The sequence below is a fragment of the Gossypium arboreum genome, chromosome 6 (assembly GCF_025698485.1).
Source record: "Gossypium arboreum isolate Shixiya-1 chromosome 6, ASM2569848v2, whole genome shotgun sequence".
Lineage (NCBI taxonomy): Eukaryota > Viridiplantae > Streptophyta > Magnoliopsida > Malvales > Malvaceae > Gossypium > Gossypium arboreum.
Genome location: NC_069075.1, coordinates 125,739,829 through 125,811,917, shown reverse-complemented (window position 1 = coordinate 125,811,917; position 72,089 = coordinate 125,739,829). Strand labels below are relative to the sequence as shown.

At 32.5% G+C, this 72,089-nt stretch overlaps 5 protein-coding genes and 2 long non-coding RNA genes across 14 annotated transcripts; 2 read left to right on the top strand and 5 right to left on the bottom strand.

Annotated features, from left to right (window-relative positions):
• Positions 1-4,229: 4,229 nt before the first annotated feature.
• LOC108484264 (acid phosphatase 1) lies at positions 4,230-6,671 on the top strand. The gene is made up of 3 exons (XM_017787987.2): positions 4,230-4,735; positions 6,083-6,292; positions 6,424-6,671. The coding sequence occupies exons 1-3, from the start codon at positions 4,338-4,340 to the stop codon at positions 6,599-6,601; spliced, it is 786 nt and encodes a 261-aa protein (XP_017643476.1). The 5' UTR covers positions 4,230-4,337; the 3' UTR covers positions 6,602-6,671.
• On the bottom strand, positions 6,431-8,617 carry LOC108484263 (leucine-rich repeat extensin-like protein 4). The gene has a single exon (XM_017787986.2). It carries the CDS (start codon positions 8,191-8,193, stop codon positions 6,976-6,978), a length of 1,218 nt encoding a protein of 405 aa, XP_017643475.1. The 5' UTR covers positions 8,194-8,617; the 3' UTR covers positions 6,431-6,975.
• Positions 8,618-12,594: 3,977 nt separating this feature from the next.
• Positions 12,595-14,678, top strand: LOC108484459 (phosphatidylglycerophosphate phosphatase PTPMT2-like). Its single transcript, XM_017788251.2, has 6 exons — positions 12,595-12,995; positions 13,087-13,209; positions 13,356-13,449; positions 13,530-13,612; positions 13,717-13,806; positions 14,185-14,678. Exons 1-6 carry the CDS (start codon positions 12,795-12,797, stop codon positions 14,443-14,445), a joined length of 852 nt encoding a protein of 283 aa, XP_017643740.1. The 5' UTR covers positions 12,595-12,794; the 3' UTR covers positions 14,446-14,678.
• A 3,877-nt stretch (positions 14,679-18,555) lies between these two features.
• Positions 18,556-24,297, bottom strand: LOC108484497 (NAC domain-containing protein 75). Of its 5 annotated transcripts, none has more exons than XM_053030182.1 (7): positions 24,137-24,297; positions 22,763-23,002; positions 22,467-22,644; positions 21,749-22,323; positions 21,023-21,346; positions 20,334-20,465; positions 18,556-19,314 (listed from the first exon to the last, which is right to left on the bottom strand). In XM_053030182.1, exons 2-7 carry the CDS (start codon positions 22,883-22,885, stop codon positions 19,225-19,227), a joined length of 1,422 nt encoding a protein of 473 aa, XP_052886142.1. In that variant the 5' UTR covers positions 22,886-23,002; positions 24,137-24,297; the 3' UTR covers positions 18,556-19,224. The 5 variants fall into 5 exon arrangements, with proteins under 5 accessions (XP_052886142.1, XP_052886143.1, XP_052886141.1 ...); XM_053030183.1 differs by lacking the exon at positions 24,137-24,297 and adding an exon at positions 23,349-24,084; XM_053030181.1 differs by lacking the exon at positions 24,137-24,297 and adding an exon at positions 23,380-24,084 and having other exon boundaries at positions 22,763-23,052.
• A 12,459-nt stretch (positions 24,298-36,756) lies between these two features.
• On the bottom strand, positions 36,757-41,226 carry LOC108484422 (mitochondrial-processing peptidase subunit alpha-like). Of its 3 annotated transcripts, none has more exons than XM_053029472.1 (6): positions 38,935-41,226; positions 38,540-38,653; positions 37,700-37,772; positions 37,536-37,606; positions 37,386-37,435; positions 36,757-37,182 (listed from the first exon to the last, which is right to left on the bottom strand). In XM_053029472.1, exons 2-6 carry the CDS (start codon positions 38,552-38,554, stop codon positions 37,152-37,154), a joined length of 240 nt encoding a protein of 79 aa, XP_052885432.1. In that variant the 5' UTR covers positions 38,555-38,653; positions 38,935-41,226; the 3' UTR covers positions 36,757-37,151. The 3 variants fall into 3 exon arrangements, 2 of the variants coding, with proteins under 2 accessions (XP_052885432.1, XP_017643685.1); XM_017788196.2 differs by having other exon boundaries at positions 37,328-37,435; positions 38,935-40,203; XR_001871247.2 differs by lacking the exon at positions 38,540-38,653 and having other exon boundaries at positions 36,757-37,435; positions 40,820-41,226.
• A 2,880-nt stretch (positions 41,227-44,106) lies between these two features.
• Positions 44,107-45,282, bottom strand: LOC128294176 (uncharacterized). Of its 2 annotated transcripts, XR_008284454.1 has the most exons (3): positions 44,996-45,246; positions 44,808-44,883; positions 44,107-44,658 (listed from the first exon to the last, which is right to left on the bottom strand). It is a non-coding gene; the product is annotated as an uncharacterized LOC128294176 (long non-coding RNA). The 2 variants fall into 2 exon arrangements; XR_008284453.1 differs by lacking the exon at positions 44,808-44,883 and having other exon boundaries at positions 44,996-45,282.
• Positions 45,283-50,728: 5,446 nt separating this feature from the next.
• LOC108486022 (uncharacterized) lies at positions 50,729-51,406 on the bottom strand. The gene is made up of 2 exons (XR_001871402.2): positions 51,279-51,406; positions 50,729-51,006 (listed from the first exon to the last, which is right to left on the bottom strand). It is a non-coding gene; the product is annotated as an uncharacterized LOC108486022 (long non-coding RNA).
• Between the last annotated feature and the right edge of the window lie 20,683 nt (positions 51,407-72,089).

The window sequence follows — 72,089 nt, the reverse complement described above, 5'->3', positions numbered from 1 at the left end:
AATAATGACTGCAGCGATGTTTACATCACCCATGGCGGAGGTGTTTGAATCCTATAAGGTGATGGGGATTAGTAGAAAGAAGAGCTTCCCGATGGTGCCTCCTGCGATCCTTCATGCGACGGCGGCCTATAAATCGGCGGTTGACTCGAAGAAATCGAGAACGAAGATGGATCGGGCCATGGATTCCAACCTGCCATAGGACTAGGAAAAGGAAACATATAAGGGTTAGGATACATATAAGGGCTAGGATAAGCACCTAGCATAATCTGAAAAGGCTGTGATATGGGTGTCATCAGTTGAACTGTTGGGCCTAGTGATTGTGTGGGCACTATTGATAGGTCTGTGTCGTCATCCCTTCTTCTTGGATTTAAAGGGCCCTGTCGTTCTCTTTGGGCACGAATTTGTCATCGCCTCTCCTCTTCCGACAATAAATATGGCTTGCCATGGATCCTAAACATGGCATGTATTCCGGTACGTATGCTAACTCTGAAACGATGATCATTTCCCGAATAGGTATATAATCATACTGATTTCCCACATTTCGATATAATGTGACTAGAATCTTGGTCAATCCGTATGCAGTTGTTGTAAGTCGACTTTGTGCTCATCATCAAACACCTCGGGTGTCACGGGAATCTGTTTTCAGAATCTAAATTTCTGCAATACTCTATTTGACTGGTGCATCTCCCGGTAGCATAGTTCACCAATAGGACCTTCACATGCCAAACATTTGAATTTTGAAAGAATTCATCAGGAATTATTGCCCGAATTACCGGATCATCGTACGGTGTCTATTGAAACTATATGAACATGATAAAAATATTACTTATATACATAATACATAATACTAAATACTAAATACGAAACGACTATTTTATTATGTATATATATTTTATTTAATACTTACTTGTGCTTCCGATCGTTGGTCTAATAGAAGTCGTATATCTTCGAGAGAGGTAGGTATTCCGACATAACTCGTCGAATGGTTCCACCTAATTAAATAAATTTTTAGCATACAATTATATTCTAAATCTACGTAATAATTGTAAAATCTAATATAAAATTTACCTAGTTATGAGTGGAAATGTATATGGGTGGTCTACTCGAGGACGTAAAAATGGAAAGCGAAACCGTGCCCATGATTGCAGTAGTGATAGGCAACCTCCTATTTTGGTTTTGTTCGGTCGCATCGCCTCGCATATTTCCTTGTACAATGTTGCCAGCACAACAGACTAACTCAATTCGCCAGATGCTCTAAAATCTACGAGTTTCAGCAGCCATATCAGATGTACGAGGTTTCGTGACAAGTCCGGCATCAGATAACCTCCAATCATCTCAAGAATGTATTCCCGAGCATATCGTATTCTTTCGAGTTCAGTCGAATCATTATTTAGCTCTGGGAATGTGTCTCGTAACCAGCCTATCTCGATCCGACTTTCGTTAATATTATCCGGTATAACACCTAAAAGCTCGTAGCATACGACTCCCCAATCAGTAGATGATGCGGACTCGATGACTGCGTACCCGTCCACCAGCAATCCCAATTGCAAATCCACGTCTTCCACAGTGATAGTACACTCTCCGCATGGAAGATGAAAAGTGTGCATCTCGGGTCTCCACCTTTCTATCAACGTACTGATTAGTTTCGGGTCCAACTTGCATCCCCGGTCTATCGTGGCCACGTGCCAAAATCCTGCTTCCCGCAAGTAATTCTCGATCAACGGCAATGATGGACCAAACATATTACGGATGTAGCATTGCAACACCTAATCTACAAACTATTATAAAAATTTATAAAACAAAAATTAATTAAAATTGCATTAATTAATTAATGCAAACATCATAAATGAAAAACAAATCAAGCAAGATTGAAATTTTAATTATAATTGCATAAATGAATAAAATATCAAATAGTATTGCAAATTTAATTAAATTTACATAAATTAAAAAATATCGAATAGTATTGAAATTTTAAAATTATCACTTACCATTGTCATTTGATCAATGGAGATGTGCTTATTATCGAGATGGATTAATTCTCCGGCTATTGCTAACAAGATTGGATTTTTTTAACTTAAAAAAATTAAATTCAAAAAAAATTTAAACAAAGAATTTTGATAGAATTTTGAGAAAATTTCAATGAAATTTGATAGATTTTTGAAGGGAATATTGAAAGAATGTTGAGAATTATGAGAGAATTGTGTGAAAAATAAATGAAGGGAAAGAAATTTTGAGAGAATTATAGAAATTGTGAGAGATTTGTGTGAAAAAATGATTTGGGGGGCCTTTTTATATATATTTTTGGACCGTTGGAAGCCAACGGTTAAATTTTTGACCGTTACACTGGCAAAACGTTTCTCCGGGGGAGCGTTTTGCTGACGTAGACACTAAAGCGCGCTGACATCAAAGCGTTTTCAGGGAAAATAGCTTAATCTGGTAAATAACCTAATAAACGGCCTAGTTCTATTATTAATGTTTAAAAACAGGCTTTTTAGGTAAAATGACTGAAAATAAGCAAGAAAAAAATATTTATTATGTGAGCAATTGAGAAAGTAGAAATATATGGGAGATGTTTGGGTAAAAGCCAAGGTTGTGATTACCCAATCAATAATTCTTCCAACTCTTAAAATATTAAGTTAATTTAGATATTTAATTTGGTTATTATAATTTATGAAACGAATATTCATGTTTCTATTATTATATATTTGGAATTTTTAATTTATTTTTTATAATTAAATTCAGAACGACAAAATTGGTAAAAACCTTACAATAGCCGCACCCCTGCCTCTATTAATTGTACGGTTGATTTCCTTTCTAAATCGAGATTTTAATAGCGTTTCTCTTTTTAGACGCCCATCCATGAGGTCCTCAACAATATTTGTGTTAAACTAATGACCACCCACAACAATGCATTTTGTTATATTTGGATAAAATATTAATTTTATATTTCAAGTTCATATCATCCATGGATAAATTTAATATTAACATGACTGTTTGAATGATGTATTAATTAAAAAAAGCATTAAATTAATTGATTGTAAATTGAGACAAATCGATTGAATTTATATTTTTTAAATTTCTTATGAATTTTTACTAATTTATTTGATAGATGAACTGCAAACCTAACTCTGAAAAACTTTCAATATCAATCAATAGTGTCTAGGTTGCTTTTGCATTTACGGAAGCTATTGTTTCAATCTTAATAGCCTAGGATCGTTTCAAATTATTATTTGTTATGCTTCATATAGAAATCACGAAAGGGAAAGTTGGCCAATGATACCACTCGTCACACCACATCATAATTTATTAAACTCAGCACAAAATATGCCTAATTTGATCAATTTTAAATTTTAATCTTTATACTTAAAAAGTTGAAAATTAAATCTTTTTATCTTTTTCATTTTAAAATATCAACCCAATCACTAAAATAATAAGTATTTCAATCAAAATTTTGTCAACTTGAATTTTTTACTAAACTATAATTACATGACATAACATATGATTGATTGGAAAATAAACATGATAAATTGATAATTTTTGACAGAAACTATCAATGGCAATAATATTGAATTTTAACTTTTAAAGTATTGGGACTAAATTCTAAATTTTATACAAGTATAGGGACTAATAGCATATTTTAACCTTACCATAAATACAAATTCTAAACAATGATTGGACAATGAAGGGTTAATATGTAGTTTGCTCCCTAAACTTGTCCATAAGTACCTAGTTGATACTTGAACTTATATTTTATCACTCAAGTTGATACTTTCACATTAATACCATTAGTTTATACTGATGTGACACTAATGGTCAATCTAATAGTGACATATAATAATTTCTCAATACGTCATGTGACGAGTATCAATTAAAAATTTAAAATAGATTAATTAATAAAAAGAGTATAATTTTTTTGTCTAAGTTCATTCTTATTGTAAAAAATATTTTTATTAATTTATATATATTTTAAAGTTATTTTAAAATTTTAAATTTATTTATCACATGACATACTAGAAAATTATCACATGTCACTAACAAATTAATTATCAGTGTCATATGAGTATAAATTAACGGTAAATACAAACTTAGGTGATGGAAATACAAATTCAAAAAACAGTGAATTCTAAAAAAATTCAAATTACTAATTATGTAAATTTGGAGAAACTCATGTGGAAACTATTAACCCAAAAATGAATGGTTAAAATGTGAAGAGAACCAACAGTTTTCACAATAAATTATAGGAACTTTTTCTCACAATCAATGAGCCACTGCTTGGGAGAGGTAACGAAAAAGAAAAAAAAACACTCTCCCTCCTCAAATACTGAATTCAACTTCCAATGGCGTCTCAGCCCCTAACCTTCCTATTCTTACTCCTCGTCACCGCCTCCGTTCTCGAATCTTCGGCTTCTTTTGAACCCAATATCCGCCTCCCGACAACGGCAACGAGCGTTCCTCGATCCAACATTGACGACGACCTTTACTGTGCCAGCTGGCAGTTAGCCGTCGAGACCAATAACGCAGGAAGTTGGGCCGCAATCCCCTCCCGCTGCGTTCCTTTCGTCAGAGCTTATATGACCGGTCAACGCTACGCTTCCGACTGCGAGGTCGTCGCTAATTACTCCCTCGCTTACGCTTCCACCGTCCAGATCGCATCCGACGGTAAAGACGCCTGGGTCTTCGACGTCGACGAGACTTTGTTGACCAATTTACCCTACTATCGGGATCACGGGTTCGGGTATGTACGTCAACCCTGCCCTCTTTTTTTTTAACACCATGAATCGGATAAGATTCGAATGAATGCGCTTTCTTTGCTTTTGGTAGGATTAATGGTATAGAAATCACGGGTTCGGGTATGTACGTCAACCCTGTCCTCGTTTTTTTTGAACACCATGAATCGGATAAGATTTGAATGAATGCGCTTTCTTTGCTTTTGGTAGGATTAATGGTATAGAAATCACGGGTTCGGGTATGTACGTCAACCCTGTCCTCGTTTTTTTTTTTTTAACACCATGAATCGGATAAGATTCGAATGAATGCGTTTTCTTTGCTTTTGGTAGGATTTATGGTATAGAAAAAAAACACACGCCCAGATTTGTCTTGGCTTGGAAGGTTAGATGGCCTTTCTTGGTCAACCATAAATGAGGAAACCAGTCGCAAATTTTTAACATTAAATAATGCTAGAGTCCCTATCGGATGCATGATATGCTCTCTTCTTCTTGGCAAGATAACTTTTGATATGATTATGAATCAGGCGATCATTAAGTTATGATTATTAAGGTAACCTCAACCATTGTCCTATTAAAATTTGATATTTGAGTAAGGAAATTGAAAATTATTGTATACTCTATTCTTTTTTCTTGAATATAATGACTAAATTTAGAGGTTAAAAAAGTGATTTTGCTACTTAATATCCTTTGATATTATTTAAAATTAGTTAAGACTTTTTTTTTTTGAAAGAAAAATTAGTTAAGACTTAAAGATTATATAATATGTTATTTATACTTATGCATTTGTACTGAATACCCTTCTTGGCAATTTCGTTCTCTCATGATTTTCAATGCATTGGTTTGAAATAAGAACTTTATATGGGGTTTTACTTATGCTAGAATTTTCTTATTGTAACGTCAGTATTGTAAACTAAACAATTATTGATTTGTTCATGATAAAACAAAACAAAACAAAAACCTTGGTTTGAAAGATTTTGGGTAACATTTGCCGAAAATGAAAATTTGACATCTAAGTTAAGCTTTTTGCCTATTGGCAATTTGTCATGTTATAGATGATTAAACTGTGTTGGGTGCTTTTGAAAATGATTTCATCCGACTTGGTTGTGTTTTGGCATTGGAGAAAGAATCTGAATATACTATGATCCTAGTTACTAGTTTTGAATGTGCATATGGCTTGTGCAAAGTTCAGTGTAGGGAATCAAAGGATTCCCCTGAACATTTGACACTTCATTGTGCAAAAACACGAGCACGGTGAATCATGTTTAAAGAAATTGCTTAATCTGTTTACTTTGTCCTAAATTTTTATGCTTGTGTTCATTTGTTGAAGTTGCTTAGCTATCTTGTGATGAATGTAGATCAGAAATTTTTAACGAGAGCTGTTGGGATGAATGGGTGGCAGAAGCCAAGGCCCCAGCTATACCATCGAGTTTGAAATTGTATAATGGGTTGAAGCAGATGGGGTTCAAAATATTTGTGCTTACCGGCCGGAGTGAACATCAGAGGAATGACACCAGAAAAAATCTTGAGTTAGCTGGGTATACTGGCTGGGAAGGGCTTATCTTGAGGTCTGTCTAGTTTTCAAGCAAGCAGTTCCTATTTTGGTTCTTTTTCAATGGAAAACTACGTAGGACTAGTTTTTAATTAAACAAAATTACTTGGTAAGAAATGGGTGATGAAATTTTTGGTTATGGTACAGGGGAGCCTCAGATGGAGGGACGCCAGCGACCATATTCAAATCTGAGAGGAGATCAGTTCTGGTAAATGAAGGTTACAGGATTCATGGGAATTCTGGAGATCAATGGAGTGACTTGCTGGGTTTTGCAGTGGCTAAACGTTCCTTTAAGCTGCCAAATCCAATGTATTACATTGCCTAAACAAGCAATCCTTTTGTTGTAATTCTTCACTTCTAGCATGCAAATTTCATGACTAGTTTATCTTAAACAAGTGTTTTTTTTTTTTTTCTTTTATTTTCTGAGAATCTTGGATGGCTTACAAGTCTAAGCGGGCCTTGCAGATCTATGGATTTTGCCTGTCCTGAAAATCTTTTCAAATCATCTTTGTCAAAACAAGAAAAAGGAAAAAATTGGAAGCATGATGCCGCTACACCAGAAAATAATAATCTTAAACCAGAATAAACGTTGAATTGCTGAGTGAAAAATGGAATTAGTGTTTGAATGCGCGCAAAACATTGCTTTGGATTTATGGCCAACCTGTTATACTAAAAAACTAGTAACGTAAGGAGATGAGATCATGGAGATGTTGAGGTTACATTAACCTCCAAGTTCCCAAGCAATGCCCCACAAACCAGAGGCTGTGCAGAAGGAATTCTCAGACAACTCAACCCCCCACCAGGGATCACCAAGCACTCTGGTTGTGGTCTCTGCATGTCTCTCCCGGGTAAACAATTCAACGAGAAATCAAACCCTCCCTTCCTAAACGACAACTTTGAACATTCCTGGCTAAACCCAGAGAAGAAATTGTATGCTACATTCAAATTCACAAGGCTCCCTAAAGAACAAACCAAATCGGGGAGTACCCCGGATAGTTTATTGTGTGCCAAATTCAGAACCTCAATGTCACTCAGGCAAGATACCGTGTCTGGCAAATGACCCATCAGTGAGTTGTGGCTCACATCGAAAACTTGCATCTCTGAGAACAGTCCAATACCTTGTGGAATGCAGCCTGTTAACTGGTTGTTAAGCAGTAAAATCTCCTTCAACTTGGAACTGGCTATGCCAAAACTAGCTGGGATGTTCCCACTGAATCTGTTGTTAGCCAAGTTGATCACAGAAGCTGGGGAATTACCCAGATTTTGAGGAAGTTCACCTTCAAACTGGTTGTTGTTGAGGAAGATAGCATCAAGTCTTTTGTTGAATAGGTCTTCAGGGACTGGTCCTGAGAAGCTGTTGAACCTAAGGTCTAAGTAAACGAGATTGGGAATGTATAAAGTAACAGCAGGGAAAGGACCTGAGAAACGATTGTTACTAATGTCCAACTCTTGAAGTGACGAAAGGTCTTTGAAAGTATCGGGAACGGTGCCTGAGAACCTGTTGCTGTTAAGGTGGAGGATTGAAATATCAGTGAGGACTGAGAGTTCCTTAACCAGAGTGCCTTGCAGATTGGCATGGTTGAGATCTATGCCTGCAACAAATGGTCCAGGGCCTGCACAAAATACCCCTTTATAAGTACACACATCTGAGCCAACCCAAGTCTTCAAAATCCCCAATGGGTCATCTGTGATTGCAGATTTCCATGCTTGAAGAGCAGTGTAAGCAGTGGTGAGCTTTGACACTGAAGGGCTTGATGGAGTTGGGCCGTTGTTGATTCCTCCACCAATCCAAACACCTGCACCGCCACCACCAGCATTGCCGATATTAATGCCAACACCACCACCTCCCACAGTGATAGCTGCTTGTGTCGGAATTATCCGCCAAAGGATAAAAGCAAGGAGCCATAACATCCCCATTTTTTCCCCCTATGTTGAAGACAGTAAGATGCTTATTGTGATGGGGTTAGTTTGCTTGTAATGTCGTGCAAATGAGGCTGTGTTGCATTGAAGAGAGTACATGGTGGGGTTTATTTCTCTTGAATGCTTTCTTTATTTATTTTTATGTGTGGTTGGTTGGTTATAGGGTTGGACCTATTGTATTGTACGAGTAACTTTTTCCCTGTGCAGAAGTTGACTTGAGAGACTAATGTTGCAGAAAAGGGTGGCTGTTGCTGCGCTGAGCTCATGAATATGATGAGTTGCTTAGCCAACATCCATGGCCATGCCTATAGTGTAAGACAGGCCAGAGCGTTCTACAGGCTTAACGCCATCAATAAATTATGCAAAACAGATAGAACCAATTTTGGTCATCATTTTCAGGTTTGGGCTCAAACCAACCAGTAAACACGACCGGATTCATATGTAAAATAGTTCACATGTAATGGTCCCTTCCGTGTGTGATGACTGATGAGTGGGAGTGTGGTTCACAAACATTTATCCAAAGAAAGAAAAATGGAGAATTCCATGTCAATGTGAATGACTAAAGCAAAATGCATGCACCATTTGTTTCCATTTTGTATGGCTAGCTTACATTCAAATCTCAAATAACCAAAAAGGGAAAAACAAAACACTATTTATTGAAATATTGGTAATAACAACAGCGGCGTGGGTAAGTTAATTAGTAAATTTTTTTGTCGTCTAAATTAAAAATTACAAAATAATTGTTCAATTATTAGTATTATTTTGGGTCATCTAATTATTCAATTTTATTTTTTCTGATTATGAGCAAATTAATAGTAAAAATTTTTAAAATTGACATATAAAAACTTTAACTTTCGATATGTAAACATGAACAACTATTTTGTTACTATTGATAATTAGAAAAGAAATAAAAGGAGCGTAGCTTAGATTACCATCCAGTCCAGAATACCAATAAGGTGGCAGCAAATTGTTTGAAACACATTTACTCAAGTCGCCTGGATTTGAATAATGGAGATGGGTGATGGCTGCAGCTTTACATGCTTGTTGGTGGAAAGCGGTTAATTGGAGTTACGGCACATGGCTCAATAAGGTGGGTGCAAGAAGCATTTAGGTCATTGCAGAGGATTAATACATAGATATTACTAATCTAATCATTCACATTTAATGTTTCACACCAAATATTTCCATTTATTATTTGATATTACCATTTTTTTTTTTAAAGTTGAATGAAAGATTAAAATCCAGTGATATGAATTATTGTTTTAATGTCTTAATATAATTTTATTTTAAATGTTTTTAGGATTATTATTCATATTTCTAAAAATCTCGAAATGAAGAATAGAAAAGGTTCAGCTTGAATGTATTGTTGTTCGATGGCTGGCAGGTTTAATATTAAATGAATCTATTGCTTATGGATATAGTTAGTTTAATCATTAATAAAAGAAAAAGGCAGTTGGGTTTGGTAAAACAATGGGAATGGCTACTTTTAAAATTTTTTTTCCTGAAATAAAATATTTAGTAAAGTAGTCATTTTTTTTCCATATTTAGATAATAGGTGGATTTTAAAGATAGAAACAACAAAAACACTTCTTGTTAGAATAACATGACACATCAACTTTTTAGTTAGATGGTTGAATGTTTAATATTATTTTCAAAATTTTTAATTAATAAACTCTTTTGTTTATATAAATAAAATAATAAATATGTAATTATATATTTTTATATTTATAAATATATTTTATTTTTAATTAATATTTTTATATAATAAATATTTATTGGTGATTTTATTATTTGAAATATCATTATGTTATGGGTATGATAAATTCTAATATTATAAAATTAAAATTAATTTTATTATATATATAAATAAAGAAGTTATAAATTGAAAATATTATTAAAGAGTCTTAATAGGAAGGGAATTGCATGGACCAGTTAAGGAAAACAGCAGGGAATTACTGGAATGGGCCACTTACCTTCATTTGGGTTAGGCCATCTTAAATATTTGGGATGAAGAATTGCCCTTTTTGGCCACTAAATTTTGTTTATACAATGAATCATCGATTTTTAAATGATGGTATAGTAATAGAGTTGAGCAGTTGAGGCATGCATGCATGGTTAGACAGATGAGTTCAACTAAAATACCAAACCCAATGAATCTAATGTTCTATTCTTCTCCTACAAAACGTGCATCACCTACCATTATTACATGTCTACTTGTCTCCATTTCCATTCCTCTCTCTTCCCTCATTTTTGTTTTTTTTTTTTTGTTTATATGTATTTCTAACTTGATTTTAAATAATTTTTTAGACTAGAATTTTAAGATTAGAGAATAAATATTAAATTTATTATTATAAAACTACTAGTACAGATTAATTTAATGGATTTAATTGCTATCTTTTATTTCATAATTAAAATTAAAAATATAAGAATTAAAATACAAATATTAAATTCATAATTTACGATAATACCAAAATTAACTATTATAGTATTTGTGACACTAATTTAATTAAAAATAGGTTGTAAAAATAAAAATAAATTGTAGTAGTGGGTTTTGGTAATTAGCAGCATGAGTAGTAATTACATGAACATGAATGGGGTTGGTAGTTGAAGGCTTATGTTTGTCTCAAGTGGGTTGATGTTATCATTTTCATAACATAATTTGAAGGCATGTGGTTTTAATGAGAAATGAATTTCACTATACTAATATTTATTTCCCTTTTGAAAGGAAGCTGAAGCCTATCTATTCTTCAAGATTCATCAGTCAACCCCACCAATTGTATGACAATATATGTTCTACGTTTAGATTGGATTATATTTTCTTAAATTAATTATTGTATATTAAATTAAGAAATTAATTAATTTTGCTGTTACAAATTTTATTTATTTATATTATTAAAATTAATTAATATACATCGTAATTAGGCACACATAATATACCATGTATTATTGCATGTTTTTCTGTAAACTATATTAATTTTGAACGACACAAATAAATGAAATTTTAATAAAAATAATCGATTTACTTTTTAATTCAATGTACTTATTTTTATACAAAAAGCAACTTGTGGATTGGATTGAATTTTAAATTTAATATGAGTCGAATACGGAAGGATCTGAACTAAAACAACAAAATGAAGTGTATATTAAAGCAATTCAAAGGGCTTTTTATAATTCATTATAATTTATACATGTTATTTCTTTTCAAATTGGTTTTATTATTAAATTAGCCCCTAAACTATATCCAAATTCTCAAATTGGTCTTCACTTTTGTTTTTGGCCAGAAATGATCTTAAACTATCAAACGATATCACCTAATAAAAACATAATATGCGGTACATTTTTATCAAATTCCATATATTTATAGGTTTTTAAGAAACACTTCTTTAAGAAAAAAAAAATTAATGACCAATATGAACCGAAGGTTCAATTTACTATTAGAACTTTTTTAATTAGGGGTGAGCAAAACTCAATTCAATTTAAAAAATTAAAAAATTTTAAATTTTGAGTTAATCGAATCCATTTATTTGAGTTTTAAGTTTGAATTGAGTTGAATTTTATAATTCAAATAATTTGAATAATTTGAAAAATAAGTTGGTGTAAATACCCTTTTGGTCTCTATTAAGTTTGAAAATGAGTAAATTGGTCTTTTCTCACCAAAATTACTAAAAAATTCCAAATTATATTTTAAAAGTTTCAAAAGAATTCTAAAAATATATAAAGAAAGTTAAAAATTAAAATTTTTCTAGAATAGTAATTCGGAAACCTAAATAAGTTAATTAATGATTCAAGTTTACCTCTTTTTTTTCAAAATTATTTCCTCAAATTTGGTTAAAATTTGGTACTAGTCTTTATACTTTTGTGAAAGTTGTGGATTTTGTCATTGTACTTTAATTTGGTCATTTTAGTCCCTATACATTTTAAAATTAAAATTTCAATCCTAACCAAACAATAATTATTAAATTCATTAAGTTATATTCTTGTATTTCGAAAATCTAATGTAGTAAACATGTTATTAAATGTGTAATGCCATGTCAACTTGTTATTTTCACAAATTACTCACTAAAATTCAAATTAATGGATTAGCGAATGTCATTTGTGTCAATACTAAAATTTCAAAAATCGAAAAGCATAGGGACTTAGAATGATCCAATTGGAGAATATGAACTAAATCCATAATTGTTCACATATTATAGGACTAGTAATTGAATTTAAACAAATGGATTTAACAACTATTTTTTGAGACAAGACTAAAATTGACCAATTCGAAAAGTACAGAGATTAAAATTGATCAAACTAAGTACAGGGACTAAATTCACAAATTTGACAAAGCATAAGAATTAACAGCAGAATTTAACCAACAAATTTATAATAGTTTTTTCTATCGACTTTTTTAAAAATAAAAATAAAAATAAAAAAATTATTATTCGCATCAAAGTGAGATAGACGCTCTCTCGTATATTTCTCAAATTCCCAATAAATTGGGATGTTTGATTTCATGCTATTAGCTCTCAATACTTGCTAGTTATTTTTTATTTGTTCAAGTTTACCCAATTTCAGTTCTATCTAAAGAGCAGAAAAGAAAATTGGGTTGCCGTGAGATGAAGATCGAGGATTTGGATGACGTGGAGAATGAAGACGGCGATTACGGCGCGAAGCAGTTGCAGATAGTCAGAGTGGACGAAGCCAAACGACTCCTAGTCGGAGCCGGTGCTCGTATCCTCTTTTACCCCACCCTTTTGTATAATGTCTTCAGAAACAAAATCCAATCCGAATTCAGATGGTGGGACGAAGTTGACCAGGTTTCTCTTTTCATCTTATCCTTAAATTTTTCTACTTCTTTCATGATCTTTTAAAATTTCTTACTTTCTTTGCTTTTCCTCTTCTATTCAGTTTCTTTTGCTGGGGGCAGTTCCATTTCCCAAGGATGTTCGACGATTGAAGCAGTTGGGCGTTGGCGGGGTCATCACTCTCAATGAGCCCTTTGAAACTCTGGTTTCCACTTCCTTATATCATGTAACCTTTTCTTCTTTTGAAATGTTTAACTGAGGTTTTTTTAAATTCATCATAAATAGCTTGACTTCACTAAGCATGTAAATGGTTTCCAATTTTATTTATTGGGTATAGATGTTTACTTTTATTGCTCTATGGTTTATCGACAGGCTTATGGAATTGATCACCTTGTAATTCCAACAAGAGATTATTTGTTTGCTCCTTCAGTTTCAGATATTAGTAGAGCTGTGGACTTCATTCATAGTAAGAATATATTTCTTTCAACTACCTGTGTTAGTCGCTGTGGTCTAGTGGCCGTCTCACTCACCCAAATTTGGCTGCAGACAATGCATCTTGCGGTAGAACCACCTATGTACATTGTAAAGCTGGACGAGGAAGGAGTACCACCATTGTGCTTTGTTACTTAGTAAATGTCTATCTATTGGATACTGCTTGTTGGCACACTGTTGTCAATTAATCTTTTATTTGATTGTTATTTTAATGGTTGAATTTGTTTTAAAACTCTGACAGGTAGAGCATAAGCAGATGACACCTGCTGGTGCCCTCGAATATGTTCGGACTCGAAGACCTCGAGTTTTGCTTGCCCCCTCACAGTGGAAGGTAAGTTTTGTGGTGATATCATTTGCAGAGTGTGAAACCTTCTTAGAAATCATGTTTTCTGTATGTTTCTCGCCTGTATCCCTCCGCAAGACTTTTATTTATTTTCACTAGTGTCTCTGTTTCTGTTAGTCAGTTGTAGGTTATGCATGAATTGGCATCATTCTCTTGTTGCAAAAGATAAAACCTCATGTCTCCATTGCCATTTACTGTTTGCTCGGGAAAAGGAACAAGATTTTACCAGTATTATATATGAACTAAGAATAGATCTATATTTCCTAATAGAACTAATCACCAGATTTCTTCCAGTTACGGGCAACAATGAACTATGTCTGTCTATTCCCGCTTGTTAATTCCTTGCTTGTTAATGGTTATGAGCAGGCAGTTGTGGAGTACAGCATGCACCGACAACCGGCTACTATACACTCTCCTTCAGTAGATGCAGTTATGATTACAAAAGCCGATCTTGAAGGTTACCATAGCACATTTGATGATATTACTAGTAAGGAGCTTGTAATCGTACCGAGGATGGTGAGGGCCAGGCCAATTATAGCAAGATTGTCATGCCTTTTGGCATCATTCAAGGTCTCTGGTGTATATGGACATGTAAGTGGGAGGCTTCATGAAGCACGTGCTTGCTGACTGCTGCTACTTGAAAACATTTTGTTGTTGTTATTGCTTGTATAGAGAAAAGCAAATAAGCATAAGATTGTAGAGGTCTGCTAAATATGTATTTAAGTGTGTATGACAGAAATAGGAGGAAAACTATGAAACACAGAAACCTAGAAGACTTCTTCAATGGTGATTGATGTGTAGCATATGTTCAATCATACAATCAGCTTTACTATTTTATATAAAGTTTAAATTGTGCAAAAGTTTCCATTTGTGAAAAGGCATATGCTTTGCATGTTTTGTGGGAATGGACTAACAAAAGAGAGATTCTAGCAGTTTCAAGTGTCCTGATTAGCCTGGTAAGAAGTAGCATGATGCTTCCCTGTTTTTACGTGGTGCCTTTTTCTTTTGTCGTTTAGCTGAAACTGTTCAACGAAAGCAACTTTGCACTTAGGTCATTTGGATCCTTGCCTGTAGTTCCAGACAGGTCTCCAAGGGAGTGAGCAATGTTGCATTATACGGTACCCTGTAAGTTGCTAAAACCTTATCCTATTTTGATGTGACGCCTATGGTACCATGGTCTTGTCAAATAGCTTCTGAAGTTTCCAGGCTGAAGTGTTTGTGGACTTACTCCAAAAGCAAAGATTCTTTGCATGACCTAGTCCTACCAAAAAGGAGATTTAGCAACAAGATAGCTATATATGGAGCATTGTCATACATAAAACCAACTTGATGCAGACCATTAATTCAAGCATTAGACCTGAAAGATTGACCTTTGGTGCATCTATCTATTCCCTGTTTTATACGATCCTGAGCCTGTTCAAAGAGACTTTAACATTCATTGAACAAATTGATGAAAAAGAGAGGAACTAATTCGGGAAAGAAGGAAACTTCATCATGGTGAGATGGAAGTAGGATTATCCTCTGTTTGCCAGTTGTCTCATAACAAGTAGAAATGGCACCTGCTATACGGATAGAAAGGATCCAAACAAGTCTTTATTGAAGGAAGCTACTCGCAGGTATACTACAAGATTTGATCATTCTTTGTTGGCTACCATTCTAATACTACCATCTTCTTCCCCTATTCACTTTTGCTTACTATATTGATTGGTTTCCATAACTTATCTTACTGTTCCTTTTCCAAAAGGTGATTCATTTTGAAGGAAAAAAAATTGTCTGGTATTGTTTGTTTATATATGAGCTGACGCCTTTTTAAAGACTATTATTTGGTGCAACATCACATTAAAGAATTTACTCCCATAAAGTCATTTTGGTATTTGCATACATTTTCAAACATCTAGATGAAAGGAGCTGGATATAATTTTATACATTATTCTCTACCTTATCTTCATCCCACAATATTATACTTTAATTCAAAACTTTGTTTTGTGCATCGAAACAAGGTGTGAAATTCTAACAGTCCTTCCAAAACCCTCAAAGGAAAATGATATATTTATTATAATACTTTAAGAAAGAAAATGGTTGATGAGCATTTGCCATCCCAGTTGATCCTTTCAACTTTGCTGCTTCAATTACTTTTCTTTACATAAAGTCTGATTCTGTTAGGCTCTATAGCATCAGTTACTTGTTACATCATTGATTGTAGTACTATATGTATTTATATATATGTAATATTACTCTATGTTTTGAATTATTATTTTATTTGTTGTCTTCGATTAAACTATTCATATATGCATGAAACCCTCACCAAACTTTCCTAAGTAAAAACCAATTTATACAAGTGATTTGACAGGGAAGACTGTTACCTACCATACATCAGCAATTGAAGAAGTTTTGCCTACAGCCAAAAAGACCATGTCAAGAGTACAAATCAAACAAAAGGTACAAAACAGGATGATGACTTTAGTGAACTTAGCTCTCTTCAATAATACAGTACAATTCCCTTATATATATAAATATTCATGTACAAACAGAGAGATGGCCGGGATGACAGGACCTTAACCCTAATCATCTACGTGCCAATGAAGAGCTTTAACCACTTGCTTCAAAAAATAGCTCATCACGTAAAGTAGTGATATCTAATAGGTCTAAGTGAAAGCAAAAATGACTAAGTCTCTTTGAAGTACATAAATATTAATCTCGAAAAATAAACTTTTAAGCTGAGATGAGAATGGAGAAGGGTTGGATTTAGTATGTAAAAAGCATGGTTGGCCTCACCGGGCTGGAGCGGCCATCCATGGCGTTGGTGTTGGAGAATCCAAGAAAGGCAAGAAATGGCATGTTGTGATATTCCTTATTGCACTACACAAATTCTACCTGCAACTTCTTTATGGGACCAAATCTTTGCAAACTCAGAAACCCTAAACAGTACTGCTAATACTGATTTCTTTATTTGTCTTTTAAAAGCATCCGAAATCTTCAGCAAAAGCGAAAGAAATTGAATATCACCTTTATAGGTTGAACAAGACATGTCAATATTCTTTTTCTATTTTCCTTGCATGTGTAACAACACATTCTTTTATATTATATACTAACCTCAAGCATCTTTGCACCACAGTATTTGGATTCTCCCAACCCTCAAACCCCTTTTTTGCAAATATAATATAAATTTACTTACCAAATTATATATAGTTAAAATGGGGGGAATGTATGTCATTTTGGAATAGTATAATGAATTTTTGCATCCTTTTTTAGGTATATCAGGATATGCTTAGTGCACAAGTTGATATTTTATTGGCACTTATAAATGGGTATATATATAAAATGTACTAAGACATTCATGTTATGGGAATAATTATAATACCAAATGGATATAGATCATATAGTATAATAGTACAGTATATTTACATATATATAATATGACAAGAAAAAAGAATCTTTCCAATAAGATATGAAGGGTCCTTTCAAAGCTTAAAGGTTATTCTTGTCTCTCTGCTCATTCCCTTGTATTCCATGCTTTATTCCCCTCTGATCAGAAACTGCAACGAAGCTGCCTCACCTCTCCATCTTGCATTTCATGCACGTCCCTTGAAAGGCAAAGATAACATTTATGTACGTTACTCTCTCTACATATATGTGTATACAATAGTAGTATAATATACAAAACAAAGAAAAAAAAAAAAAGGAGCTCGAATCTCGGATAAGAGCAGTAAAGAAGTTTCCCAAGTAGCAAAAAGACAAAGAGAGAACGGTACTTTAAAATGTGATTTATGCTGCTGTACTATTGAAAGATTCGAAGATTCCAATAAGAGACTAAAGAAACCCAAAATTCTCTTCTCTCCTCCTTTTGATATTTGTAAAATCCACAGAACCAAACAAATTAACTCCTTTATTTGGAGGATGACAAGCACTTACGGAAAGAAAAAACCATGGATAAGAACACATGCAAGTAAAATTCATCGTGGCAATCACCCATTTGTCACCTCAAAATGATGTTAGTGAAGGCTACTTTTTAAAGGGTAATTGGAATTGTTAACAAGGGCAAATTTCCATTTAGGCAGTACTTTTTTTTTTTTTTTGACCTTTAAGAAACTGTTTGGAATGTCTTTTAGTGTGAGGACCCAACATTTAAACCCCAAAACCAGGTAAAGTACATTTACTTTTCATTAGGCTAACATCAATACCAATACAAGCGCCAAAGGAAAGGAGTTCTCATTTAAAGCTCCCCCCCAGAACATCTCCACCATTTGTCATGCTAAAGGCAGTCCAAAGCATAAAAAAAAAAAAAAAGAACACTTGACCTGATAAAAATCAATTGCACCAACTTTCTTCATGCATCATTAGCAATAGTAGTTTCTTTTTTTTTTCTTTTGACATTGATTTGGTTAGCATATATAATGGTAGCAGTAGCACTGCTGTCCCCATAGGTGCTTATATTGTAGGGAAAAAGCAATGGAAGGAGCTAATTTTACTTCAAATAAGGGATTTGACTATGGAAAAAATATTCAGATAATGAAAAGTTGTAATGATCATGGTCTACAATTTCTAATTATTGAAGGGCTAATTCTCTTCTTCTATAGGCTATTTGCATACATATGGCCTGCAGAGACAATTCATAATCCCTACCTACTTGATCTAATTATCTAAATCTCTCTTTAGAAGTTAGAACCATCTTTACAATTCTTATTCATTTCATAATATAACAACTGGAGAACAAAAAAAGAAAAAGTGGCACAGCAATGAAATAAACAATTCTGAAATCGATATTTTTCATTTCTCTATATATGTAAGGGAATCCATACATATATTTACTAGAAAAGCGACTAACAACACAACATAATCAACAAGTAATTGTTGCAATTTGCACAAACTCTTTGGTATTTTTGTTTGACAAAAAAAAAAAGATAGAAAAGAAATAATACAAGAGTCTTGAAATAATAAAATAATAAGAATAGAGCCAGATAAAGATGATATTGTCATCATAATGGTGGTGATTTTCATGCAGGAAGGATATTTGCTTTGGGTCTTTGCTTATATCCTTCTATTTGTCAGTATAGAGACCAGCCTTTTTTCTTGCTTTTTTTTCTTCTTTTCTTTTCTTTACTTTACTTTCTTCTTCTTCTTTTTTTTTTTTTTTCCCTTTTGTTCTTTCTCTCTTTCCAACATGGACTGTTTTACAGTTAGTTCATTTGAGACTTGAGAGCCTTTGAAAGTCATAAACCAGGTCCCTCTGGTCCTCCCCCATTAGAAGAAGAAAAAAGAGAAAGAATAAAAAAAAAAGGAGTAAACTATAGTAATAGATGGTTTTGTTGGCCTCTCTCCTTGAAAAGAACTTGACCAGAGCTAGGCTTCAAGTACTAATAATGATGTCCGTAAGGAATTTCCTTTGTTTGTCTTAAAATTTTGCTTCTACCCATGATGATCCTGGTTGTCAGGGTCAGGCCAGAATGAGGAGTACTTCAACCATTCAGCTTCTTGTGGGTTTGTAATGGATGATTCCTGCCCCAAAAAAAAAAAAAAACACCCATGTTTTAAAAAAAAATTAAAAACAACCACCGCCTAGACTTAGGGTTTTTTTTTTTTTAACCACAAAAATTTCACCTATTATATAAACACAACAAATGAAGAAGCTGCCTTTTCTTTGTCCTCTCTCTCCCACTCCACAATCAAATTGTTTGTTTGCTGTATCTATCATAGGCTACACATATGATAATAAGGATTTTCATGCATATGTTGCTATCATTCACTCTTACAAGTCTCCTTTCCTTTCCCATGAACCCAACCAAAAGAATGTTATCACTGACTACCTCTTTTCTTTGCTTTTTACACTTTTTTTCCATGCTGAGATGATTTCCAGGATTTACAGCTCTTCTCAAAAACATATATTCAAATTAGACATAACAAAGGAGGTGTAGGGAAAGTGGCGTAGGCTTTAGTTTTCCAACTACTTTTTCTTTTGTTTGTCCTAAAGAGAAATATAAAAGAAGATTCTATTTTGTTTTCAGGATTTAATTTAATTTGAAGGCTTCATGGTTTCACATTCTAATATATTTGATTTAATCTTTCTAATTGAATCTTATGACAATGATAAAGGAGAATTAAGGAATTATTGTTCATTTCAAGAGGCAGTTTTTGTTTTAATTAATTTTCCCATGAAGAAAAAGCTGTGCACTCTATTCAACAACACTTTATTGTAGTGTGATAGCTACGTGCATTTCTTTAGAGGATGCTGAATGCCATGCTAAACTCTCTGATCAAAACATGAAAAACAAAAAAGGAAAAAGAGATAAAGAGAAAAAGAAAAGAAACTATGGTCGTTTCTCTCTTTATTCATATATATATATATATATATTACTAAAGGATTTGGTATATATATTCTCTTCTTTTTATCCTTTTTTTTTTTAATAAAAACTATCCTTCCCACACTTTTTCTTTCTTTCTTCCTTTCTACCATTTGCTTAGTTGGTATTATGAAAAACAATGTTCATGGATTTCAGGGTCAAAAAGTTCATACTCACTTCTTTGATATCAGATGAAGTGCAACCCATTATTAGTTCCTCCAAACCTGATGCAGACCTTCCTCCCAGTTTATAATGTTGCTGCTGCTGTTGTTGTTGCTGCTGTTGTTGATGCAGCTGCTGCTGCTGCTGCTGCATTTTATACAATTCAACTATATATTATGAACAAAAAAGGATTTAAAAGTGAAAAAAGGCTGTCCATTGTTCCCAACTTAGCTGACACATGGCTAAAAAAGTAGCATGACTACATTGAGTCTGCCACTACCTACACCCCTCAAGAAACCAGTGAGTCAGTTTCATGGTCGAGTTGCTTCCATATATTCATTTATATTTAAGGTCTCATTTAATTAAAAAAACAATAAACGAAAGTTGGGGGAAAAAACCTTCAGCTTAATAAGTACCGTACTTAATATGTAAATGTGGCATGCATGTGTAAAACACTGTGTCATTTTGTTCCTGCTGAGTACATAGACATTATATCAGAAACTGGAATTTTTTTTAAAATAAAATAAAATACCACTTAAAATTGTGGTTTCTAGAGAAAGTTATTGATTACAATGAATTATGCATAAAATTTATTGTTCACACACAAAGTGAGCTTGTTTAAAATATTGATGGATTATTATATCGAGGGAGAATTTATGGAGTCTAATTTGAGTGACAAAGATATACACAGTTATATACATTACCTGGAAACTTTCATTTTGAAGCATTATTCTGGAGACATGAAAGGAGTCCTCGTCGAGAATGATAGAAGTGTGATGGAGGGGAGGTGGGGTTATAATGGTGGAGATGGGATGTGAAGGCCTGCTTATGTGGAAGGCCGTCGTAGCTATCTGATGATGTGCGTGATGCTGATGATGTTGCTGTTGCTGTTGTTGCTGCTGCTGGTGCTGCTGCTGTTGCTGATGATGATCATGTGCCATATGATGTGGCCGTGGATGCTCGGGTATCTCTTCGCAAGTACCTTGAACTGGAGCTTCCCTCGCTGCCGAAGCTTCTCCGACCCCCACCTGCAAAATACATCCCCCGGAACCATTTTCAAACACAACCATTTTCCATTGCTTTATTCAAGTTTTTCTATAGTTTTACTCTCGGTTTAAATATTGGTCCTATTGGTGGATTAACAAAGTTTTGTTTAGATAAAGAAGTGAGGTCCATATAGATATTTCATGTCGTATATCAAATTAATTTCCATTGTTTGTTTTTGACTTAGAACTTGTAAGTTGATAGATATTATACAACATTTTTGCATAAAATTACAAGGAATAAAGGTCGATGTCAGTTTATGCTTTTATTTCATGGTCGATGATGAATGTTAAAAGTAGTGGTCATATGAAAAGTTTTTGGAAGCTGTAGTGGGAAGAAAACACAATGCATAAATTGACATTATAATAATATGAACAAAATTGTACCTCATCGAAGTTTTTCCTGAATGGGGTGAAACTGAAATGATCAGATTTTAACTGTTGGATATCCATGGCACCGGCGGCATAACTCGATAAAGCAGCGGCAACCCCAGCTCCGGTAACTTCATCTCTGAGAGGGATTACTTCCTTTGAAGAACAACTCCCACTGCCACTGTCTCTTCGGCTATTAGGATCATTGGCATTGCTTACTTCAACCGCCGTTGCAGTTCGATCCGACCAGTTGCACTGCCTCGGTTGAGTCTGATAAAATATCTTCGACACCACAAGCTCCCCTTCTTTCTCTTCCTCGTGTTGACCCAGATGGTATTGGTGCATCACCCAATTGGTCTTTTCGGGTTTTCGGTTCTTGCCGAAATTGGTGTAAAGAACAAGGATTTTCTTGCACCCTTTTTGTTTACCATTCACCATCACCGGCCTTGTCTTGCCGGTTTTATGCCACCTGGTTTCTCCGCCTTGTAAGTCACATTCGGTTTGTATTTTCCTTCTTTTTCTTGTCCCGGTAGTGTAGGCCTTTGATGGTCTGTGGAAGAAATGCCTGCTCAACCCATCTGTGGTCACTCCTGCAAGTAATGTAATAAAAATCAAAGTTAGGTTCACTTAGGTGCAACAAACAATATGAAACAATGTATATATATTTATGCATGTATAGTTATAATATAATATATATATATATATATGTATGTATGTGTGTATAGTGAGCTACCTGGGAGTTTCTCAGGATGGGTATAACAAATCCCATCTTCACCTTCAATAGTAGGGATAAACTCATCAATCAAAGGGTGAGACTTCATGTCTTTGGCTTCAACTTTAGCTTCAAGGTGTTCTATCAGTTCTTGATCTGTGGGATCAAATTTCACTCCAGCTGGCAAACCTAACCAGTCCTGCAATTTTTCATACAAGTTTAAACTTATTTTTTCTTTAAAAAGGGAAAAAGAAGGCGGCTTTAATAAAAAAATCCTGGTGTTGAAGCAAAGAATATGTTAAAGAGTGATTGGGTACCGGCTTTCCTTCAAGCTTGTGACCGCAGCCAGGGCAGTGCTTGGATCCGCACAGCTGATGCTCTTCAAGCTTTGCATCGATGAGATCAGAGCTGCTGACAGAACCCAAATTACTCTTATTCATTGCTTCTTTAATTCTCCTTTGTTTTGTTGTGGCAGATGCTTCAAGCACTTAAAATCTTGTATCAGATCACCAACTTCATACACCAGCCAACTACTCATATCCCAGTTATAGCTTTCTCTATATAACAGAAACCATAAAAGCTGTTTTGAGATCTGATATTCCTTAAACTAGAGGGAAAAAAACACAGAAAAAGACAAATAATTAAACAGTGATGGGTCTGAATAAAAAAGTAGTTTGGTTTCCTAGTGAACAAAATGATTGAAGAAGAAGAAGAAGAAGACAGTGGGATTTTTATCATCAACCAAAGGTGGTATATAACCAAAAACAAGAAATTTGAGGAAAACCCAGATGAGAAGAATGGTTCAAAAGAAGATATTTTTCATGTACTGTGAAGGAAGAATAGAGGAAGAAAAGAGAGAGAGAAAACTGTGACACAGTGGGATAGAGAGGATTATAAAGAAACCTGCTTTAACCAAATGGAAAAAAACACACACCAGAATTCCCTCACATAGCCTTTACTTTAACTGAATCCCCCAAGTGAGCAAAAAGGAAAAGCAGCCTGCCCCTTCCTAATAACACCTACACACTCCACCTTTAACCCTTTGCTAATTTAAGTGAGCTCATGTAGCTAGGCGGTTTAAGAGAGAGAAACCAAGCCAAACAAATATAGAAAAAAAATAAAAGAATAAAATAAAAACACCACCCCCCAGTTGGCTGTTTTAATGCATATTTTTGGGTGCTTTTCTTTCTTCTCTAAAGCTTAAGGCCTCCCACACCTTTGTTTTTTATTTTTATTTTGAAGGTGTTGCTTGACTGCTAAAGCAAAATAAAGGAAGAAACGGTCTTCACAGCTGTTACTTAAGGCACACATCCAAAAGCATGGCAAACCCTATCTGTATCTCTATACTTAAAATATACATCATCTTTTTAACCCCTCCTACAATTAAATAAATTAATATTTTTATTCATATATGTATGTATAGGTATATATAAAAGTAAGCCATGATGTTAGACGTGGCACTGAAAAAACTTTGAGTAACGAAGACGATATACGGGAAAATTACAGTGTTTTCTTTCTTTCTTTTTTTTTTTTTGGTTTTTCATAATATTTGTGAGTACTTAATTAAGAGATTAGAGTGAGACCATATCATGAAAAAAAGGGGCAAAAAATCTTTATGTTTATAGAAGGCGAGATTGTGGAAAGATATATAGCGTTAGAAGAGAAGGGGGGGGGGGATAAAACGAACTCACATGGGTATAGAGATGGAGTTGTGATGATTATTCTTTTCGCCATTAGTGTTGCAGAGAGAGAAAGAAAGAAAGAAAGAGATGGAGAGAGAAAGAGGAGAATTACGGAGTTGCTTGATATACAAGGCAAATGAGCAGTGTGTACTCGATGGACCACCACCACCCCTCATTACTATATTTAAATCATATACTTTAATCTTATTCATATACATACAGATATATATATATATATATATATTAAATATATATATTGCTTGCAATTCATACATATATTTATATAAAAGAAGAAAAAGAAAAAAACGTGTAGGAAGTAAAAGATTCAAGTTTTAAAGGTAATGGATTTTTTTTAGTTTAAATTTCGTAGGAGAGAATATAATTAGAAAAAAACTGTTCTTAATTTATAAGTTTGACTTAATTCAACTCTGAATTTAATCTATATTTAATGGGAATTTCAAATAAAAAATAAAGTTTTGTGGAAATAAATAGGAAACTAATTTTATGGAAAAAAGGAAATTAATTATTTTTTATTAACGAAATTTTTTTTGTTATTATTAAAAGCATAGTAATTTATTTAATCTTTCAATATTATAAAAAAAGTCATTTTAACGTCTATTTATTCTTTTTATCTTTTGAATTTTTGTTGCTCGTCAAATCATCTCAAAAGAGATGAAAAGTTAATATCTATTAACTTTGTCGATATAGCAGATCACGTGTATGCCACGTAAACAATTTAATTAAGTTTTTAAAATTAAAAATATTTTTATAATTTTAATATTTTAAAATATTTTTAATTTTAAAATTAATTAATTGCTATGTGACATCATCGTGGCAATTTAATGTATACTAAGTCAGTAAATTAAGATAATAGATGTTAATTTCTCCATCCATTTTGAGGTAATTTGACAAACAATGCAAGTTCAAGGGGTAAAAGAGATAAAAAATTGAAAATTAAAATGAATTTTTTCATAAAGTTGAAGGACTAAATAAGTAAGCTAAATTGTCTAAATATACCTTTTTTTTGTTAATTGGCAAAATAGACCTTTTTTTAAAAAAAAAATTTAAGGAAATAGGTCAGTTTTGGAGAGAGATTGTATGAAAGAGCGTCTAGCTGGGCGTGCTTTCTGTATAGATGGCAAGAAAGCGCGTCCAGTTGGATGCGTTTTCCCTTTAAGCACATTTTTTTACTTTATTTAATATAATTAATTTCTTCAGTTAGATAGTTAAATAAAAGTGGTTTTGTCTTTAAGTCCTATGTTCAATTCTTTTACCACTCACATTTGTATTTTTTATTTCATATTGTTTAAGTTTTTATTATTCTTAATTAATATTTTAACTCTCTTGATCAAATGGTCGATAATAATAATTTTATCTTTGAGTCCTATGTTCAATTTCTCCTCTTCTAAACACATTTGTAATTTTTATTTCAAGTTTTTTTAATTTTTAATTAATAAATGTATTATTTTCAAAAGTTTTATTTTTAATTCATCTTTTAATTAATAACTCTTTTATTTATAAAATCAAATAATTATTAAAATTATAATTATTTTAGTAAATATAATTTTTATATATGTAATATTTATTTTCAATTCATATAATGAGTAAAATTTTAGTATTATATATTTTTGTATGTGTATTTAAAATATTTCACATATAAACATAATGATATTTGAAATAAATAATTAAAATATTTTAAATATAAAAATATTTGAAATATCATACCCACAATGTAGATGAAAAAATTAGATTTGAAATATTTTACATATAAAATAATAATTATATTTGAAATAACTATTTCATTTTAATACTATTAGAAATTACGATACCCACAAAATACGTGGAAAAATAAATATTTGACATATAAATATTACATATGAAGAAAAATATATCAAAAATTAGTTGATGTTTATATTATATATAAAGGAGTTATATTAATTTCAAATATTTTGACATAATGATATATGTAAAGTATATATTTTATTATATAATACATATTTATTATTTAATTTTATGAATAAAAGAGATATTAATTAAAAGATGAATTAAAAATAAAAAAATTGAAAACAATATATTTATTAATAAAAAAGAAGAAGCTTGAAACAACATGAAATAAAAATTAAAATGTGTTTAAAAGAGGAGGAATTGAACTTGAGACTTAAAGATAAAATCAATATCATTTAATCATTTAATCAAGGGAGCTAATATGTTAAAAATAAAAAGCTTAAAAAATGAAATAAAAATACAAATGTGAGTGGTAGAGAAATTGAACCTAGGACTCAAGGATAAGACCATTAATATTTAACCATCTAAAATTAAAGAAACTGATTATATTAAAAATGTAAAAGGAAAAATGCGACTTAAAGAGTAAGCATGTCCAGCTGAACGAACTTTTCTAGTACTTGTTTCTAAATTTTATTTTAAAAATGATTTATTTAAATAATTAAAATGAGACATATTTAGCCATATATGTAATAATTATTCTTCATTTGAAATTTTTGTTTATTTTGGTATGAAAAATACGAGTCTCTTATTTATTTGTTTGTTTAATTAAATAGAAGTTATAAAAGAGATGGCTATAAGTGAGAGTTTAGAGTGGTAATTAAGGTTGTAAAGTAGAAAAGAGTGGGGCCAATGTAAGAGAGATGATGGTTAGGCTTCACGTTTATAACATTCATGTTTTTTGGGTTTAGTCAAGGACGAAATCATTCCTTCCCCTAAACAGTGAATGATGATGGACCCAATTTTATGTTTGCAATTCATTCATTGCTTCTTTCTCTCATTTTTATTTTTATTTTTTACTATTTTTTTAAAAGAATACATATTTTGGGTAATTATTTTATATATTGTTATTAGTGTAAAAATTTAAGTTTAGAATGTTGTTAGTTAATTTTTAATGGAAATTGAAATTTTTATGACATTTTCACAGTGGCTAAGGTGTTTTTGGCTCCCATTAAGTTTTTTGTCAGCTAAATTTTAGATTTGTTGGCAACAGTATTATTGTTAATATAAAAATATGTAAGTTTGATCAAAAGTGAATCTAAAGGGGTTAGCAGGGGGCTTGGCCTCCCCAAAAAGTGATTTTTTTTTAATTTAATCCTATAAATTGTTAAATTATAAATTAATATAGCGAAATCGTACTTTGCCTCCCCAAATAAAAAATTTTTCAATTCAGTTCTATTATAAATAAAGAAATTATAAATTAATATATAGTAAAATTTCACTTTAGCCTCATAAAAATAAAATAAAAATTTTCTATTTAGTCCCTTAAAAATGATGAAATTATGAATTAATACATAATAAACTTATATTTTGATCTATGAAAAATTATAATTAAACTCCGACCCCTACTAAAAGAAATTCAGATTCGCCCCTGAGTTCAGGTGTACTAAGGTGAGTTTATATTTCTATTTAAGAGTTGAAAATAATTATGAATAATTTTAAACATTGTGTAAAAAAATAAACGATCTTCTCTCGGAGTGAAACTTGGTGTTGTTGGGTGGATGCAAAACGACTTTTAATGAGGAAAGAAAGTGTGGAGCAAGCACAATCATTTACAAACAATGTTGGAAGCGTAATGAAAAAAAAATTACTAGCTGAGATACTAATTTTATTTCACACAAATAACTTACAATACAACTATATTTTGATTCTATACAAGTTGCTGCTAGTTTAAAACTCTCATTTTTTTTTTCTTTCTTTTTCTTCTTAACACTCACTCACTTTTCTTTTCTTTTTTATCTCAACATCCACTCACTTTTTTTTTTTAGCTGCGATTATACTAACTCATAAACCATATTTATAGACTTATTAAATCGATTTAAAGTGTTGCCGCCACAATCCATTCTTATCATTTAAGCTTCATGAAATCCAGTTGCTTATTGATGATGCTTATGCATTTGCTCAAGGTTGCCACTTTGCAATTATTTTGAAGCCACGTTTTGCAGAAACGTATAAAAGCTTACTCTTGTTTTTATGTTTTTTCTGACTTTAACATTCCCCCTCAAACCGATCTTACATTCCAAGCTTTTCTTTGAGTTTGTGGAATATGTCCGCTTTCAATGACTTCGTAAAAATGACTATCAATTGATCTTCTATTCTGTAGTAGACTAACTCCACATTTTTATTCTTCACTTACTCTTGAATAAAATGATACTTTGTATCGATATGCTTGCTTCAACTATGAGATATTGGATTCTTTGCAAGAGATATTGTGGACTTGTTGACAACATAAATTGTAATTGGATTTTCATGTATAATAAATAATTCACCCAAAATATTCTTCAACCAAGTTGCTTGACACGTGCATGTTGTAACTGTTGAGAAATGTGTCCATATTGTAGTAAACATGTAATTATTTTCTATTTATTTGAACGATGAATAAATAAATAAAGTTAATTTCACATTTCACTATTATGTCTTTTGTATTTCTGTCTTTTATATTTTGCATATATAGTGAAATTGTGACAAGCAAAAATTAGCTCATTGATTGTCTAAGTTCAAATTGAAGATAAATGGCATTGTAAGAACGTTTATATTGCGAGAAAGACAACTTACTTCAGTAGATAATCTAAACAAGTCGTAATCCCGTAAAAGAATCAAAGTGGGTATTTGATTCAAATAATGAGAATGATTATTATGTCATCTACATTTCCAATTGAGGAGATGGCTAGTCTTGGCTATCGGAGCAGTTGACTCCACGGGTAGAGACGTAAATGTATTCATTAGTAGAATGATATATTGGACTAAACCCAAGATGAATTAATTCTGAATCTGTTTGTGAATTAATTCACTTATGACATTCATGGTGTGATTTATCTAAATCCTAAGATAGTCATTGACCATGCATATGCAACTCATGTGCTTTGATATAAATGAAGGCTTATGCTCTAAAGATGATTGAGCCTATAGCCGGTGTGTTGGGTACATAACTTGTATATGGCATGGCATTACTAGCAACAATGGAATTCATAACTCAATTAAAGAGTTAATGATATCCTCTCATTGGTATTGTGTGGATTGATAAATATGGAACGTGGCCACGGGTTACTTGTTCTCGAACGGACAATTTATCACAGTCATTTGTTAACAGTGATAATATTAATCATTAAGAAGATACAATGGTGACAATGAGATCAAATAGGATTGCATTGAGTGAACGGATTTAACTTAAAGAAATTAAAAATATCATATGAGGGTAACACACACATGACGAGGTCATTGGACAAAGCAGTTGGATGAATTGCTTTCGTAAAGATTATACAATAAGGAGTTTTCAATCATGGTACTTCTTGTAGATTGACTCCATGAATAAAGTAATTGTGAATTATCGAAACGATACTGGACATAATTGCAATTACTAAGTCTAATTGTATGTCTGATTGGTCCATCTGTTAGCTCAACAAAAGCTCGATTGGACTGTATTTGAATCAGAAGAAAATTCTACGACTTTGAAAATAATTTAATTAAGTTGATTTATTTTATGTGAAATTAAATTAGGTGGTCATGAAAATTGTTTAACTAGATAATTGATTAAAGAATTTTCTTGAAAAATTAATTTAGAAAATCTAAGTGATTTTTGAGAAAGTTAATTTTGATCAAGTAAAATTGAATTAACCAAATTAATTAAAATTAATATGATATTTTTGGAAATTAACTTTCAAGTCAAACAATTGACCCAATGAGTAATTAAACTTGAAAATTAAACATGAGATCATAAATTGGGCTTGGGAGCCCAAAACCAAGACTAAGACCTAAAAATTGGTTGAACCAAGCCCGATATGTGAAATCGAGCCGACGGTTCAACTAGTGGCTAGACTAGACCAGTCGAATTGTCATTAACCCAGACCAAACCGGCTCGAGGTGCCGTAAAGATGTTGCACCTACATCACCAGACACGGAGGTACCGGCGGTTGCGATTGCCGCATTCCAATGGCTGACGGCGGTTGGTCTTCGGTGGTTGAACAGTGGAAGAGTTACACTCCTACTGGGACTCTACCAAAGAATTTGATTTCAGATTAACTGTTTCAAAAATAATATTATTTTAATAGTTTAATATTAAATTTAATTTCATACTTATCTTAGTAGTATTCTATTATTTTAATAAGATTTAATATTGAATTAATATAATATTTATCATTGTTGAACTCTCTAAACTCTCCCTATATAAAGAGAGCCTTGGGTCATTATTTTTCACACACTTGAATTCAAGATAAAGTTGTAAAGAGAAAATTCTCTAAAGAGATTATTTCAGAAAATTTTTAGAACTATTTTTCTGATTTGCAACTTAACCCAAAAATTTAAAGAAATTACGAAATTACCTCATTGGTAATTTTTGTGAAATTTTTTTTCTGATTTAAAGCGAATCCACATTTGGCATATCTGAGCTTAAGAATAGCAGAGAAAATTACTCGATCGAAGTGCTTATCTTAGATGAATCGAAAAGGTACAATTTTGATTAAGTGTTTATTACTTTAGATATCACAACCAAGATATTATTTTGGAAAAAAAATTTAAAACTCTGTTTTCCCTAAATTTATTTTTCGCTGCGTTTTTCAAACTTGTATTTTCCAACAGTAACAACCATGTATTCTGCTTCACACATTGAGATGGCTATTGTTTGTTACTTTTTCGATGACCATGAAAATGTCGCGAAGCCAATATGGAATAAATATCCGAATGTGCTTTTACAATCATCCAAACCACCACCATAATCACTATCTAAATAACCAACCAATTTTGAACTTTGTGAGTGTGTATAAAATAAACCATGATCAATCGTACCTTTGATGTATCTCAAAATTCTCTTTGCTGCAATCAAGTGATCTTGTTTTGGCTTCTCTATGTATCTGCTAACTATTCCCACTGCGTACATGATGTTTGGCCTAGTGATAGTCAAGTACCTTAAACTTCTAATGATATTTTTAAACAACATTGGATTTATCGGCTCTCTAAATGAATCAACACTTAATTTCATGCCTGGTTCTGCTCGTGTGGCTACCAATTACAATTTTTCATTCTGAATTTTTTAAAAATCTATTTTGCGTACTTCTTTTAAGACATAAATATTTCATCTTTCATTTGTTTCACTTTGACTTTAAGGAAGTATGACATTTCACCAATATTTATCATTTCAAATTCTTTAGTCATAGCTTTCTTAAAGTAATTGAACATACTTGGATTGTTTCCTATGAAAATCATATCATCCATGTATAAGCACGCGATCATGATGTCGCCAAATTCATTTTTCTTCGTATATAGGGCGCGCATGCTCGTATGGACTTTTCATGAACTTGTTCTTTTGAAAGTATTCATCTATTCTTGTGTTCTATTCTTTCGGGGCTTGCTTCAACCCATATAAAGCTTTCTTCAAGCAATAAACTTTGTCTTCTTGTCCTTGTTTGCTATATCTAGGTGATTGTTCAATGTAGACTTCTTCTTCTAGGTAGCCATTAAGGAATGTTGACTTCACGTCCATCTGATAAATCTTCCATTTATTTTGTGCTGCAATTGTCGTGAGAAGCCTTATAGTGTCAATTCTGGCTACCAGAGTAAATACTTCATCATAGTCCACTCCATATCTTTGCTTGTAGCCTTTTGCAACTAGTCTTGCTTTATATTTCTCCACTTTTCCTTCTTTGTTGGTCTTCGTCTTATACACCTATTTGACTCAAATTGGACTATGTCTTTCTAGTAGACTTGTTAACTCCCACATGCCATTTCTTCTTATTGTTGTAATCTCTTCATCCATTGCCTTCTTTCATTTGCATCTTCATATGTTATTGGATCACGTTCTGACATTAAGCAGAATGAAGAATAATCGACTGTTATTTTTATGGGTTATATGATATTATAAACATCGTGTATACTACGCATTCTTGCATGTGCTTCCTCTAAGTTACTGGTACATCTATTAATTGGTGATGATGATGATGTTGTAGGAGTTGTTGCAACAAGACTTCGTGGAAGGCTTTGATCATCACCTTGTTCTTAATTGATAAAGTCGTCATCTTTTTCATCACTGAAAAATAATCCTTTTTCTTTCTTCTTTGTTCCATCTCTAGTAATCAACTTCATCAAATTCAACATCTCTTGAAATAATAACTATCTTAGTGAGAGGGTTGTATAACCTATATGCCTTACTTCTTTTTTCATAACAAATGAAAATACATTTTACTCATTTATTGTCGAGCTTTTTTCTCGTCTGGTCAGAAACATGAGCATATGTAATGTATCTAAAAATCTTAAGATGTCCAACTCTTGGCTTTTGATTACTCCGGGCTTCATTTGACGTCTTGTATTTCACACTTTTTGTTGAACACTGTTTCAACAAATAAACAACACATTGAACAACTTCGACACAAAAAGTTCTTGGTAAATGCTTATTGTTTGTTTCCATTTCAAGAATAATGCAGTTCTTTCTTTTAACGACTCCATTTTATTGTGTCCTGTACGCAGTTGTCAACTGGTGAATAATTATATGCTCCTTTCAAAAGCTTTCAAATAGCTTTGAAGTATACTCACCGCCTCTATCAGTTCTGAATATCTTAATATAATGTCCATTCTATTTTTCTACCACAGCTTTGAACTCGACAAACTTGTCAAATGCTTCTGATTTTGTTTTAAAAATATATATCCAACTTTTTCTACTAAAAATCATCAATAAAAGTAAAATAGCATCTATTTTCACCAAGTTATGGTTTATCAAAAGGACCTATATGTCAAAGTACACAATCTCCAATGGTCTCCTAGCTCGTCGAGATTTTCTAACTTCAAAACTCTATCTGTGTTGTTTTCCTTTAATGCAAACTTCAAATAGTTGATCAGGAGGATTAATTTCTGGCAATCCATTTATCATCTTCTCTTTTAACAATAGCTTTAGCCCAGAAAATCCAAGATGCCCGAACCTTAAATGCCACAACCATGAATCATCTTTTATTGTATTCTTCATACACTTCACTTCTCCAGATTCAATATCAATAGTAAACAGACGATTACGTGTCATATCAACTTGGGCAATTAATTCACCACTCTTATTTTTTAGAGTGAGCGTGCAATTCTTCATATGTACTTTATATCCTTATTTTAGAAGTCGTTCAAGGCTGATGTTGTTGTTTTTCAAAGTTGGTACATAATAAACATCTGATATGTACTTCTTCTCTCCGTTCTTTTGTGTAATAGTAACTTTGCCTTTACCTTTGATTGTGGCGTATGATTCATCTCCAAGTGTTACTTGTCTGTGAATATTCTCGTCCAACTCTGAAAATAAGTCTTTTCAACCACACATGTGATTGTTGGCGTAATTATCAAGATACCAAATGTTTTTACTTGATTTTTCACTTTCTCTATAAGTGAGGAATACACTGGACTCTGCATTTTCTTCTTCTTTAGCTACTGCTACATGATTTCTCTCTTTCAGCTTGGGAGTTTATCTACACTCATAACTAAATGGTCATATTTATTGCAATTATAACATTGTATCTGAGATTTATTTCCTTGTTGAAATCTACCTCTTTCTCAACCTCGGCCTCAAACTGCTCGTCCACGACTTGATGTCTAATATTCTTCAATTGTTTAGCCTCTACCATATGATTGATTGCCTCGTCCACCTCTATTTTTGCCTCTATATCCTCAATGATATCCTCAATGATTGCTTGTACCCTATCCAGAACTATTGCTAGCTTCATTTTCATTGAATGACAACTTGCTTTGCAAGACTTTCTCCAAATTTTCAGTATCATCATTTTGTTTCATTTTATGCTCATGGGCTTGGAGAGAACTCACAAGTTCATCAATTGATATTTGTGACAGATCTTTTGATTCTTTAATGGCAACCACCACATAATCAAATTTGTGTGTTAATGACCGCAATTTTTTTCCATTACTCTTACGTCATCAAATGTTTCTCTATTCCTTTTCATTTCATTTACCACCACTTTCACTCGAGTGACATAATCATCAACACTTTCTGAAAGTTTCATTTTCAACTTCTCAAATTTGACTTTAAGGGTTTGTAAGCGTACTTTTTTGGCCTTTTTCCACTCCTTAAAAGGATTTTTGCAAAATTCCCCATGCTTCCTTGGATGTTTTCGCATCAAAATTTTTTTAAATGTCAATTCATCAATACCTTGAAAAATAAAGAACAATGCCCTCTTATCATTTTTACAAGCTTTTCAATACTTTTTTCTTCATTTGTCAAAGTTGTTTTGGCAGCTACATTTTCAGGCTCGACATATCCTTCTTCAACAACGTCTCAATAGTCTTGAGAGCTGAGCAAAGCCTTCATTTGGATGCTACAATTGTCATAATTTGTCTTTGTTAATTTTGGAATTTGCGGTTGAATCATGTTTGCCATCGTGACGTTGACACGAATCCAACTCTGATACTACTTGTTGGAACCATAATAAAAAAAAATACTAACTGGGATACTAATTTTTTTACACACAAGTAACTCACAATACAACTATCTTTTGATTCTATACTAACTGCTGCTAGTTTAAAACTCTCACTCTTTTTCTTTCTTTTTCTTCTCAACACTCGCTCACTTTTTCTTTTTTTTTTTCTCAACATTCACTCACTTTTTTCAGCTGCTATTATACTAACTCATAAACCATATTTATAGATTTATTAAACCGACTTAAAGTGTTCCCGCCACAATCCATTCTTATCACTTAAGCTTCATGAAATCTGACTGTTTATTGATGATGCTTATCCATTTGCTTAAGGTTGCCACTTTGCAATTATTTTGAAGCCACGTTTTGTAGAAACATATAAAAGCTTGCTCCTGTCTTCATGTTTTTGCCGACTTTGAATGTCAATTTGACTTTAACAAACAGGATAGTTCTTTCGTTCAAGCAGGTGAAGGGACAATCTTTATAGACGCACAAGATGTGTTCTTCAGAGTCGGATTGGTTTGAGTGAGTTTGAGCGATATTAAGCTTGTATGAGGCAGCTCATAGGCTTATCGAAAATTATGTTTTCTTTGACCGATATATGACCTATGATGTTGTTCCTAGTTGTATTGCTGATATTATCTAATAATATGCAAATTTAAAAAAAAAAAAAAAACACTCTAAATAGACTTGTGTGAAGGTTTTTTTACGCCATTATCAGTCAACAAGATAATAGTTGTTTTTTTTTTTATATAATTTAGAAAAATAAGGTTAGGAGAAAAAGAAAGAAAGTGGCCAGATAAAATTCAAGGAAAGCTTAGAATAGGTTTTCCTTTTTGTCCCAAATGAAATTTCAATAGAAAGAATTAGATTATCCTTTATCAGTAGCTTGGGTTTTCAATAATTAGGATATTTTTCTTAAAAATACATAATAATTTTATGATCATATAATTATTTTTTAGTGTAAAATTTATGTTGTCATTTTATTTCTCAAAGTTTGACCTTAATCAGAAAAAATAATCATTTCAAGGTTATTGTAATTAGAAAGGGGTGGTAGGGTTGTTAGGCAGAAGAGAAGGCGACATTGTACGGTTAGTAATCAACTAGGTACAGTGCAGTATGAATGTTTAATTAATTAAGATGATTATAAAAAAAGAAAAACAGTGCAACTTTATTAATTAAATTAGGTTGACATTCCTATATGCCTATGTCCCATTTTCAAATTTTCTTTTTGACATTAATAATACATATAAAAGAGGCCAAATATTGTTGAGAATCCATCTTTTATAATTCAGACATTTCTAAAGTGACTCTCTTTAGATTGATTAGAGTCCCAACTTCCCTTTTTTTTTCTCTTCGGTAGTAACTAGAAAAGGAGAAGTCCATTGTTCAAACAACATTAAACCTTTCTTTTGCTATTTTATTTTGCATAAGTAAAATTATTATTTTTTTAGTTATTTTTCTCATGCGCCTTTATATATTCAAGTAAATTTGAATCTATAGAAACTTATGGCAATAAAACTAAATTTTTTTTGCATTTGAAAGTGTGAGTTCGAATACATAAATGTATATCGATTACAAAACATTGAGAATGCTAAAAGGAAGATATTTCTAGATTATACGCATTCATGACAAACGAGTCAAGCTATTTTACAACAGACAATAGCACTTTAAGTGAGTGAAGAATGAAAAAAGAAAAAAAAAGGAAAAGAAATACCTTCCAAGGAAAAAACTTGTAAACAAACAAGTTTGAAAATTAAAGAAAGGATATTAGCTGCTGCTTACCAACCTCGTTTGTTTTCACAAGAATGGAATACTGCCACAAGTGTGTTAGTATCATTTGTCGCCAATAAATAAAAAAAGAATTCTCCTTTCCATAAGGAAGATTCCGCCAGTGGAGTCGAGTTTTTAAGATGTTAGGTTCATCTAATTTCGGCCCTAATTGCTTTTATTTTGCTCCAATCCAATTTCATGTTTATGGTGCTTTCCACCCTTCTTTCTTCACAACTTCCTCACCTTTCTTATTTCATTTTTGGGAATTAGAAAGGATTAAGCCAGTGTATGAACTTCATTAATCACAAACTTATGCAAAACAGAGTTTTTGTCCCATCTATTGATAATAAATCTAGGGATTTATGAATAGTACAAAACTAAACTATTTGGGTTAAGACTTAAAATTTTAAATTTTAATAAATACAATAACTAAAACAACTAATTCTAAAAGTATACGGACTAAAATTGACCAAATTAAAATGACTAAATTCACAAATTACACATAGTACAGGATACTACTAGCAGAATTTGACCAAAAAAATTCCAGTCAAAATGTATGTTATCTAAGGATCATTGGTAGAAGTTGTGGGTAATAGGCAAACCATAAGTGTAAAAGAACATGGACTTTTATCCCCAACCATGACCAAGATCATGAAATTCAGCAGAAAACATGGGAGTCCCCCATTGTTTTCAGTCTTCAGAAGCAATGTCACTATAATATGTTCCTTGCCTGGGTAAGGGGATAAGCAATTTTTTGTTAACAATGAAAGCACCTAAACTCCCTATTTTCAAACTTGAGGAAAAAATGCTTGTCGAGTTTAACACAGGAAAGCAATTTTGATTTTCACTTGAACTTAGAGCTAACTGAATAGTAGATTGGGACATCGATGGCTGCAAAATGTGAACAAAACCAACAAGTTAATCTAAAATGTGTTCCAATAAAAGAACTGAACCCAGTGTTTCGAGTTAACATAAACTGAGAACTACCAACACACCAACAAAGGAAAGATATTGAAGTCTATGAGAAGCAACTTACTAGCAGTGTCATAGCCCTTGCAATAAAGGAAAGATAAGAACCTTGTAAACAGCCATACCTCTCACCATATGTCGAGACTTGCTTAGAGATGTCTTCTGAAGCAACCATCTGCAGAAAACATCTCATAAGTAAACGGCAATTTTTGGCCATTGAGCATGAATCATAATCGAAGGTGTCTACAATAAAAAAGAGAAAGAAAATATAATACTCCGGATTCTAAATTCATCAAGATGGCAGACTTGATTGATTGTTTATCACGATCTAGATATTTCCAGTCAACTGCAAAGAACATCATGAAGAGCATTTCAATAACAAGCCATTGAGTGAATGTTGCTGCAAAGAAAATAATTGCAAAAATAAAGAGCAGCCAACCTTGTCCAGGTGTTGCAACAGAAAAAAGCTCCTTGATAGCAACATTAATGGCAGTTGGTACAAAATGAGAACACTGAGTCAAAAAACATATCAAGAGTAGTACTATTATACGGAAATTATCAGAAGATGACTACATAATAATTGGAAATTTGGAATAATTAAGGATCAAGGAAAAAAAAAAGAGTAACAGGAAGGTAACAAATATGCAGGAAAAACTTAAGCTAAAAAACTTTTCAAATGCAGGCCATTTAACCATGCATATTACTAGCATTAGCAACAGAAGAGATGACTTGCATGAAAATCAGCTAGCAATGATTTGGAGATGCCAATTGCCATCTAAGAAGAAGTTTGCAATTCATTAAAAATTTAGGCACAGGAAGAACTACAACATAATTCAGCTATGCCAGTATGACTATTACAAGACAACATCATTTTACATGGAAGATGCCAACATGAATCTCCCACGGATGTCATGAATCTTGACCTTTTACTGTCCAAGAAATTTCATAATTCAAATCTACCAAAGGAAATATGAACTCCAAAATCCTGCTGTCCCATAACACCATCAAACCTGACCACAATACATAACTGACCTATAATTTTGACCACATCTACAGTGCCAAAGGAAACAGAAAACAAAGACAAAAAGAAAGGAAAGAACCTAAAAGACCAATAGATAGGAAAAATATCCCTTCCCAACAATTCAAAGAGAAAAACAATAAAAGTTAAGATATCAACTTGAGTTCCTGCTACATAAAAACATAAGGGGGCTGGAAAAGATAGAGATAGAAATAGAGAAATTCATAAGAATCAGTTATGAAAGTTTAAGAGCAGACTTACAGTGGTAGCTTGCATTCCAATATGCCACTATGATTGTAAATGCTGATAATGACTGAACTTTTGGATACTCATCCAAGATTTGCTCTTAATATAAACAATACACTTTCATGCTGACTGGATCAAATTAAATAAAATAGTAAAGACACTAAGTGTATAATTGCAAAAGAAGTTTGTAAATAAAGAGATGCACAAAAATACAGAATTATCTCCTCATTTATCATTGTTTTTCTTCTCTTTTCTTTCTCTTTTCCTTTCCTCTTTATTTCTCAAGGCAGCAGCCATTCCTGGCAGCAACCTCCCTATTTTGGTTTTTTTTCTCCTCTCTCAAAATTCAGACATTTAATCTGAAATTGCACAAAACTACTTAGCACAAAAACAGGAAGATTAAGACTTACCTGTTCATTGACCTCTCAATCCAAGAAAACCGGGTTTCTTACACAGTCAATCAGGAACATGTGTCCTTAATGCATCAAAGGTATATCCAAACTGCTCCTAAGAAACTGCAACAATCACATTACCACCAATTGCCTCTACTTCCTTCACAATACACAAATGACCGCAACTAGTTGTGCTCTTGAAGGCCATATGCTCAAGAAGCTGTGAGACCCCAAATGAGGCTGGTGACTTTTAGATTGAACCACAGTCAAGATATAATCCTATAGATGCTGCAGGATTCTGCCTGGCATATTTTAAAGTCATTTGGCAGAGTTGTAATCTTAGTTGTACCAGGTTCAACATGATCGTGTAATAAACGAGGTAAGGCAACACCTGGTAGGGTAAAATCTAGTGAAGGTATGGACTTGGACTGACTTCCAGAAAGTCAACTTAAGAAGCCACCTAGAGAAGCTGTTGCAGCAACGACACTTGAACTTGCAAACTTTGAAAGTACTCTATGGTATGTGAGACGCTATACTAGCATTATCATTCACAACATAGCACATTCCCAAGCAGTCACATCATCAATAGATGAAAAAGTTTACGAGGTGAATCACAACTGAAGAATCAATTTTAAAAATGCAAATAAAACAGCTTAACATCAATACCCTATTACAATGACTAACTTCAAGTAACATCCCTATTGAAACTGATATTTCTTAACTTCTTGGAGTTTTAAGAAGAAATTGTTCCTGAACAAATAAAATGATTATAAATGAAACAAACAGAAGAGGAAAATAGCATAAAGAAAAGCAAAGATATTTGGAAGGCCACCACCCTCATAACTGTAGCTAGAGCTAGAGGAAGCTGCCAAGAAATGGCCAAACCATTTGGTTTAGGTATAAGTTAGGCTATAGACAAACACATTTCTACAAACGTCTTTTGCCACACAGGTTAAACTGTTTGCTATATTTTTTTCACCTATTATTAGCAGCTTACTAAGCAATTAATTGGATAAAATTATATCTTAGAAGTTTTCCCACTCTTTCTTTAAGCAGTTCAAGCAAAAAGCATAGCAAATCTCTCCAATGTATAGACAGGTCAAGGATTGATCCTAGGAATTCCAACAGAAGAGAAAAGATCTAAAAGGAAATACACCACAAGCTGTGATCCTTGAAGCTTAGACCAAAAGACTGCTTATATCAAACTTCTTTTGTAGGAAGACCAAAAATAGGGAATGTGGCAAAGCTAAACAATCCACGCCTGGCATAGGTTGCTTCATGACAAACATAGCGACATTTAGATATTATTAGTAAGTGAATTAATTAAGTGCTTTATATGAATCAGGATTGGGGGGGGGGGGGTGAATCTAGCTCACAACTCTCTTTTTGTTTCTTAATCCTTACAGAAATTTACATTTCAGGACGTGTAATTTTTTTTCGCAGTTCGTACCTCTAACAGGGTTTTCCACTAGCGGTGGCTTCTTTAGAATTAATAAATTTGAATTATAAAGAAAAAGAAGTTAATAAAGCTAACAGTCTTCTGCAATATATAAATTTGTTTTCAAACTGGAATTCTATTATTCTGGCCACCAAAACATTCATGAGAAGCGTATAATCTTGAACTAAACGAAGCAGAGGTTCATAAGCTTTGAAGAACTTCAATTCTTAACCAAGAAAAGATAAGTACATTTTTCAAATAAGAAATGAGAGTAAAAGCTATGCATAGTAAGTGAATGAAAGAACAGATGTTTTGACTGAAATCGAAAGCAATCGCAGAATGAAGGATAATAATTAAAGAAGAATCAAATTGAAGCAGCTTAATAATATTCCAGAATCCAGATAGGAGACCAAATTGAATCGTCAGCAATAGCGAATCAGGGGTTTGCTGAATCACTGAACTAACCTTGAGAGCTCGGAGGCGAGAAGCCGCGGTTCGGTACAATATGATCGGGTGGTCACTGAGGGGCCGTACGGAAGCGTTTCAAGCGTCATTTGGTTTGGTGAGACTGGTTTTGAGCGTTCGACTGTTTCGGTGTTGAGGAGTCTGGTAAAACGACGTATGGAAGGTGAGAGAATTAATCAGTGTTATTAATGGTGAATACCCTGATTGCAAGTAAAATTTTAGTACACAATGAAACTGTCTTTAGATGAATTATTAAAATTGTCTATCGGAAACTTCGGGAATGCTCCTGGAAGCCGAAGGAGGCTGTTTGGAAGAAACCTTGAAAGTTTCAAAAACGGTTTAGATTTTTTTTAGGGGGTTAAATTACACCAACAGAATTCGTAGATGACTAACAGTCATTCATGTTTTAATTCAATCACTTTTAACTTTTAAAAAATTAATAAAACAGTCACTACTATTACGGACCTAATAGAAAGCGATTACAGACCTAATAGAAAGCGAGGTGGTCCATTAATACATTTTGGTGGCAAGTTAACTTGCCATGTTGAGGTTTCATGTGAAAACGATGAAAAAAAAAACTCAAATCTAAAAAAAAAAAACAATAGAAAAATTCTTTTTCCTCTATGTTGAGTGTTTTTCTTTTTCACCTTATTTGCTTCCTCTCTCTTATCACTTTGAATTGAAAGAAAAAGACAGTAAAAATAAATTGAAACCAAATTTAAAATTTAGAAACTGGAAAAATACTAAAAATTCATATCTTTCTCTCTTTCTCCTACTTTATTCTTCTTATTGTCCTTCAATATTTGTTTTTTTGTTTTGGTTATTTATGTATTTTTATGGACCAAAAATAGGTAAAGATGCCTTTTTTTTTTTTTTTTGTGATTTAGTATCTTAGGAAGAAGTTTATTTGTGGGACAAAGTTTAGCCTTCGAAAAATTAGTGAAGTATATATTTAGTTATACAAGTGTTGGCGGTGCAAGTAGTGGTGGCCAGAGCATTTGTTGTCGGTGCTGCTAGTTTATTTGTGGGATCGGTTGTATTGGGTCCGTTGGAGACTTTGAGAGGGATTTTACAGTCTCTTCTTCTGTTATTAGGTTTCTTTTTTCATTTTCTTCTTAAATTTAATGGGTTTCCACTGTGGATATCCAAACTGGCCACGTCACCTATCCCATTAGGTCTGTAACGGAAACTATTAGTAGGTGACTAATTTGTCACTTTTCAGTAATGTTAGTGACTGTTTTATTATTTTTTGAAAGTTGAGTGACTGAATTGAAACTAGACTGATTGTTTTGTCAGCTACCCCGAAGTTGAGTGACTGTTGATGTGATTTACCCTTTTTTTTTCTTCTTTTTTTTGGCTTTCGATCAAGCAAAGGTTGCTTATTGACATGGCAATTTGGAACCTTTGAATTTGGAAATTTGAATTTTAAAAATAATGTAATTGACTAATTATTTTAGAGTTGTTTGGATCCGATCAGATTGGTTAGATCGGAATTCAATTAATGGATTGATTTGGAAAATTTTTTTAAATTGGTTAGATGGAAAATTGGTACGAACCAAATGAACCGACCATTGAACTACAATTTTTTAAAAAAACAATATTTTTTATTAATTTTTTAATCGAACAAATTAAATTGATAAACTAATAGTTTGAACCAGTTTGATCATCACTACTTTAGAAAACATTGAATCATATATAATTATAACATTTACAATTATTTCATTAAATTAATGGATTTGTTAAAAGTTGGTATTTAATGATAATTTTAGAACTCTTAAGGTAACTTTGGAAATTGAATTTACAACTAAATTTAGATTTCAAAATTTTAGATTTGAAATTCATTATTTATAAATTTATATTTTCCAAAATCTTTAAAAGTTATAAATTTCAAAATTTTGAATTAATTCAAATTTAATGTTTGGATGATTCAAATTTAAATTTAGATTTTATCTACTTTTAAGCTTTAAAAATATTTATTTATAAATATTATATATAGTGAGTTAGTGACCGAGCTGCATTGATAAAAAAAATTGAAAAAATGATTCCAGAATTTTTAATAAACTTTTTCTAAAAATATTTTAATATTTATCACTTTTCTCTTAAATTTTCTTATTTTGTCTCACACATTCTAAAATTTTTACAATATTGACAAGGGAAGTTAATTCAATTGTTTTAACAAATGAGAAAACAACTTCCACAAATGTACAAAATGTATGAGCTATTGAAATTTATTTGATTTACCATTTCTTCTACTTATTTTTAATAGATATGTATTAGTATTGTGCATTAATTAATATAATTTTTTAGACATTTTAATTTTTCAAAATTTTATTTTATAATTTAATTTTTCTAGTTGTGACTTTATAATTTTTTTATATATACATATAAAATCATTTTTGTAACAACTCAAACTCGGCTTAGACATTATAACCAGATTTGGAGATGTTACTGCAAATTATTTAAAAATACAGGATTCGTTTGGTTTGTAAAACATTTCTATTTCTTGTTACGAAAAATTCGAGTTTGTTTGGAGAAAATACATTTCTTAATTATTTTGATAAATTTATCGATTATTTACTTGTATAATACTCGCGTTGCAGTGGAAAATCTTAGTTGAGTCCAATTTTGAAAAATGCGGTTTGATATTGAAAAATCCAACATTTTGCATTTCTAATTTTAACCAAAACCGTTAAAATGAATAAAAACAGAAAACAAAACCCAAACTTCAAAACAGTCCCAAAAGCCTCTAGAATAGTACATCAAACCCAAATCATTATAAATCAAATTAAATTAGCAAAAATAGTTAAAAGTTGAATAATCGAGTTACTGTCGCATCGATCCGCCTAAGATTAAGGATTACCTAAGAATAAAAAAAACCGAGAGTGAGCTTACAAGCTCAGTGTGTAACCTATATAAGTAAAGATATCAAATATAATTTTCAAACATACTTTCAAAAGTCAAATATATTTATAAATATATCATATCCAGATACAGAATTAAAATCAAAATAGATCATATGCAAAATTGTATTCCTACCCCCATCCGCTACGCACCATCTCCGACCATTCCATCACACCATATAGGGTAATAAGTACCCATCCAGCCCTACATATCGCTTAGTGTCAATATGACACTTTTCAGAATATTTGCAACTTAGTTGTCAGATCAATAGGCTATTAATCGCCATGTACGTATATCATTGTGGCTGTGCCACCAGAATTGGCAGGTAATTATACTACCTACACTTCCTCCATAACACAGATCCCAACCTAATGCACATATAGAAATAACGAATGCCAAAATTTATATATCATACATGCTCATATAACATATACAAAACATGTTTGATGAGTAACAAATCAAACAAACCATATCATAGATCATACATATCATATCACACTACATATTAATTACACATACTTTACACGTACTAATATCAAGTTTTATGATAACAGATTAACAGAAAACACATTTTATAGCCTAGATTATAACATACAGACCCTACAGAAGGTCCACGTTCGATCCAAACGACGTTTATGACCCTAAAGGAAAATTTTAAAACTTGGGCTCACATAGCTTACATGGCCAGCCCATGTGGCCCACACGGTCTAGCACACGATCTCACACATACTCGTGTGCCCCATACATCGTTGCGGCCCAAACAGCACATTTGGCCCAGACTGTGTGTCTCATACAGTCTAGCACACGACCTGGCACACAATCATGTGTCGATGCCACAGTCCCCCCTTTTTCGACTTTCATTGTTCGTTGTTTTCTTGGGTTTTTGTTACATACCTGAATAATTTTGATGCAATACCAAAAATTGAGTATTCCATTACCTAAAAGCATCAAAGACTCAGTGAATTAGCCAACAAAAGCGAGTCGATTTAAGAGGATATACTCCTCAATTTTCCTAAGTTATCAACCCAACTCACAAAACAATTAACCCCACAGTCACCACAGTTCCAAATTGACCAAAAATCCTTACCCTTGGACGTAAACAACACCTTTTCAAGCCTAAATCCTCTGGTGGATTAATCGTTCCGTGACTTTACTTAAATAACCTAGAAGATTAATAATAGAAATACAGCACCAAAAACCCCCAACTTATCAAAATAACAAATAACAGAAGAGAAAACTTTAGTTACAAAATAAACAAATATTAATCATACTTACGCGAAAATCAAGTTACCAACAAATCAAACAACAACCACCATCGCAATTAAGTAGCCCAAAAACCACCAATCAAGAACACAAAGAAATTGGGAACACAAAATCAAGAAAAAAAAGGAAAAAAGATTGAAGACCTTTCCTGCTATAGTCCACGTGAAAAGAAAAGAAGAATAACATGAGCAGAATAGGGGAAAAGAAAGAATGTGCAAAGTGGGCTAGTAGTTTTTTTTTTTAAGAAAATTTTTTTAATTCAAAATAAAATAAGATAAAAACAAAATAATATCTAAGCTGCGCCTAACATTTTGATTTTCTATCAAATTCTCCAAAGCTAGAATTAGATTAAAATATAACCACTACATGGTCAACTCAAACGGAAATAGAAAAAATATTATCAATTTACTCATCCAAGGATTCAAATACAAGACTATAGAGTAAGCTAAAATCTTTTCACTAAACTAGTAGACTCATTCTATTACAAATTGAACGACAATAATATTTAAACCCAACAAACAGAGATAGTTCTAGGAACAAAAATAATTGAATTTTCTCAAAAAATATAACTTAAACCCATGACCTCGAACACAGATTAATTTACCTAAAAAGGCCCATTTCTAAGTATATTTACGGAAATGGGCTAATTTCAACATTATTTACTGGAAAGGGCCAGTTTTGGCAAAACGCGTCCACGTAAGAGCGTTTTAAGGGCAAACTTCCAACAAATCGCACTCCTGGGAGAGCGTTTTTGCCATGTCAGCACAAAACGCGCTGATGTGGACGTACTTTGCTGACGTGGCGGAAACGTTCCCCCAAGGGTGCAATTTGCTTCGTATTTTTTCTATGTTAGGGCTTTTTGCATGTTTAGTCCCAAGGGTTTCTTGGTTTAGGATTTTTAGGGTTAGGGTTTTGCCAAAATAATTTAAATTTAGGGTTTAAAGTTTAAAGTTTAATAATTTAAGGTTCAAGATTTTAAGAATTTTTAAAAATAAATCAGATTTATTGTTCTTTTTAAAAATTAATTAAATTAGGGTTTATAGGTTTTAAATAAATTAATAAATTAGGGTTTATGGGTTTTAAATAAATAAATTAAATTAGGATTTAAGGTTAAATTTAATCAAATTAGGGTTTTAAAATAATATTGTGTTTAATTTTTAACTAAATTGACTATTTTTACGCTGAAAAATAATTTTGAAAAGACGTTTTTGAATAAATAGTGTCAAAAACGCTTCAAACAGGATGCGCTGTCAACAAAATTACTGAAAAAAGCTCTCACGTGGACGCTCTTTTTCTACAGTAGTTCCTGAAAAAATAATTTTTAGAAGATGTTTCTGAAAAAATACGTGGGCCAACACCATGCACACAGTGTCTCACGATCGCGACAACCTATTGTTTTATGTGACAAAGTTTGACAGACTGAGCCAATGTATTACCGGCGGGCAATATCGTGTACACCTGATAAATAAGACTTACGACTGTGGGACATTTGATGCACTTCATTATCCATGCGCTCATGCAATTGCAGATTGCCAGAATACCCGTTTAGATCCCATAAGATGTGAAGTGTACAAAATAGAATACATGTACAATGTGTGGAGACACGTATTCTCACTGATCCTAGATGAACGTAAGTGGTTGTTTGTATCGCTTGCTCCGTTTAAGTTGTTACCGGATAGAGAATTACATCGCAAACCAAAAGGTCGACATTGCTCGAATAGAATACGTAATAATATGGATATCTGGGAAAGAACGAACCAACAGAAGTTGTGTGGATGGTATATGCAACATAGTTTCATTATAGCAATTATCAACTATTTCGGATATCCACACAACTTATTCAAAAGAATTTCTATTTTATTAAAAATATAAAAATAATTTACTATTAAAATATTAAAAAATAACTTTTATTTTATTAAATGAAACAATATAAAAACAATTTGTACAAATATATTAAAAAAATTCAATGTATATACCGGTTGGAATTAGTGTCACATGGGGGTGGTTGACGATTACACGCTGGATTTTTCCTTGGTTCAACTTCCAGGCGGAGTTGTGGTTGCTCCGGCGGGTGTTGTGGTTGCTCCGGTTGTGGGTGTTGGGAGAATGACCCACCTTGATAGAATAAAGAATGTGGAGGTGTTTGCATCACCCATGACGGAGGTGTTTGCATCCCATAAGGCGATGGAGATTGGTAATGAGATGAGCTCCCCGACGGTGCCTTGTGCGATCCCTCCGGCGACGATGGCCTATATATCATCGGTTGAGTCGAAGTCATCGAGAAAGGAAATGCACTGGACTATGAATTCCAACCTGGCATAGGACTGAGAAAAGGAAATATATAAGGGTTAGGATACATATAAGGGCTAGGATACGCACCTGGCATAATCTGAAGGGGTTGTGCTGTGAGTGTTGTCAGTTGAGGCATTGGGCGAAGTGATTGTGTAGGCGTTGTTGATGGGCTCGAGCCATTATCCTTTCTCCTTAGATTTAAAGGCCCACATTGTTCCCTTTCGACACAGATTTGCCAACACTTTTGCTCTTTCGATAGCAAATATGACTTGCCAAGGATCCTAAACCATGGTTTGTAATCTAGCGCACACGCTAACTTTGGGACGATGATCGGTTCGCAAGCAGGTATATGATCATACTGATTTTCCCAAATTTTGATATATTTTGAGAAAAATACAGGCCAATTCGTATTTATTTACTGTAAGTCGATTTTGTGCTCATTATCGAGCACCTTAGGTACCTCGAGAATCGGTTGTCGGAATCTAAATTGACGTAACACTCTATCCATCTGGTGCATCTCGACAGTAGCATAGTTGACCAATGGAACCTTAACATGCCAAATGTTTAGATTTTGAAAGAATTCTTCTGGAATTACTGCCCGTATTATCGGATCCTCGTATGATGTCTATTGAAACTATATGAACATGATAAAAATATTAGTTATATACATAATACTAAATACTAAATATTTAATATGAAGCTACTATTTTATGTATATATTTTATTTAATATTTACTAGCGCTTCCGACCGTTGGCCTAATAGAAGCCGTATATCTTCAAGAACGGTAGGTATTCCAACATAACTCACCGGATGGTTCCACCTAATTAAATAAATTTTTAGCATATAATTTTATTTTAAATCTATGTAATAATTGTAAAATCAAATAAAAATTTTACCTCGTTATGAGTGAGAATGTATATAAGTGGTTCACTCGATGATATAAAAATGGAAAGCGAAACCGAGCCCATGATTGCAGTAGTGATAGACAACCTCCAATTTTGGCTTTATTTGGTGGCGTCGCCCCGCACATCTCCCGATACAATGTTACCAACACGGCGGACCCCCAACTTAATTCACTAGCTGCTCTAAAATCAACGAGTTTCAGCAGCCACCTCAAATGTACGAGGTTTCGTGACAAGTCCGACATTAAATAACCTCCAATCATCTCAATGATGTATGTCCGAGCATATCGTATTCTTTCTACTTCAGCCGAATCATTCCCCGGCTCCGGGAATGTGACTTGTAACCAACCCATCTCGATCCGACCTCTGTAAATATTAATTCGAATTGCACCCAAAAGATCGTAGCATATAGCTCCCCAATCAGCAGATTAAACGGACCTGGTGAGTGCAGACCCATCCACCGGCAATCCTAATTGTAACTGGACGTCCTCCAAAGTGATAGTACACTCTCCACATGGAAAATGGAATGTATGCATCTCGGGTCTCCACCTCTTTATTAACGCGCTAATGAGTTTCGGGTCCAACTTGCACCCTCGGCCTATAGTGGTCGAGTGCCAAAAATCGACTTCCCTCAAGTAATTTTCTATTAACAGTGATGGAGGACCAGACATATTACGAATATAACATTGTAACACCCGATCTAAAGACTATTATAAAAATTATAAAATAAAAATTAATTAAAATTAAATAAATGAATTTTTAAAATAATATTAAAAATTAAAATTAACTCTTACCATTTTTATTTGTTCGACGGAGATATGTTTATAATCGAGACGAATTAATTTCGCACCATTGCTAACACAATAAAATATTTTTGAAATTATAAAAAAAATAACACTAATTTAGAAAAAAAATAAAGTAAATAATTAATTAAAGAGAGCTTTGAAAATTTTAATGAGAAATTTGAGAGTTTTTTTTCTAAAATTTTAAGAAATATTGTATGAAATAAAAGGAGGGAGTTTTATTTTTTTTATTTTTTTGACCGTTGGACCCCCCAACGATAAAAAAAAGTGGTTGAGGACAAAAACACGGAGCAAAACTCGCCTCTGGGTGATCGTTTTTGCCACGTCAGTAAAGCGAGTCCATGTCAGCGCATTTTGTGCTGACATGGCAAATACGCTCCCCAAAGGGCACGGTTTGCTAGAAATTTCCCTTAAAATGCTCCTACGCGGACGCATTTTACGAAAACCGACACTTTCCGATAAATAATGTTGAAATTAGTCCATTTCCGTAAATATACTTAAAAATGGGCCTTTTGAGGTAAATTAATCTTAAAAGCACACTCAAAATACTTAACCTCTAAAACAAATACTTATTAATAGCAAAATTTAAAAAATCAAAAATTAGATTTTTGGGGTTACAATATTACTTAAATAACTTAAAAAACATTTTTCTAGATTTAGATTTTTTTTTTTATAAATAATTCTTGGACTGGAATTTTATTAACAAATAAAAGTAAAAAAAAAAATTGGAGGCCCAAAAAGAAGCAAAACAGCTTCAGCCCATAAACGAAGCAAAAAGAAAAGTAAAAAACAAAATATCTTTAATTTAAAAAGAAAATCCTATCCAGTCCATACAACCACTGTATAGATTTAAATCCTTAAAAATTAAAAATAATAAATTGATTATAATTAAGAATATAATTATTTAATAATAAGAAATTTATTTGATTTACAACTTTAGTAACTAATGTTAATTCATATTTTATGGTAAATTTATTTGAGTTATAAAAAATTTCTACCGTATAACACTTATGTTTTGGACATAAAGTTATTATTAGTTATTAAATAGTAACTAAAAATTAAAAAGAAATGGTTGAACACCACTCTATAAACTTATTTCCACATTAATTAAATTTTTTTACTGTTTCACTGAAAATGATTTTTGAAAAATAATTTACTTTTTAGAAAAGTTAATATTTTCCGGTATTTGGATGAATCATGTAAAATATTTTCTATTGATTGGTAGATTTCTTAAAATATTTCATAAAAATTATTTTTAATTAAACAAACATACATTTGAGATTTTCTTATTTTTTCATTGTTTAATTCAATTTACTTTTATCTATAATTTTATATTTTACATTGTTTTTGCATATATTAAAATATTATGTTAAATTCAAATTCATTACAACGTCATTTTTAATTATATGACTACTAAGTGAGTATTTTTATTTAAAATGTGACATCAACAAAATTGACAAATAAAATTAACGATATCAACAATTGGACTTGAATTTTAAATTTAAAAAGTAAAGGGACTAAATTCTTGAAAATAAAAATACAAAGACTAAATTACAAATCAGAAAGTGTATATAGACTTATGACATATTTTAACATTTATACTACAAAACATTTATTATTAATATATTTATAATTGTAATAAATATTTATTATTAAAATATTAATATTGAATATTTTCAATAATATGTCAATATTATTGTAGGGCCCAATTTCAGCCCAGCCTAAACCACCAGAAACCAAAATCAAATACAAACCAATTAAAGCTTAAATACCTACCTTCAAGTCCAAATCACAGTCCAAATCAAACACTTAAAACAAAATTACAGACCAAGCTCAATTACCCAAACCCCAAGCAAACCCCAACAGCCCTAAAAAAATAATAATAATAACAAAAACAAAAGCCTAGCAGCCAACACCATCAGTCGCCACAACCCAGGGCAGTCTCCAGGCACCGTAAGTCTTGCGCTTCCTCCGCGTCGTGCGCTGCTCCACCATGTCACATCAATGATGCACTCACGCACGTACCTGAAAACGTGTAAAATGGATTGTAAATATTGGCTATAAAAGCCAATATATGATTTGGTATAGGGACAGGTTTTTTTTTTTTTTGAGAAAGGGGAGATCTAAAAAACAACAGTTGTACAACATACAATACAGAGCACTTCAGGAAATACAAACAGATCAAGGGAGTTATTCTAAAGTTTTTACTTTCTTTTATTTGCTCTATTTATTTTACTTTTGAATCTTCTATATATATCTACACATATTTTGGGAAATATATAAAACGAAGGAGATACCTTTCTTCGCCTGGAAAAGGAGCTCCGGCCGTCATGCATGTTGGTCACTGATGACGAAGCCGACGGTGGTGATCTACTGGAGTTTGGGTGTGAATCACAGGATGAGAGGGGGATTGAGAGCCTTCTCTCTGTTTAAAAAAAAAATGAATGAAGAGTGATGTTTTAATTTTTTTTTTTTGGATTTTCTAAAAAGTTTTTTTTAATGTTAAAAAAAGGGAAACAAAATATGGTTTCAATTAATAATAAAACAAAACAGCATTGGGGGGTGAGATCAGTACGCGTTTTGCCTGGATCCATGCGCATTTTACCTTTAATTGGGTAATTTGAGCAATCGGTCCCCTCCTTCGCGCTAGCATTCAATCATGCCACGTTTAAGTTTTTTAAATTATTTTAATTTATCCCTGTAATCTGCACGCTATTTCAATTTGGCCCTCCCCTTAGAACAGTATTTTGAGATTTGGGGCAACTTCAGTTTTAGTCCTCGAACATTTGTGCACATTTAATTTCGGCCCAAAATTCTATTTTAATGGTTTATTATGTTTATAAATTATCTCTTGGGTTTTGTTTTTCTCTTAATTCGGTTTTAGTTATTTATTTTTTTAAACATGTTGTTTTAATATATTATTTAGAAGTATTTTAATTTCACACTCTTTTATTTGTTTTATTTTCATGTGCATACTTGTCTATCTAAAACACATTCATGTATTATTATTACTACTATATATATTATTTATATTAGGTTTTTTCCAAGTATATATGTATTGCTTTGTATATTTTAATTAACATTATTAATTTCAAATCTCATCTACGCTTACACATATTATCTATTCTTATTTTTTTATTTTTGATATAGTTCAAGCTTTCATTCAAATTATTTACTTTATAATATTTGTTTTAAAATTCATTCGTACATTACTATTTAATATATTATTTCTTTTACTATTTTCTATTCATTTTATTTTATTTTAAAATTTGTTATATTTTATTTGTGTGATTTATTTGGAACTTCTTTTAAAATTGGTTTCTTATTCATTAGCCATTGGTTATAAATGGTGGTATTTGTATAATATATGATGTGTGCTATTGCATGTATTCGAGTTGTTCCTTGCATTTCTTTATTATTTTAGATTATTCATGAAATGTTATTGCCATGTGTTTTATTCCTTATGTTATCGAATTATCATTTTTTAATAAAAATATATTTCATTTATTTATTATATTTTATTCAAAATTTTAAACAAAGCAATACCTGGTACTTGGGAGCTTTGAAAAAATTGTGCCCTAACTTACTGGGTTCCAATTTTCCTCGTTGAACCTATGTAACCGAGTACCCTTTTTCAATCAAAACGTATAAGTTTCAAATAAAAGCTTATTCTCAGAAATTCGAGGTGTTGTGTCGTAACTCACTGGATATGACATTTTGTATCTCGAGATAATGATTTCTAAAAACATAAAGGCAATATTCTATGTTTGGAATTATGAGAAATCGTGCCCTAACTTACTAGGTTCCGATTTTTCATTTGACCCAAATGATTGAATATTCCTTTTTTTTAAGCCTCACTGCATAAGTTTTAAAAAAAAATCAAAAGACAAGCTCAGTTTCGAAAATATGAAATGTCGTATCCTAACTCACTGGGTATGACATTTTATTTCTTCGAAATAAGAGGGTCTTAGCATCCCATTTAATTTATTCAAGTGTTCTTTTTTTGAAAAAAATAAAAGGATCGTATTCTAAACTCTTTTCCAACGTTCGACGTTAAGGCATTAATTAATCAATTCGGTACTAATTTTGGACGTCACGAGCGTGCTAACCCTTCCTCGTGTGTAACCGAATCCCGAACCTTTATTCTCAAATTTCGTAGATCAAAATCATCGTTTTAATAAATCAAAATGTTTTATTAAAATGATCAAACTCAAGGTGATCCGATCACACCTCGGAAAAGATCGGTGGCGACTCCATTTTTTTTGTTTTTAAGTCGACTTTCGTTTTTTTCAAATTTAAAAATGGTTTCGACAATTATTATTTAATTTATTATTTTTAAAATTTATTATTAAAATAAAATTGAAATATTAAATAATTTATTAAAATAATAAATTATATTTATTATATTAATAATTTATTATATGACTAAATATGAATTATTAACTATGTATGTTTAAGAATATTGAAAAATATAATATTTTAAATATTTTTAAAAATAAAAATAAAATTTATTATCAATATAATAATATTAAGCTTGATTTAAGTTAATTTTTATAAAAAAATAAAATTATCTATAGATGAGCTCTTTTCTAGAAAATGACTTACGCTTTTCAAAAGGGTAAGTCATTTTACAGGAGAAAACGGCTTATTTTACCTTGACCTGTAAGTAATTTTTCGTTGACCAAACTATTTTTTATGAAACAAACACAGGAAAATATAAAAAAAAAAATTCCGTAAAATCTTTTACATGTAAACAAACAGACCATTAGTACTAATTCAAGATGAGAATGAGCATTAGAAAAGTTTGTGTTTCTGGACCATCGTAATTGGTACCATATTAGTACATAAGAGCAACCAACCAAATAGTTTAGATTTTGTAATTATTTTTATAATTATATTTAAATTTAAATTAAGTTATTGAATCTAATTAATAATTTTAAAACATATATTTATATATTTATATGCATATAATTGAAATATATTTTTGCATCTATAAATTATAGATTTTATAAATTAATATATGATAAAATTATATTTTATTGATGATATTGTAATTTAATTTTACTAAACATTATAAAGTTATACATTTTTAACTCAATTCAAATTTGAATCTATTAACAATAATTAAGAAAGAATGTTTGAATGTTGGAAGGAGGAGCCCCAACCAAGTGTGAAGGTGAGAAAATGAATAGCAATCAAAAGAGGGAAAAGAATCTCATTCCCATACATGATGCAATTGCAACTACATGCAAACTAGTTAGACATCTCATTAGCATAGCCTCATATCGATATCAGAACACGTAGTAGTGGAGTTATAAACTCTTTTTTTTTTTTTTTTTGCGAAATTAAATTATATATTTTTAAATAGTAGAATTAAAATTTTACCAATTTAATAGTCTTTATCTTCATAATTTATGAAAGATTAAATCAAATTTTATTATTTTTAGAAGGTAAATGTAGCGACGTAAAAAAATTTTTAGCTTCGCTTGGTCGCTAATTGTATGCATTTATTAAACATTTGAAAACCAACTTTCGATTTTATTAACAAAGGGAGTCGCCACCGATCCTTTTTTATAGGTGTGATCGGACACCTAATAAAATTATTTTAAAATAAAAAGAAGGCCAAATTTAGGTCTACGTGAAAGTCCAGAGAAAAATTGGGGTTCGAGTCGCCACGCTGCGAGGAAGGTATTAGCACCCTCGCGACGCCCAAAATTGGTATCTCATAAACATTTGTTGACTTGATTTTCAAAAATACGAGTTCAATATAATATTTAATCGTGATCCGATTGAAAAATGAGAATTTTTAGTTTTCGATTTCTTTTTAGAAAGGGTGTCCCGTTTTTTAACACAAGCCGATGAATTTCACCCAACATAGCGATGAAATCGATGGCTTAATATTAAATCGGTACATTGCCTTATTTTTGAAATTAATTAAAACATGAGAAAAATATTCCTAAAGTGAGAAATTAAAATAGATAAAGGACGAAAAAAATGATATCATTAATGAAAAATATTAACATGGAATACTAGAATATTAGAATAACAATAATAATGATATTTACAAAATAAAACAAATCATGTACTAATAATAAAATAGGAAAATGATATATTTGGTAATAATAATATAAAATAATAATATGTACATAAAATACATATATATATATATATATGCATATAATAAAAGTATGTAATAATAATAATAATAATATCTACAATAAAAGAAAATATTAGGAAACGTACCTAAAAATATATACATAAAAAATTTACAACAATAATATAAAATAATGATATGTGCAAAATATATATATATATACATATGTACATAAAATATACACTAATATAATAATAGTTATAATAATACTAGCAATAGTAATAATTTGTAATAATAATATATACACAATATGGTATTTAAAATATATATATATATATGTATATAATAGTATTTAAGAATATATACATAAGAAATATATAACTAATGGCATTAAAAATATATACATAATATATATAAAATACCTAAAAAAGAAGGGGAAAGAAGAGAGAAGGAGGGGAAAGGAAATCCGCCAAGGGGGGTCACGGTTGATCGTCGGTCTCCGCCGTCGTCGACCATCACGCAACCGCCCACTTGGCGGAAAAGTTAAATTTTTTAACAATATATGTATATATAAAGAAAGAAAAAACAATACAAAAAAAGAAAAAATTCGAAGAAGAGGAAAAAGAAAAGATGCAACCTTTTATTGATGTTTCTTTTGTGTTCAAAATTTGAAGGATTTTTGTGTTTTTTCTTCTTCAATCTTTGTAAAATCCTCCTTCTTTTTTTTTACATGATTTTGAATGGCTTTTATAGCCATCTTTTACATGATTTTCTTTTTTTTTTTTCTATTTTGTAGGTGGTGGTGGTAGACAATGGGAGGAAAAATGGGGCAAGTGGGAAAGTGGTTAGGTGGCTAGGTTTTTTTATCTTTTTTTGTTAGGTTTTTCTTTTTTTTTCTTTTTTTTTTTGGTTAGGTTTTTTTGGGGTAGGTTTTTCTTTTTTTTTTTTTTTCTTTGTTTTTTTTTGGGTTAGGTTTTTTTTTGGGGGGCTTAATGGGCTTTTGAATTGGGTTTGGGTAGATGTAAATGGGTCATGGGTTAAGGGTTTTAGTGGGTTTAGAGGTTTGGTTGGGTTTTCATATAATTGGGCCCGCAATTTGGGCTTTATTAATTGCCCTCTTTGCTCATTGTCGTGCAACGATAATAGAGCAAAGACTTTCAAGGAAGACCAAACTTGCCCGGTCTTGCTAGGTCTTGACTTGCTTTGGAACTCTTCTTGTTTAGTTAGTCTCTTTTCATCCACCGCATCTTGTAGCTTTGGTTCAATCCATCGCAAATTCGAGATATGCCTTGTAGCTTCAATCTGCTCCAAAGTAACTTCAAGGATATGAGATTTGTGGCTTCGATCCGCTTCATCGTAATCTCGTAAAGATAAGATCTACAATTTCAATATGCTCTTTATCGCTTCAGTGAGATAAGGTTTTGGTCTTCTTCTCATGACTCCGGAAAGGCAAGATCTCGATGCCTCGATCAACTCCACTACAACTTTAAGGAGGCGAATCGACGCCTTCAATCAGCTTCAATCTTTATTCTCTACTCGGCATGTGATCCCGAGCTCAACTCATTTTTGCAATATGAATTGACTCTCTAAAAAATGACATTAAAAACAGAAATTGAAAATAGCTCAACACAGGAGCCAAGGCTCAACTCACCTCTCGCAATATGAGTTGATTTTTGAAACTTAACTTGAAAAGCGATTTTGAAAATACCTCGATATGTGACTGGAGGTTCAACTCACCTCTCGCAATATGAGTTGATTTTTGAAAAACAGAAATTAAAAGACTCAACTCAACTCTCGCAGAAATTAAAAAGCTCAACTCACCTCTCGCAATATGAGTTGAATTTTTTGAAAAAAAAAGAATTGAAAATAGCTCAAAGACGTGAGCCAAGGCTCAACTCACTTCTCAATATGAGTTGATTTTTGAAAATGTAATTTGAAAAATGATTTTGAAAATACCTCGACATGTAACTCGAGGCTCAACTCACATCTCGCAATGTGAGTTGATTTTTTGAAAAATATAAATTGAAAAATACCTCAGTGTGTGATCTCAAGCTCAACTCACCTCTCGCAATATGAGTTGATTTTTTGAAAGATAGAAATTGAAAATAGCTCAACAGATGAGCCAAGGGTCAACTCACCTCTCGCAATATAAGTTGATTTTTGAAAACAGAAATTGAAAATACCTCAACGTGTCTTGAGGCTCAACTCATTTCTCACAATATGAGTTGAATTTTGAAAACAAAATTGAAATTACCTCAACAGTGTCCCGAGGCTCAACTCACCTCTCGCAATATGAGTTGATTTTTTTTTTTTGAAATGCGAAATTGAAAATGGAAATTGAAAATACCTCGACGTGTGATCTCGAGGCTCAACTCACCTCTCGCAATACGAGTTGACTTTTTGACAATAGAAATTGAAATTACCTCAACAGTGTCCGAGGCTCAACTCACCTCTCGCAATATGAGTTGATTTTTTGAAAGGCAAAATTGAAAACGGAAATTGAAAATACCTCGGCGTGTGACCCGAGGCTCAACTCGCCACTGCAATACGAGTTGATTTTTTGACAACAGAATTGAAATTACCTCAACAGTGTCCCGAGGCTCAACTCACCTCTCGTAATATGAGTTGATTTTGAAAAGTAGAAATTAAAAGGTTCAACCTACATCTCGCAATATGAGTTGATTCTTGAACAACGAAATTGAAAATGAATTGAAAATACCTCAACAGTGACTCGAGGCTCAACTCACCTCTCGCAATATGAGTTGAAATTAAAACACAAAATTGAAAATACCTCAACAGTGTTCTCGAGGCTCAACTCACCTCTAGCAATATGAGTTGATTTTGAAAAACAAAATTAAAAGGCTTAACTCACCTCTCGCAATATGAGTCAATTTAAAACATAAACTAAAAATACCTCAACAGCGTCTCGAGGCTCAACTCACTTCTCGCAATATGAGTTGATTTTGAAAACAAAATTAAAAATACCTCAACGTGTCTTGAGGCTCAACTCATCTCTTGCAATATGAGTTGATTAAAACACAAAATTGAAAATACCTCAACAGTGTTCTCGAGGCTCAACTCACCTCTAGCAATATGAGTTGATTTTGAAAACAAAATTAAAAGGCTTAACTCACCTCTCGCAATATGAGTCAATTTAAAACTAAAATACCTCAACAGGTCCCGAGGCTCAACTCACTTCTCGCAATATGAGTTGATTTTTGAACAACGTAAATTGAAAACAGAATTGAAAATACCTCAACAGTGACTCGAGGCTCAACTCACCTCTCGCAATATGAGTTGAAATTAAAACATAAAATTGAAAATACCTCAACAGTGTTCTCGAGGCTCAACTCACCTCTAGCAATATGAGTTGATTTTGAAAAACAAAATTAAAAGGCTTAACTCACCTCTCGCAATATGAGTCAATTTAAAACATAAACTAAAAATACCTCAGCGGTGCCCGAGGCTCAACTCACTTCTCGCAATATGAGTTGATTTTGAAAACAAAAATTAAAAATACCTCAACGTGTCTTGAGGCTCAACTCATCTCTCGCAATATGAGTTGATTAAAACACAAAAATTGAAAATACCTCAGCGTGCCCCGAGGCTCAACTCACCTCTAGCAATATGAGTTGATTTTGAAAACAAAAATTAAAAATACCTCAACGTGTCTTGAGGCTCAACTCATCTCTTGCAATATGAGTTGATTAAAACACAAAAATTGAAAATACCTCAACAGTGTTCCCGAGGCTCAACTCACCTCTAGCAATATGAGTTGATTTTGAAAAACAAAAATTAAAAGGCTTAACTCACCTCTCGCAATATGAGTCAATTTAAAACTAAAAATACCTCAGCGTGTCCCGAGGCTCAACTCACTTCTCGCAATATGAGTTGATTTTTGAACAACGTAAATTGAAAACAGAAATTGAAAATACCTCAGCGTGACCTGAGGCTCAACTCACCTCTCGCAATATGAGTTGAAATTAAAACACAAAAATTGAAAATACCTCAACAGTGTTCTCGAGGCTCAACTCACCTCTAGCAATATGAGTTGATTTTGAAAAACAAAATTAAAAGGCTTAACTCACCTCTCGCAATATGAGTCAATTTAAAACATAAACTAAAAATACCTCAACAGTGCCCGAGGCTCAACTCACTTCTCGCAATATGAGTTGATTTTGAAAACAAAATTAAAAATACCTCAACGTGTCTTGAGGCTCAACTCATCTCTCGTAATATGAGTTGATTAAAACACAAAATTGAAAATACCTCAACAGTTCTCGAGGCTCAACTCACCTCTAGCAATATGAGTTGATTTTGAAAACAAAAATTAAAAATACCTCAACGTGTCTTGAGGCTCAACTCATCTCTTGCAATATGAGTTGATTAAAACACAAAATTGAAAATACCTCAACAGTGTTCCCGAGGCTCAACTCACCTCTAGCAATATGAGTTGATTTTGAAAACAAAATTAAAAGGCTTAACTCACCTCTCGCAATATGAGTCAATTTAAAACTAAAATACCTCAACAGTGTCCCGAGGCTCAACTCACTTCTCGCAATATGAGTTGATTTTTGAACAACGTAAATTGAAAACAGAATTGAAAATACCTCAACAGGACTCGAGGCTCAACTCACCTCTCGCAATATGAGTTGAAATTAAAACACAAAATTGAAAATACCTCAGCAGTTCTCGAGGCTCAACTCACCTCTAGCAATATGAGTTGATTTTGAAAACAAAATTAAAAGGCTTAACTCACCTCTCGCAATATGAGTCAATTTAAAACATAAACTAAAAATACCTCAACAGCGTGCCCGAGGCTCAACTCACTTCTCGCAATATGAGTTGATTTTGAAAACAAAATTAAAAATACCTCAACGTGTCTTGAGGCTCAACTCATCTCTCGCAATATGAGTTGATTAAAACACAAAATTGAAAATACCTCAACAGTTCTCGAGGCTCAACTCACCTCTAGCAATATGAGTTGATTTTGAAAAACAAAATTAAAAGGCTTAACTCACCTTTCGCAATATGAGTCAATTTAAAACTAAAAATACCTCAACAGGTCCCGAGGCTCAACTCACTTCTCAATATGAGTTGATTTTGAAAACAACAATTAAAAATACCTCAACGTGTCTTGAGGCTCAACTCATCTCTCGCAATATGAGTTGATTAAAACACAAAATTGAAAATACCTCAACAGTTCTCGAGGCTCAACTCACCTCTAGCAATATGAGTTGATTTTGAAAAACAAAATTAAAAGGCTTAACTCACCTCTCGCAATATGAGTCAATTTAAAACTAAAAATACCTCAACAGTGTCCCGAGGCTCAACTCACTTTTCGCAATATGAGTTGATTTTGAAAACAACAATTAAAAATACCTCAACGTGTCTTGAGGCTCAACTCATCTCTCGCAATATGAGTTGATTTTCCTTGAAAAGCATGAATTAAAAACATCAAAATACCAAAACCTGTCCTTTGGTAGAATTCGGGTGTCTTTTCCTTTGATTCAGTTCGACTTTCATTCAAGATTTCTTGCTCGTTGGAGTACCAGATATGCCATGTATGATGTTATCATGATATGCACATGTTTGTCTTAAATGCTTTTATGCCTACATGATTATGCAAAGGCTCCTTAAGCATGTTTGTCGATGTCCATTTAGCCACGATTGTTGAGGATCCGTGTTCATTGCTTTGATTCTCGACTTTCTCTTCGTGCCTTATACCGCCTTCAAGCTTCACGAGTAATCGACGCTTTCTCGATATCACTCTTTTGCCCCGATTGAACTTTGTTCTTACTTTGAGACTCTTGTGCTTATCAAATTTTCATCCGTAATGCTTAACATTTCTTTTGCTTAGAGTGTGTCATTTCACCATTTATCATGTAAATAAACACATAATGAGATGCATGAAAAGGTCGATAGGGACAAAATGATATTTCATATTCATCTATTTCAAATGTGGCAAACAAAGCAAGTTAACCAATGAGAGTAAAAAATGTCAAAAGAAAGAAAGGATCGATTCAACGAATACAAATGCTCTAGATATTCAACACTTGAACTCTTCCTCGCTCCTCAATCAAAATCTTTTCGAAGCGCTTCTTGCGTAGAAGATTTCGAGCTTTAAATGCTTCAAATCATCGTAGTCTCACTGCTTGACCCATTGTTAAAACGCCACGCTCTTTAAGCCGTGTTTACCTCATTAGGACGCCTCTCGGTTTTCATCCTAATCTTTTGTGCTAATCAAGACGCCTTTGCGGTTTTCGCCTTGATCCCTTTTTTTTTTTTGATGCCCTTTTCGGTTTTCATCTCAAGCATAATATTTCTTCACAAGATCTCGAGTTCACTGGATTCAGAGCTCCTTGCCATCCATCTCGGTAAGGATCAAAGGTCCTCCGAAAATGCCTTCTTTACGACGTATGGTCCATCCCAATTTGGTGCCCATTTTCCTCGCAGTCCTTTTGTATTGGGAGAATCTTCCTCAAGACGAAGTTCTCCTTCGTGGAATTCTCTTGGCCATACTTTCTTGTCATGGGCGCGATCATTCTCTTCGTACATCCGCCGTGACAAATTACTCTTAGACGTTTTTCTTCGATGAGGTTCAACTAATCATATCGAGCTCGAACCCATTCTCGCTTCTTCTAACTTTAATTCCATTAAGACTCGCAGGAGGGATCTCAACCTCAATAGGTAGCATGCCTTCCATTCCGTAAGCCGAGAGAAAGGAGTTGCTCTCGTAGATGTTCGCACAGATGTGCGATATGCAAACAAAGCAAATGGAAGCTTCTCGTGCCAATCTTTATATGTCTCGCTTATTTTCCCAATGATCCTCTTAATATTTTTATTGGTCGCTTCAATGACCCGCTCATCTTTGGGCGATAGGGCGAGGAGTTATGATGCTTTATTTGGAACCGCCACACACTTCTTTCATCATCTTATTGTTCGATTCGTGGCACTATCTCGAAATGATTCTTTCAGCAAACCATACCGCAAATGATTTCCTTTTTCAAAAACTCGCAAACCGCAATCCTCGTCACATTGGCAAACGAAGCGGCATCTATCCATTTTGTGAAGTAATCAATGACCACAAAACGAATCAATGTCCATTTGATGCTTTTGGAGAAATTGGCCCTATGACATCCATGCCCCACATAGAAAAAGGCCACGGAGAAGTCATGACATGAAGGGGTGAAGGGCTACATGAATTTTATCGCCATAGATTTGACATTTTGGCATTTTCCGCAAAATTGATTCACCATTTTCCATTTTCAGCCAATAATAACCGAAGTCTCATGATCTTTCTCGCCATATTGAAACCATTGACATGCGCTTTTGCAAATTTCCTCATGGACCTCTTCAAGTATTTTTCTCGCTTCAACATCATCCACACATCTCAAAAGCATCTCGATCCTTTCCTCTTTATACAGATATCCCCATTAAGAACAAATCCACCGCCATTCTTCTAATTGTTCTTTTATCGTTCTCATTCGCTTGTTCGGATACCTTTGATTCTTGATATATTCTAAGATATCATGGAACCAAGGTCGTCTGTCTACTTCTTTCTCAATGCTACAACAAGGTGCGGGGACCTCGATATGCTCATTTTGAGGGCATTATTTCGCTTCTCTACTTACTTTGAACATTGAAGCCAAAGTGGCTGTGGCATCACCATTGGTTCTCTTCTCGTGGGAAGTAATGAAAAGCTATTTTTTGAATTCCTTGATCAATCCAACCACTAAATCACTGTACTTAATCAATTTTGAGTCCTCACTTCCCACTCTCCACGGATTTGGTAAATCACTAGGGTCGAGTCCCCGTACACCTCCAAGATCTTGATGTTTCGCTCGATAGTCGCACGAAGCCCCATGATACAGCCTCATATTCTGCGATATTATTGGTACGAAGAAGTTCGCTTGCGGTGAACGGATAATGATTCCGTCTGGTGATACCAGATTGCTCCAATTCCATGCCCTAAAGCATTTGACGCACCATCAAAGCACATCTTCTATGACTTCTCTTTGATGATTCAGATTCTATTTCGTGATGCATATTAAGTCTTCGTCGGGAAATCGAATCTTAAAGGCTCATATTCCTCCGCTGCTCGAGTTGCTAAGAAGTCACTATTGCTCTCCCTTTTATCGACTTTTGACTTACATAGGCAATGTCATATTCCGAAAGGAGGATCTGCCATCGTGCCATTCTTTCTGATAGTGCCAGCGATTCCATCACGTATTTTATTGGGTCCAACTTTGAAATTAGCCATGTCGTGTGATACAACATATATTGTCTGAGTCTCCGAGCTACCCAAACCAGAGCGCAACAATATTTCTCAATGGACGAATATTTTGCCTCATATTCAAGTGAACTTTTGCTGAGGTAGTAGATCACTTTTTCTTTTTTTCCTAACTCGTCGTGTTGCCCCAGTATGCAACCCATTGAACTTTCGAACACAGTCAAATACAATATCAAAGGTCTTCCAGGGGTTGGCGGTACTAACACTGGAGGACTAGACAAATATTGTTTTATCTTATCAAAGGCCACTTGGCATTCTTCGCTCCATTCTCCGGGTTATGTTTTCGAAGAAGTCGAAAGATTGGGTCGCATTGGTTGGTAAGTTGAGCGATAAATCGGGCAATGTAGTTTAATCTCCTAAAATCCTCTAACTTCCTTTTGCGCGCGGAGGTGGTAATTATTGGATGGCTTTTATTTTATCCGGATCAACCTCAATACCTCTTTTATCGACAATGAAGCCTAGCAACTTTCCCGAGGTAGCCCCGAATGTACATTTGGTGGATTAAGCTTTAGTGAAACTTTCTCGGTCGTCGAACAATTTCTTCAGTTCACTACATGCTCTTCCTCCCTCGATTTAGCAATCATATCGTAGACGTAGACCTCTATTTCCTTATGCATCATGTCATGGAATAACGTTACCATAGCCCTCGATATGTTGCTCCAGATTCTTTAACCCAAATGGCATCACCTTGTAGCGAATGTTCCCCACATTGTTACGAAGGTAGTTTTCTCCATATCCTCGGGGCCATCTTGATCCGATTATACCCCGAGAATCCGTCCATGAAAGAAAACAATGAATGTTTTGTGTGTTATCCACCAACGATCAATGAGTGGTAAGGAAAATTATCTTTAGGACTTGCTCGATTCAGTCACGATAATCCACGCACATTCGTACTTTGCCATCTTTCTTTGGTATCGGGACTATGTTAGCCACCCATTCGGATATTTGAGGCTTGTAGGAAGCCAAGATCAAATTGCTTCTTGACTTCCACTTTTATCTTCAACAACATCTCAAACCTCATTCGTCTTAGCTTTTGTTGAATGGGCTTGCATTCGCTTTAATGGGAGCTTATGGACCGCTATATCTTCATCCAATCTGGCATGTCCCGATATGACCATACGAATACATCTTTGTATTCATGAGCAAAGCAATCAAATTATGCCTAGTGCCCCTGAAATAGAAGTCCCAATCTTCACTTCTTGCCTCCTTTCTTCGGGCCTCAGATTTATTATTTCAACAGATTCTTGATGAGGCAAAATCTGCTCATCCTCTTGTTCTACCATTCTTAGCAAGTCGGGGACTAAACATAGTCTTCAAAGATTTTCTTCGACTTCAAATTCTCCTAAACAAACAAATTTTCTCAAAATCGATTTCGGGACTCAGAACGGGTTTGTTCATGTTGTTGATATCCGAGCACCGAAAGTTGAATGGAAAAGGAAACTATAGAGGGCATCCAAGTATTGGAACCAACAAACGAAATGTTATGGCATGGTATGAGGCAAATGTATAGATAGGCTATGAAATGAGGAGATGATTATGAAATTAGTGATAATGCGAAGATCATGACAAAATGCATCTTCATTGATATTCATTTGAATGATAAAGAGCGAATGCAAGTTTATAAAAGAATTCTATTATATCTAAGGACATAATAGAATGTTAATGTTTGAGCATTACTCAAGACTTATAAACTACAAGAAGGTTCTCGGCATTCAATTATTCAACATGAAACCAGGGGACAAAGGCGATCCTTGAGACATCTTTACTTGTGTCACCCTTTGTCAATGAAATTTATAATCGATGTTCAAAACCCTTTTCGATCATTAACATTGTGCCTTGTGCATTGTCCTGCCTCGGTATATCATTCCCGCAGACGTAAATGTTCTTGACAAAGGAGGGAATTCCATAGGCTCCCATTCTGGTTCTCGGCCTTTTTCAATCTTTCAATTTTCTCATTGAATTCAGCCTCCATTACTCTAGCTTGTCGGCGAGTTTTATACGGATGACGTGGTTCCAGTCTTGTGGTATTACAACTGCGAATTATATATTTTATCTTCAGCGACCGAGTATGGGTTATGCAATGTATGAATGAATGCATGAATGAATGCATGAATGTCAAATGGATGTCAGTCATGAATGAATATGCAAAAATTTGGTGTTAATTTCAAGATAGCCCCTGTTTAGGCATTTCCTTAATCAAAAGAGTATTACACAATGTTTCGGTCACTCGTATAATTGACTCCTCCATTAGAAACCCGTTTTTGGCAACCAATCTTTAATCAACACCTTCCTAATATGATGCCTATAATGCATGGTGAAAAACAATAAAGCAAAGACAAACAAACTTGATTAGTAATTTAATACAGCAGAAAAACATAGAGAACTTCAACAAATCGAACTACCCGACCTAGTTTATTAAATGCACCGATCCTCTTATATAGAAAGTGAAAATGCAAAAGGCAAGAGGCATTCCTCCTGCACTTATTTTGGGGACTACTAAACGGACAGAGGTTCGGCATGGCTCTAGTTAAGTGGCTTGTATGGTTCATTATATGCGGTTTTGGTTCTAGATAGGTACTCGAATTGCCCGCACTATCATCTCGCTAAGATTAGCACGAGCCTCGGTCATAGTCTATCACAGCTCACGAGTTCAATTCGAGGATTACATTTACTTATGCCTATGCGGAGGGACAAGTTAACTCACGAAAGCATAAGTCATATGTAACCCGAAAGTATTCACTAGCCTGCATGGAGGAACGAGTTAACTCACGAAGGCGTAGCGCTTACTTTCACTTAACAGGACGGAGCCCTGTATAGAGCTCATGTTATGCAACAAAATGCACGTGCACAAGTGTGTGGGGAGAAACTTGCAAACCTTTACATTTTATTTAAAAACTAAACCAAAACTAAAATCACAAAAATTTAAAGTGAAAAACAACCGGATAAAACAAGTTAGAATATATACAACACGATGCAAATGCATGATTTTTTGAAAACAAAAATTTGAGGATCACGACTAAATGTTAATTTGAACAAGGAACTTTGAAAATTTTGACAACGCGAGTTTAATTCGACTCGACTCTCAAAACGGGTCCCCAATGAGTCGCCAAATGTAGCGACGTAAAAAAATTTTAGCTTCGCTTGGTCGCTAATTGTATGCGATTTATTAAACATTTGAAAACCAACTTTCGATTTTATTAACAAAGGAGTCGCCACCGATCCTTTTTATAGGTGTGATCGGACACCTAATAAAATTATTTTAAAATAAAAAGAAGGCCAAATTTAGGTCTACGTGAAAGTCGAGAGAAAAATTGGGGTTCGAGTCGCCACGCGAGGAAGGTATTAGCACCTCGCGACGCCCAAAATTGGTATCTCATAAACATTTGTTGACTTGATTTTCAAAAATACGAGTTCAATATAATATTTAATCGTGATCCGATTGAAAATGAGAATTTTAGTTTTCGATTTCTTTTAGAAAGGGTGTCCTGCTTTTTAACACAAGCCGATGAATTTCACCCAAAGATAGCGATGAAATCGATGGCTTAATATTAAATCGGTACATTGCCTTATTTTTGAAATTAATTAAAACATGAGAAAAATATTCCTAAAGTGAGAAATTAAAATAGATAAAGGACGAAAAAAATGATATCATTAATGAAAAATATTAACATGGAATACTAGAATATTAGAATAACAATAATAATGATATTTACAAAATAAAAACAAATCATGTACTAATAATAAAATAGGAAAAATGATATATTTGGTAATAATAATATAAAATAATAATATGTACATAAAATACATATATATATATATATATGCATATAATAAAAGTATGTAATAATAATAATAATAATATCTACAATAAAAGAAAATATTAGGAAACGTACCTAAAAAATATATACATAAAAATTTACAACAATAATATAAAATAATGATATGTGCAAAATATATATATATATATACATATGTACATAAAATATACATTAATATAATAATAGTTATAATAATACTAGCAATAGTAATAATTTGTAATAATAATATATACACAATATGGTATTTAAAATATATATATATATATATATATATATATATATATATATATATATATATAATAGTATTTAAGAATATATACATAAGAAATATATAACTAATGGCATTAAAAATATATACATAATATATATAAAATACCTAAAAAAAGAAGGGGAAAGAAGAGAGAAGGAGGGGAAAGGAAATCCGGCCAAGGGGGCCGGTCACCGGTTGATCGTCGGTCGCCGCCCGTCGTCGACCACCGCCGGCAACCGCCCACGGTGGCCGGAAAAGTTAAATTTTTTTTAACAATATATGTATATATAAAGAAAGAAAAAAAACAATACAAAAAAAAAAAAATTCGAAAGAAGAGGAAAAAAGAAAAAGATGCAACCTTTTTATTGATGTTTCTTTTGTGTTCAAAATTTGAAGGGATTTTTGTGTTTTTTTCTTCTTCAATCTTTGTAAAATCCTCCTTTCTTTTTTTTTTACATGATTTTTGAATGGCTTTTTATAGCCATCTTTTACATGATTTTCTTTTTTTTTTTCTATTTTGTAGGTGGTGGTGGTAGACAATGGGAGGAAAAATGGGGCAAGTGGGAAAGTGGTTAGGTGGCTAGGTTTTTTTATCTTTTTTTGTTAGGTTTTTCTTTTTTCTTCTTTTTTTTTTTTGGGTTAGGTTTTTTTTGGGGTAGGTTTTTCTTTTTCTTTTTTTTTTCTTTGTTTTTTTTTTTTGGGTTAGGTTTTTTTTTTGAGGGCTTAATGGGCTTTTGAATTGGGTTTGGGTAGATGTAAATGGGTCATGAGTTAAGGGTTTTAGTGGGTTTAGAGGTTTGGTTGGGTTTTCATATAATTGGGCCCGGGCAATTTGGGCTTTTACAGTAAAAGTACAATTTTATCATTATCAATTTAAATTTTTAAAAATTATAAAAAGTCTAAATAAAAAAATTTCTATTTTAAGGGTTGAGGACAATGAATAATGAATTCCCTTAAAAAGGATTAAACCCTAAATATGAAGTCCTTGGTGACCACGTTCTTTACCATTTCTATCCACTATACTATATTAATAGTTCCAAGTTGACGACCATATAGCAGAAGATGGTAGCGGTGAAGGAGAAATGCACATGCACATGCTGTGGGGTATGGAAATGGTCACATCAATAAGGTGATGTAGAAGTTGTAAATATTGAATCAATTATGTTTAGGAGAAGTGAAATTGAAAATTGCAATAACAAGATCCGATAATTTTGTGGAGCTGTAAGGGAAGTGACAGAAGAAACTGGTCTAACTTGTCTCTCTCTATATATATGTACGACCTAACCTTATCAGCGAATGGCTATATATATAATGGAGCCAATCACAAACGTCTCTTCATGCGGGTGGATACAGTTTTCCTGGAAATGGTTGCTTTTAGGTAAACTACTCTGCTTCTAATTATTTCTTCTTTTTACTTTGTTTTCTTAAAAAATTCTTCTAATTTAGTTATCATATTTTATAAAAATTGAGAACTTAATCCTCATTAAGTTGGAAATCAACAAGTTTATACGCAAAAATTAGCAGTTTATATGCAATAAAAATCAATGATTGAAGGCTATGTTTTTGCAAAGAAATAAATTAACTTTTTGGTTTTGTAGAATATAAATACCTAAATTCCTACAAATAAAAAATTTTGAGTAAATTTTTGGATAAAAATAAAAATAAATTTGAGTCAATTTTTGGATAAATTATATTATTAGTCATTCGGCTATGAGTAATTTTTGTTTTGATCATTTAACTAAAAAGTTATAATTTGATCACTAATGCATTCGAGATTGTTTTTTAGTCATAGAATGGTGACACATTTTAGTTGGTATAATAATAATTTTAGTTCTTAAATTTTATACTTTTTTTTTGTTAATTTAACCCTAATTCTATATAAACAAAATAAAAAACTCAAAATTATTTAAAAATTAAAAGTTGTATATAAAAATTCAAGTTTTACTAGGTTATTACAACAACAATCACTTAGTATTGCCATAAAATCATGAAAATAAAAATGAAAAAAAAAAGAGATCAAGTTCAAAATCTTAACATAATATTCATATGATATAAAGCTTAAATATGATTAAAAATTAATGTTCATATAAGAAAACAAAAGATTCTATTGCAGTAAAGCTCAAGATCATTGACTATTGAGACATAAAACGAAAATAACCATTCAATAAAATTCAATAACAAACTGAAAACAAAATAAAACTAAATTAATAATATTTCTAAGTCTCGAGAACTTCTTTCGAATCGATATCATAGAAACTTATGAAATTAACTATAATGTCATTATTTGTTTAGCCAAAAAATACAGAACATATAAAAAAAAATCTTTTTCAAGCTCAATTCAAAATTTAAATTATTTTTCATAACACAAATCATAATAAAAGCAAATTATATTCTAAATCTTTTTCTTTTTCTTCTCTTATAATGAAAACAAATTTCCCTCATTTTCTCACACTTCATCTATTTTTCAAATTTTTGTCTATTTTATTCAAATTTTTAAATTTTCTATTTATTTTGGAAATTTCTAAATTTTAAAAAGAATTATAATTTTAAAATTATTTTATATATAATCAAGGTCAAATTAACATAAAATATAAAAGTTGACAATTAAAATTGTTATTATACCAATTAAAAATGTGTCATCGTTAGTCGCTTAATGGTTGGGTGATAAAATAGACAATTTTGAAAATGTCAATGACTAAATTATAACTCTTATTAGATAAGTGAGCAAAAAAAACTTAATTTATCCTAATTTTTATAATTATTACTAATAAAAATATACATTATCCCCAAGTCCATATATTAGTCTTCTTTTTACAAACTATATGTAACAATCTATTATTTAGTGGTGTCTCAAACGGTAGTTTCAAAACCCTATTTTCAATATTCGAGTCCGTAGATATTATTATTTAATATTGACAAGGTTAGTATAAAGTTTAATTAAAGTTTAGTCTCTTAATTTTGTTAATCGAATAGTTAATTAAAGTACAAAGGTTAAATTGTAAAAATGGTAAAATTAATCACTATAAAGTTTTAATTAATTGAAGGACCAATTGAGCAATTGGACCCTTCCAATTATGTTAATTGGTGGTGGGGAATAGTTGTAAACCACCAAAATTGTTAATTAAACTTAAGGTTAGGTTAATTAAGTTAATTGTAATTAATAACTAATTAAACTATATAAACAAAAATTTAAAAGAAATTAAAGCCATTTCTTATCAGCTTCATCTTCTTCACCGTTAGAAAGGGAGAAATAGGGTTTTATGTTTCGAAGATTTCAACCATCCATAGGTAAGTTTGATTTAGTCAATTTCTTGTAATATTTATGTTTTTGAGGTCTTAGAAACTTGATTTAACTAGTCTGTGTGCTAATTTGTAAAAATATTAAAGTCTTTAAAAGTTTCTATTGTTGATTTCTTAAAGTTTTTGGTACTAAATAGTTAGATTTTAAGTTTAGAAGTGAAAATGACTATTTTGTAAAGTTTAACCGCTAGTTTTTAAATATATAGACTAAAATGCATGAATTTCTAAATTAGTATAATATTTCTATATTTTTTTATAATATAGGGTTATAGAAGGAATAAATTGATATTGGTTTAGGCTCAAACAGCTATCGATATCGAAAGGGCTTACTGTGATGTACTCTAATTTGACCTCAATGGAAGTGGTTTCTAACCACTAAACCGAGTCGTGAAAATAATTAAATGATAAATTTTGTGCTTAATTTGTGTGAAAATGCATATGTGAATTTGTGGTGCTTTGATTTTTGCCAATTAAGGTGAATTTTATTGAAAGGGACTTGTGTGAAAAATTTAAGAAATGTGCTAGGTATTTATGTGATGGCTTATTACTATGGTTTAAAAAGCATAAGGATGTGCATGTCAAATTGTCATTTTTTTATAGTGGCCGCCATGTGGTTGAGTAATTGAAAAGTATAAATTTTATATGTATTTATATCTATAAATGTATTATAATATGTAATAACAATTTTATATTATAATGAAATAAGTAAGTGGGTGAAAAGAACAAGGTTGATAACTTCATTCTTCATTGCGAAAGGGGGGATAGGAGAGACCAAACTTTCGGCTATGTTAGCATCAAAATTAAGGTATGTTTCATGTGCTATCTTCAAAGTCTTGTGAAAATCTAGTTAATCACATAGTTTCCTACATAGCCCATGTTAAAAACTTTAGTTTTGGTTGAGGATATAGCATTCGGCCATTTACCTAAGTTTTTGCTAAATTATTGATAGTTGAATGTTAGTTTTAAAGAATGAATAATTGTGATTGTAATGGAGTTTCATGTTGCTTAGGTGGTGAATTAAGCATATATGTACATTAGATGCTAAGTAGGAAATCGGCTAATGTGTTGGGTGTACTATGGCCGATTGTGACTTGGATAAAATTTAGTAATGTATGTGCTTTAAATGTGTTATGAACTATTGTAAGTTCTTAAGTGTTTAAGCTTGATTCCTTTTTATATGCCTAAGAGTTAAATTAATATGGCAAAGAGAATGTAAATTTTATTTAGTTAATGTGCCGAATATGTAATGATTTAAGGCTATAACCCGATTATGGCTATTATGCTTAAGTTGAATTGGATTTGGAAATTTGATGCACTAAATGAGTGTTACAATGAGTAAACTATGTCGTATAT

Bases quoted from the DNA above. Each gene is read 5' to 3' on its own strand.
- LOC108484264 (XM_017787987.2), top strand. From the start codon at position 4,338: ATGGCGTCTCAGCCCCTAACCTTCCTATTCTTACTCCTCGTCACCGCC. The intron at 4,736-6,082 runs GTATGTACGTCA...TGATGAATGTAG, and splicing joins TATCGGGATCACGGGTTCGG to ATCAGAAATTTTTAACGAGA. The intron at 6,293-6,423 runs GTCTGTCTAGTT...GTTATGGTACAG, and splicing joins TGGGAAGGGCTTATCTTGAG to GGGAGCCTCAGATGGAGGGA.
- LOC108484263 (XM_017787986.2), bottom strand. From the start codon at position 8,193: ATGGGGATGTTATGGCTCCTTGCTTTTATCCTTTGGCGGATAATTCCG.
- LOC108484459 (XM_017788251.2), top strand. From the start codon at position 12,795: ATGAAGATCGAGGATTTGGATGACGTGGAGAATGAAGACGGCGATTAC. The intron at 12,996-13,086 runs GTTTCTCTTTTC...TCTTCTATTCAG, and splicing joins GGTGGGACGAAGTTGACCAG to TTTCTTTTGCTGGGGGCAGT. The intron at 13,613-13,716 runs GTAAATGTCTAT...AAACTCTGACAG, and splicing joins CCATTGTGCTTTGTTACTTA to GTAGAGCATAAGCAGATGAC.
- LOC108484497 (XM_053030182.1), bottom strand. From the start codon at position 22,885: ATGAATAAGAGTAATTTGGGTTCTGTCAGCAGCTCTGATCTCATCGAT. The intron at 22,645-22,762 runs GTACCCAATCAC...GAAAAATTGCAG, and splicing joins ACAAGCTTGAAGGAAAGCCG to GACTGGTTAGGTTTGCCAGC. The intron at 22,324-22,466 runs GTAGCTCACTAT...CATTACTTGCAG, and splicing joins CCATCCTGAGAAACTCCCAG to GAGTGACCACAGATGGGTTG.
- LOC108484422 (XM_017788196.2), bottom strand. The intron at 37,607-37,699 runs GTTGGCTGCTCT...TGTTCTTTGCAG, and splicing joins TGTTGCAACACCTGGACAAG to TTGACTGGAAATATCTAGAT. The intron at 37,436-37,535 runs GTATTATATTTT...TGTTTTCTGCAG, and splicing joins TGATGAATTTAGAATCCGGA to ATGGTTGCTTCAGAAGACAT.